We start from the raw sequence: 65992 nt of genomic DNA, 5'->3' as shown, positions 1-65992 counted from the left end.
TTTAACAACCGATCTGTTTTAAGTTAAATTATGAAAAATCATTATTATTTGTGCTCCTGATTTCCAAAGGACCCTAAAACGACGAGAGACAATAGTTCAAAGAAGCAATACAATACACAATACAGTACAGGTATTTTAAATTCTCAGAAAACCCTCATAGTCAATTATATTAATACTTGTGGTAAAGCCCTATATTCCAATTTAATACTGTCTTTTAATGAAAGATTTGTAGTATTAATTCAAATCTGAATCAATCCTTTTCTCCATGTACGGACTATAATACACCACAAATCTTTTATCAGCAAGTAAGGACCATACTCACGCATCCGGGTCAACAATGTAAAAGGCAGAAGGTCCGGGGGTTCATTGTGTGACTGCTGAGAGTCTACGTCTTCTTTCATCATCTTCTTGTCTGAAGGTCAACAACTGGAGCCCCTAAACATCACTATCGGGACGAATAGGGGGAGTGCGATCAAGGTAAAGACAGATTAAAACCTACGTGACTTTTAAAGCCGCAATGGCACAACTTCAAATGTTACGGGCTTAGCGGATGCCATGTGATCCTGTGTTAGGTTGAGACGCACAATTTACCAAACAGCCAGAAGTCACACATGGAAAAAAAGCAAGAGTAACATCATATTTTCTTGTTACCTGCTCCCTTTGCTGCAGTTAATCATTATCCACACAACACAACAACTGAACCTATTTGGTTTTTATAAACCAAAGCCCCCGAAGAGCAAAGAGGACAGTCATTGACTTTAATGGGATGAACTGATCAACCATATCTAATAGAAATCATCCCCCCTGGCAAAAGCTGATGTGCAATTGAATTACGTGAGGAACACAATGCTTTTACTGCTTCTTAGAAAAACCCTAATTTGATCACTTTCGTGCAGAGAAGAAACAGATAACATCCGTAATGTAAACATTATTTTTGCAAATTTGGCCGCGTGCAAAATCTGAGGGCAGGTTTGTATAAAGTTAAATAACATGAGTTTTTTTCTTATCCAATCATGCGAACACAATCTTCTGATTGATATTACATCTGCAGAATATGATTGTGTAACTGTTCTTATATGAGGGTGGCCATTTTCACTGTTAAACTTCAGAAAACAGGTGACCTGTGATCAGTGTCGGGCGCATCACTAGAAAACAGAATTTAATGACAGTTACGAGTCACTTCATTTTAAACGGCATTCTTTCACCCCACAGGTTACTGACACCCAAATGTATCGTGTTACTCTAAAAGTAACTATCTTGTTAAAAATGACCGTGTGTACTCGCAGTGAAGCCAACCCCTAAAGCTGCTATGAAATAGCCACATTTATATTTCTTGGCTTGTGCAATTGTCAGATCACTAAGCCGAGACACTCCATATCCATTTTTTCTCTGGGCTTCAAACCACTCAAATATTTTCTTCTTCCTTCCTTCTTTTTTTGGGTACTGTCAAAGACGTTTTTTTCACTACAGGCCTGTTGAATTGCAAACATAATTTTACAAATAAAAAGACAAAATTTCAGCACATTCTAACCATAAATTCTGTGCTCACATTTGCCCCATTGTTATTCCTGTACAAGCCGCGGACCTGTCCACAAAAGCTGCCTACCATTTGTTACTGGTGATACACAACCAAATACGCGAATATAAACTGACCCAATGATTTCAGTCGCAAATATGATTTATTGTTTAACTTTGACTTCGATAATTGACTTGTAAGTATATACGAAAGGGAGAATATCCCGATGTGGAGAATTTAAGCATTCTCATACTCAGTACTTTGTAGGTAAATACAAACATACCCACCCTTCTCAAACAATGCTGATGGATTGAGGGTTTTCGGTTACATTGGGAGCGCAGGAGGGACTATAACTATCATTTGTTATAGCGAATTGTTTCTCAACTCGTGGGTCGTGACCCGATGTTTTCAATGGGTTGCAAGCCTTTTGCCTTTTGCAAAACAACGCTGAGAAAAAAATATAACTGAGGGTCAATTACTCTTCTTAACAGTAGTTGGGGATAATGCCCGGTCAAAGATCATTTACGTTATTTTAAACAGGTTGATCATTGCCAAACACAGATGCAATAAGAATATAAGAAATTGATTTTATTGTATTGAAAACAAATCCACTGAATTTAAGTAGTCTAATTTCATTATAAATGCAGCTAATTAAACTTTAAAGGGAATATTATGATTTAAAACTGTTTGGCTTTTGCCAGTCTTTTTTTTTTTAATCATGAACAGCACTATTACATTATGATCAAGACGACACAGCTGATAAAAAAAATAAAATGTCATCTGAGCTGCTATAAAGCACGTGATGGAAGTGGGGAGCTGGGCACAGGATCTCACTTGGTATCATCAGGCCCTCGTAAGTCACTCTTAGTTCACGTTCAATCTCATGAAAAAAATGCCTTTTTGTCTCAGGTTTTATGCATTGTATTGTTGGAGTGTGAGGTGGAGAAGGATGTGATAAGAAAAAAAACTTAAAATACATATTGTAATTTCAACAATGCTAGCATTTCTAAATGGACTAACAAGTGATTGTTATAATTATGTAAGATATGATCATTTCTTTATATGATTGACAGAAAAAGCGTCCAAAGTTATTTTAGGGAAGGGTCTCTTTTAAGCCTATGGTTTTAACCAGTCACCCCATTTTTCTTTTCAGGTCATTTATTTATTTTGCGATGTGATGTTTGTTGCAACACGATTGAAAAGAAAAAAATAAAGCAAACAACACAAATGCGAAAACCAAAATAAAAATATATTCTATATTTAAACTGCACAATCCATTAATTCAATAAAACTGAGAAGTAGACAATGAATACTTTATTTGGTGGTATAATGGGTCCTGAAGTCAGTTGAGAACCTCTGTATTCCGAGGGTGTATTTAAAAACACATATAAAAGTTCCTCTGTACCGCGTTAATCCCAACACTGGCTATATTTTGTTGTTTACTGACCCGTAAGCCATTCGGATGTCATTTTCTGATGAGGACAAAAGAAACAAAATGGCTCCCCCCTGGAACGGATAAAAACAGTTGCATGTTAGTTTCATAACTTACCTTCCACATTATTCAATATTGCCATATTTTCCAGACTATATATCGCTTCGAATTATAAATGGCACCAACCAAAAAATGTGTAATTAGGAAGGAAAAGGCATATACCTGTAGGATAAGTTTCATTTTGGGGGGGCATTTATCTCATAAAATCTAACAACAAAAACATACATCAGGCTGAATATGTCACAGCCCGCTTTACCTTGCCTTTTTTGGTCACTTCCTCCTTGGCTCTAATTTCCACTCAAACCTAGATTCACTTTCCCTGATTGCTCCCTAATCGCCTTTCCTGCTCGCTATTTAGGCACTTGTTTCGGGTCTATGTGTTAGCTTCTTGCCTCGTTTATCAAGTTCCGAGCCTTCTTGTCATAGTTTTGATTATTTTTTCTTACCCATGGCAAAATAAAGCCCCATGAAGCAGTGTAGGGGTTTCAAGAAGATTCATTTCCTTGACTACACCATCATGTGGACAGAAAAATGTATAACATGCTTTGGGCATGCAGTAAAACTGAGAGGCGTAAAATATGCTCTGAACACAAAGAAATACATTTGAATAGTGTTTTAAGAGAGAAGTGTTTTTTCTTGAGTGCAGGCAGGAACAGGTTGGTACATGTTGGCAAGGCAGTGAAGACTCTCATTTTTTAGGGCCCGGTCACACAGCCGTTTGCGTCTGTATCGAGGCTGAATCACGGCCAGAAATTTCTGCCCATGAAGCAGACGCTGTTGGACGCTTTGAGATCGCCATACAGACGAGATACAGCAGTGCTTTACACGCGGTCGAAAATTCACACGCGGTTGGCCGCGCGAAAAAGTTTTGCGCTGCTCAAAACTTTAGACCACGTGTTAACCGCGGGCGGCACACGTGGTACCCACGAGGTAATGACGCGGAAATGACGCGGAAATGACGCGGAACGACGTGCTATGGCCGCGGCCAGGGCGTGGTTACACGTGGGTAGGACGTGAAATTTCAGCGGGTAATCGTGGGTGGAGCACGGTCATAGCATGTTCTGCGCCTGTATCGCGGTGTTATTACGTGAAATTAGCTTGTTACGCGTGTGACGGTCAAACGCCTTTCTGCGCGTATATACGGCGCGATTTGCCGAGCGCACGCCAGTTGTGCTCGAGACGTCAAGGGGTGAACATGGATCCCCGTCACCGTAGTGACCTTGTCTTAATCCATTTTTATTTCTTGACATTTCTTTTCATTTCATAACAAGATAATAAAATAAAAACTATAACAATAATAACATATTGGCTTCTTTGGTGCCATAGCTTGAAATCTTGATCTTCACGGGACTGTGTCTAGAGCGGTTATGATTTCTACAGCCCGGTGTTATGCCGAGAAATGCATCCCTGCCGAGATTTGCATCCCCTCGCTACTACAACCACTTTTACCTCGTTTTATCTCACTTTTAGGGAATGTAATGGCGAACATATAACCAAATCCACTTCGTCTTACATTTGTTGGGAATGTAATACAACTTAAACCATTCCGTCTTTGTTTTTGTTGTGAACGTAATCGAACGGTAATGCACACCGTATATAAATCACTTTTGAGAACTGTTATGCACTCTACCGTAAAACTTTTTATGCAGAAATAAGCTTTATGGTAGAGTGCATAACAGTTTCAATACAAGGGATTTGAATAGAAAAAGGCAAAATAAACATATTAACTGCTCAAAAGTGATTTGTATACAGCGTGCATTACCGTTCGATTACATTCACAACAAATACAAAGACGGAATGGTTTAGTTGTATTACATTCCCAACAAATGCAAGACGAAGGTGATTTGGTTATATGTTCGCCATTAAATTCCCTAAAAGTGATATAAAAGTTAGATAAAACGAGGTAAAAGTGGTTGGAGTAGCGAGGGGATGCAAACCTCGGCAAGGATGCATTTCTCGGCATAACACCGGCTCGGCAGCTTTTATACCCGTTGTCCACACGCGGAAATGACGCGATGAGGAAGCAGAACAGTTGCCGGCGTCTGTTTTGCGGGCATATCACCAATGAACAGCGGGTTGGCCAATTTTGCGCATTTTCCATCGCGGGCAACCACGGGCAAAAAAAAATCGCAAAATTTTACCCGCGGTACAGACGCAAACGGCTGTATGACCGGGCCCTAAGGTTGGAATAAAGATGTATTTAGAGAACATCCCGCGGATCGAATCACAAATTCTCACTCCGATGTTGTCTCATTTAGATGCAGAGATTATAATCCATGCGTTTATCACTTCTTGGCTTGATTACTGTAATGCATTGCTTTCTGGTCTCCAAATGTCAAGCATTAAAGGTTTGCAGCTGGTTCAAACTGCGGCAGCGAGAAAAAAAGTGTGAGCATATTACTCCTACATAAGCTACCTTGCACTTGCTCCCAGTCCGCTTAAGATGTGACTTTAAGTTCTCTTACTAAATAGATAGATAGATACTTACAAATTATCTATAAATTACAAATATTTGCATGAACCTACGCCCTCTTATCTCTCTGCTCGGAAAATGCTGGTGTACTTTTGACTCCAAGAGCCTAGAAGAAGTCTGCAGGCTTGAGAGCGTGCTCCATTCGGTCACTGGTGCTGTAGAATTATCTGCCTCCGGAGATAAGATCTGCAACCTCAGTGGAAGTTTTTAAATCTCGACTTAAGACCCACTTCTATTCAATAGCTTATGATTGATGTCCACCTATACTTTTCTTTTACTGTCTTTTTCCGACTGCCTGGTTGGTGGTGGTACGAGGGAGAAGGACGATTTGAGATGAATCAGCGGACCAGCATCTGGACCGGAAGCATGTCAACGCCTGCATCGACCAGCCGGCAGAGATGGGAAGCTATAAAATAATTTGCTTCTTTTTATTAGCCTTGTAACCTCACGCCTTGATTACTGCAATTACCTCCTCTATGGCTTACCTCAAAAGTCCTTCCATAAACTTCAGCTGGTCCATAACTGCTGCACGCATCATCACCAAAACCCCCTCTCGCCATCACATCACCCCTGTCCTATAGCAACTCCACTGGCTCCCAAGCTACCATAGAATCAACTACAAAATCCTGCTCTACACCTCCATGGCCATTCATGACCTTCCCCTCCCAACCTCTCTGACCTCCTTCACAGTGCCACGCCCTCCCGCACCCTCAGATAATCTTCCTCCCTCTATCTCAATATAGCCCCTGCCCACCTCAGCTCCATAGGGAGCAGAGCTTTTAGCCGCTCTGCCCCCCAGCTCTGGAACTCATTGCCGCCTGACCTCTGAAATTCTGTGACCCTGTCCCCCTTCAAATCAGGACTCAAAACTCACCTCTTCCGACTTGCCTATTCTTGATCATCTGTAGGGGACTTTTAGCTCTGAGGCCGTTTATTTCTCGCTTTTATTTCGAACCACACTCAAAGGTAGTGAATCTTTTCCTGATTACCTCACGTGGTACACCCGCTTTGCGGGATTTTAAACGACACCGCTTACGCCATTAACACACACCTCGACTAGCGGTTCATGAACCACTCACCTAAAATACTTGGCAAAAGCTTCAGGGATTCGATCACCCGAGCATATCACAAATTTCCTGTGTACCGAAACCCTTGCCTCCTTTTTCGACCATGACTGCTACCTCAGGTGATCGAGATACTGCTGCCCCGGTGACTGGTTCCCCGTGAGCCAAACCCTGCTTGAAATAAAAACCATCCTGCATTGTGCTTCCACGCCACCCTGTCATTTCCCCGACGAAATAGGTGTTCGGTATACTAACATTACATGACCGACATGCCTAGTAATATCAACAACGACGTAAAATATGACATAACTGTTTTTCAGATAACTTTAAGAACATGCCTACCATACTATCAGTTTTACTCCAAATCGCTAAACCCGATGAAATATTAATCCTTTGTTTCACTTTTAAACATCTCCCCCAACTCTGTAGACGTGCTGCTTCCTCTCCTACGTCGCTTCCGTCAGATTCATCATCACCTTTGCTTTTTGCTTACTCCGAACTTTCTCTTTGCTGATCGATTAACGTTTCCGGCTGCATATTTCACTTTTTGCTGCTTGTAATCAGCAGAATATAATTTTCTTTTCGGTGCCATTTTTGTTTAGCCCTTCTCAATATCGATACAGGCTTAAAGCACCCTCTTGCGTTTTAGTGTGAAATGAAATAATAATAGTTACACTGGTGTATAAGTCGCACCCCCAACCAAACTATATAAAAAAACTGCGCTTTATAGTCCGTAAAATAAAGTAGTTAAATGTTGCATGTAGAATGTTTTTAGGCCAGTGGAGGCACAAACAAGATGTTGGAGAAATCTTTGAGGTGACTTCACTTTTTATATTAATATGACTTTAATTAGTTGCATAATAATTACATAGTCATACATAATTATATGGCCATGCTTGATCTGGAGTAGGCGAGTTGAGTGGCGGTTAACCCACGCAAAATTGTCATTGCGCTATCCAAACAGGGAAGATGGCAGCATGTCAGCCTTTTGTTAGATGAGGCTCTAGCACCGGGGTAGGCAACTATTTGGAGTTGTGGGCCGCATTTGGTTAAAAATGTTGGCAATGGGTCCTGAAGACCTATCCAATGTTTCCTTTTATGAATAAATATACATATTTCTTTATATTTAAATGTAAATGAATAACTTACATCAAATTTGTTTTGAAACACTCACAATTAAAGCAAAATTATATATCAAGTCCTGTTTTAAGCACTAAATTTGATATTCGTTGATATTTTTGTAGTATCCCTGCAGTCATATTTCTGTAGTACTTTCACAATTGAATAGTTGTAATATATATCTAGTATTTTTGTTGTGTGTCTAATGTAATATTTCGTAGTAGTATTTTTGGAGCATTTTTGTAGTATATTTTCTGTAATATATCTGTAGTAGATTTTTGTAGCATTTCTGTAGAATATTTTCTGTAATAGCTCTGTAATAGTATTTTGGTAGTACATATGTAGTAAGTTTACATTATTATTGCAGTTGTTCCTTAGCGTCATTCTTTGTAATATTGCTAGAGTTGTATTGTTGACTTATTCCTGTAGTATTTTCATTATATTTTAAGTAGTATTTTTGTGGTATTTCTCCTGAAATATTTATGTAGTAGTATTTTTTATAATAGTATTACTTAAGTGGTATTTTTTGTAATATTTCTGCAGTATTTTTTTCAGAACGAAAACAAAATAGTATCTCATATCCCTGTTTTTAAGCATTAAATTTGATATTTAGTATTGCCGTAGTTTTCAAGTATTTTTAACATATTAATGTATTAGTATTTTTGTTGTAGACACACAAAAGAACAAAATTGGCACCAACATATATTTTTATTAGCACTACTTTATTTACTATTACATATATTGCCATTGTTTTTTCAATATTTTCGTTTGGCAGCCTGGATGAAAAAGCCTGAAGGGTTGCATGTTGGCCGTTATTTCCCGAATGTTCCCAAGAACCTCAAAAATTATAGCATTTTATAAACTTGTCCATAATAAAGGATAGGCTTAAATGTGATGAAAAAACTGTTTTAAAATATACATTTTAAAAAGTAAAACAAAACAAAGCAGCCAGTGTGGGTGCTCAGCATCTCCGTCCCTCTGAATCTGAAATCTCCCCTGAATCAACACAACCAAAATTATAATAGAGGGCTTTCCCCCAAATAATTGTTTGTTTGACACTAGATGGAGCTAATTATATCTAACAATGAGGATAAGCGGTACGGCTAATGAGATGAGATGAGAATTCATATACTTTGACAGCGCTTGATTTATTGTTTTCTTATTATTATTTAGTCTCAACTAAAGACAGTTTAGCTCAATATTAGTGTCTTGAACATGTGATATTTACCATTTGTTGCAAATACATTATTAAGATAGTATGTGTGGGAGCATGGAGAGAAATATACAATTTTGGGGGGATTTGGCTATATGCAGATGACTTTCAGACAATTGTTCCCTTTATTAACAACTGCTTTTCCCCTTGTTAAGCGATAATAATCCTTATATACACCAAACAGCACCCATTTACTCACAGAAAGACAGATTATGTAGAATCGAGTCAAATTTAATTTGTGACCAGCTCGGTGGGCTTGGGGGTAGGGTGCCCGCTCTGAGACTGGGAGGTTGCTGGTTCAAGCCTCGGCCAAGTCATACATTGGTACTCATTGCCTCCCTGCTTGGCGCTCGGAATTAGGGGTTGGAATTGGGGGGTTTGGTCACCTAATGACTCTCAACACATCAGTTGGGTTGAGCGAGGGGGCTGGGAATCCCCTCCTCTGTATCAATCTCGCAGAAAGAGTCAGGAATGTGTTCTTGATTCTAGCCACCTCCCACTAGGGGGATATGACTCCGGTATATAATATATATTAATTTGTGTAAACAAGTTTATATTACCTACAAAATAAAGACATTTCTGCATCTTTCTTAGTTCTTTCCCCACTTATAGTAAATGTATTGTTGCTGATTATACATAACACTGCAGGATTTTACTAACTGCAAGTTTTCTATAGGCAGTTTTACTCTAACATAAACTCTCACAGTTTAGTTTAATTTGCTACAAAGATGTCAAGAGTATCCGCTACCATTGTCTAACTATACTCCATTAGTACTTTCCTCACATGGCTGAATTTTTCTTTTTCTTTTCAAAATGTTGGTATATGGCTGTCGTTCACAAATCGTATGGTGAGACTCATTCAAGGGGGGAGTAGGTGGGTTTGACGTAGGGGAACTTTTTTTTAACATTCCCAGAATAAAGTGCAATTGAACCTCCACTACACTAGAGGGCAGTGGTGTTCTCAGTGTGTCATTAACATTTAGCCTCCACACAGTGCATTAACCACAGAGTGTAAGCCTTGAGTATGAAGTCAAGTCAAGTCAAGTCATTTTTATTTGTATAGCCCTTAATCACAAAGAGTCTCAAAGGGCTGCACAGATTATTGCAAACCACAGACTATTATTACAGACTATTATTACACCATCCCCTGGTCTAAAACCTACATGAGGGCAAGGAAAATCTCAAAAACCTCAACATGAGGAAAATGAAGAAACCTTGAGAAGGGACCGCACATGTGGTAATCCCCCTTCCAGGATGACCAGGCTGCAATGGATGTTGCACTAACAAATAATACAAAGATACTGTCAACAAAAAATATAGGTTATTCATATGCTCTAGAGTAGCATATGAAGTATGAAGTGTAGACAAAAGGTGTAGTAGGCCCTCAAGTGACCCCATGAAAAAATATAAAACACGGATGTGGGGACAGGCAAAGACAGACTGGGTAAAGAATCAAACAAAAGTCTTCTTTCGTAGCACTTCACTGCAACCTTGGAGCAAGAGATGCAATGACCGGTGGGAGGGTTTGGGGGTGGAGAGGATTTCTTCTTCCTAGGGTATACGGAGCACAACTATAATAAAAAACAAGTTTGTGCAGTTGCTTTGAAATCCTTAGAAATGGTCCTTAATTTTATGTTTTCAAGGATTGAAAAGTGCTTGAATTTTGGGTAAAGTGTTTGTATGCATCACTGCTTTGGGGAAGAGATTGTCTGTTTACTGGCCGAATTAAATACAGACAGTTGACAGAGTGCACATCAAAACATTTTTGAGCTCAACCAAATAATTGCATGAAAAAGCACATCCCGTTGCAAGTGGAGACAAAGTGGCCAATTATGGTACATCACGTGGATGGAAAACCCGGCAAAAAAAAGAACAGCCTTTTTTATTAGAGTCTCTGGTTGGAGGAAGGGGAAGGCGAGTCTTAAAAGTTTCTTCAGGATGGGCCAGTTCCTTTCAGACGCATCTGGAGCACATCGCCACCAGGTCATGGAGACGTGTACTTAAAAGTTACCAAGTAGGTGCAACATTATCTTTTATTGTACTGAAATGCCTCTCTTTGGGGATATTTGGTGCGTTTAGTTTTTTTTTAAATTTGTGTAGTATTGAATTATTGTGCATCTTACCGGCAGGACGCGCAAAAATCGCTGATCACTGCGTACTTGTCTCCGTGCGTAATTGCGCAATTTTTACGTACTGTCACCTAAGCTCTCCCCCACCTTTTCCCTTCTGTAGCCCATGCAACCAAAGGTTCAGTCGGCTCTTTTTCTTGTGGCAAGCGTCCCACCTGCCCACTCGCACTGCGCCCGCAAACCGCGCCGAGTGGACCGCGAGAGCGCACCAAGATGAACATCCAGGTTGTGCCCGAGACCAAACTCACGTCGGTGGCGCCGCTCAAGCAATGCAACGTCGAGAAAAAGGAGGTCGAGCTCCTTTTGGTCAAGGACCAGAACGGAGTCCAGTACACCAGTTCGTCCATCGTCCCTGCGCCCGGCCGGTACACCGGACCGCCCGGGTTCAACTCCGAGGAGGAGCGCGAGTTGTGGGGCAAGAAAATCGACTTTCTGCTGTCAGTCATTGGTTTTGCGGTTGACCTGGCGAATGTTTGGAGATTCCCTTACCTATGCTACAAAAACGGAGGGGGTGAGTAGTGTTTTATAGACATAACTGGTGATGAGTTTGTGTGTATAATGTATATAGAATATATATTACATCCAGAGTGTCGTGTATCTCCCCCTTTCCACAAAATACCCCATACAAACATATTTCAGTCATACAAAATGTTAATTTAGTCATTTAAATAAGTAATAAGTAACAAATGATAAAATGATGAGCTAGGAATCCAATGGACTGAACCAATTAAAGGAAGCTGGATTATTCACGTTATTGTTTGTTTTTGCTTTGGAAATGTAGCATTTTTTAGTATATTCAAGCATACCCTAACCTTTATTAAGAAAACGAGAGTTTTTATAGATTTTTTAGGGGCGGCAGTAGCCCAGGAGGTAGAGCGCTCGTCTTGGGATCAAGGGATCCCAGTTCGAATCCCGGCTCGTCTGCGTTACATGTCGAAGTGTCCTTGGGTAAGACACTGAACCCCTAATACCCCCAATAAGCAGGTTAGCGCCTTACATGGCTGCAAGGCCGCTATTGGGAAATGTGGAGCACATTGTAAAGCGCTTTGAGAAGTCATTGACTTGAAAAGCGCTATATAAAATGCAGATCATTTCATTTCATTTCATTTCATTATACTGCAATCATTTTTAAAGGTGCTCGGAAGTAAATTTGGGGCTGATTCAGCACCCCCCAAAATAGGGTGGTTACGTCCGTGAGTCAATTAATCATTCTGTTCAGGATTGTCAGTAACTACTATGTTATCAATGATAAAAACAGTGTAGTGTTTCACGAATTTAAACCCTTTTTTTCTGGTCAATGATGTAAGCCCGTTATTATGACGTAGTAGGGCTGCAACTAACGACTATTTTATTCGTTGACTCGTCATCGACTGTTGAAACGGTTGGTCGAATAATTGGATGATTAGTATTATTTTCATAAATCTATCATGTAGTTGATTCATGTGTAAAATTATAATTAACATTTAATCGAGTGAATATTTTGTATTCCTTTAAACTGATAACAAGCCCAATAGCAGCAGTAGAACAGTAAACAAAACAAATATTATGTGCGTTTTGTGAGGTGCATTCAGTAATCCATTACAAAGTATGTTACAAAATAAATTACCAATTAGTCACAGGTTAAAATCAAATTGTTTTAAATACCTACGTCTGTCGATTTTAACATTTTAACAACAAACATTTGTTTTACGGATATATAGTCAAATAAACGTGTATACTATGTGCAATGCATGTCATCAAAACCCTATTTACTTGCATTTCAACTGAATCTTACAACGAGGTTAGTCAAACTCCATTTCGTTTGACCATCCGACGTGCTCTTTAATGTTCATGTGTCACCGATCTACCGCCATAACATGCAAGCTCTGCTTTGCAAACATGGCAAGTAGTCTTTTTATTCTTTGTATCCAAGCTAAAATGCTTCCAAACTTTAAAAGTTTTGGCACGCGTAGTTGATGTTGCCGCCTTTTCTCCATGTTCATGTTACCGCTTGAGACAAAGTCTGCATTGCGCATGAGAAACTGTCAGAGATGCCTCTGTTGAAAACATGTGTTTTAGAGACCATAGCCGACAATAGAATTCATTGTCAACTATTTCTATCATGGATTTATGTGGACGTAAACCAAATTTTTGGTTAACATTGCTCTTGAGCATCCAAAATTGAGAACATCGTTTACACTTGTTGATTGAGCGTTATAGAAAAATATGTAAAGTTTGATGTTTATAATAACCAATATGGTTGATTAAGTGCAAATTAAATAGAGTGGTTTATAGCACATTTATTTTTCATTAGACAAATCTTAGAGTGTACAAATGTCACGGACCAGGAATGGAGACGGGACCCAATTGTGTTAGTTTACTCAGCTTTATTTAGAAGGAGGAAAGGACTTGCACCCACGATTCGGTGATCGTCGGTCACGGGCAGCAGATCGCTTGGAACGGGGAAGTGCCACTTCCCCGTCGAGCGTGGGCAGTGTCAAGAGTGAGGAACAAAACAGGTCGATGGCCAGGACGGAGGAGCAAAAATGTAAATGGGTTCAGAAAAGAGGTTGCAACAGGAATCAGACGGGAAACAGGGCAGGAGTGAGTCAGGCATCAAAAAGAGCTTGCCTAGCATGGAGCTGAGGTTTGCAGACAATCTGACAAATGTTGACAGAAAGGCGGGGGTATAAAAAGAGGTCAGCAACCAATCAGCGTCCACGGCCGTGTTGGTGCCAACAAAAAAGACTCGGGTGCCCCGCATCAGTGATCATGACAACTAAAAAAATGTCGTTAATTGAAAGAAAAATTCTCAACTGCACAACGAACGTACTCTGAATTATATACTTGCCGAAAGCTATGTTTTTTTCCCCTTGCGTGAAGGTCAACAGGTAGATATGCTGAATTGTCTTCCTACCTATTAGACCAATTTCATCAGGGAAAAAATTGCAGCCCTTTCAGATTTTCTATGATTAAGGGCTATACAACGCCACATGACTTGACTGAATAAATACAATTGGGTAATTTCTGTTAGTACTATTCTGTTGATTTCTCAATGAACCAAAAATGGGGCTCTTTGGTGTAATACTTTATATCTGCCCTACATTCAAGCACTTACTGTAATATGGAGTACTGTAACTTGTTTTCAAAACATTGCCGGTGGGTGTAGTCATGCATCCCTGACTTTCCCCCATGTGCGGTTATGAACATGACAAAAACAAATATATTACAGATATCATATAGCATAAAACATTAAGTACAAACTTCAGACGCACCATAGCACACACACGATGCACACATTAGATTTGACCCGGTCAACCATCTGATTTAAATAGATTTAAGGCTCTCTTGGTTTTTGATACAGACGAAAAGTTGGATCTCTACTTCTTTAGAACGGTTGAGTGTAGGTGACACAGATATTTAATTTTATTTATTTATTTATTTATTTTTTCAAAAAGGGATGTAAAATTGTGTGTTTCCCACGTAATGCTATATTCTTCTCTTGCTGGATTGTTTTTGTAAAATTATTTAACCGTAAAAAGTGTTTTCTTAAGCAAGTATCTGGAAAGTTTTATTGCTTTATAGTGTAGCTTTTACAATGAGAGCTGCTTTTCAAAACCCGCCAATATTACATTAGGGAATATAAAACATTTGTAGCATGTTATGAGTGAGATTTAAAACTAGCAGTTTGTTTAATAAAACATTATTTATTCAGTTTTTGTGTCCAAAGGATTGGTCTGTGAATTCTATTTTGTCCTGTGAAAATTTCAATGGGAAGGGTTTGTACACTTTTTTAACCTGTTCAGGAGTTTTTACTTTGTTGAATGCCAGTGGACTGGTAACTTTATCAAATGTTTGGATATTTTATTTGGTCAGATCTGCTTTAAAGATAGGACTGTGTCATTATCGTTTTTCCTTTCCTGAATTGACAGCGAATGCATGGTGTTGTCAGACTTGCTTTGAAAATTGAACTGTGTCATCTGCGCTTTTCTTCAGAATAGAATAGAGTTGTTGTTGATATTGGCTTCATAGTCATTAATATTGTCTTGATTGTCAATGATATTAAGGACAGTTCTTTTCTTTACTACAAGAAAAATACAGATGACACAGTTGAGCTTTGGTTGATATCAATGACAATAAAGACTTCTATTCTATTCTATTCTATTCTATTCTATTCTATTGTATTGTATTGTATTCTATTCTATTCTATTCTATTCTATTCTATTCTATTCTAGAAGAAAACACTGTTGACACTGTTCCATTTTCAAAGCGAATCTGACGACACTAGTTTATTGAATTGATAGCTAATGAATGTGTTGTCACATCAGATCGAAACAAGCCATTTTTAATCTTAGTCGGATTTCTATTAGTAATATTGAAAATGGTGCAAGTTCCAATTCCTCATACTCTCTATGGAGGCTACATGACCTAAATAGAAGGGGCGGGGGACAATGTTGTGATTTGGGAATTTGCCTTACTGTTCCGCTCTGGTAGACACTTCAGGCACTTTATGGCCAGACTTTGTTGGACACGGTTGGTCTTGAAAGACTTGGCACTGATAAAATTAGGGGTTTTACAGAGAAAGGAAGTCCCACGAGATTTTCTGAAGATAACTTGAGATGAGAGTTAGCACATTGTATTTATGTCCTTTACAGTGCTGGCTAAAACGGCATAATATCAGATATTTTGTCATGGTAAAACTGCTCTGTGGCTACCTGGATACAACTTAAAAGGTGATGGAGGAGTAGACGAATTAGTAAGTGCTTACGAATATCATCTTGAAGCTACCCTCAAAGAGATACAAAGTTCCAAAGGGCTTGCCTCTATATAGGGTTAAGGAACACTTCCTTCTGTCCCCGTGTGGGACATTGGTCTTGACCTTGAACCAATGCCATTTTGCACGAAATAGACATGACATGAGGATTGGTTCCCTCGTCAGTGTGAACGTGCATTTATCCTGCTGTTTGTCTTTCATTTCTTTTTATTTTTTTAAATAATGAAAGGCTTCTTTTGTCATTAATTGTCTCTTTGGAAGCCTTTAACAGCCCTAAATCTTTATCTTGAAGTGCGTTGAATCAATTTAAAAGACAATGTCAATCAAAGCAAGTAATTAACCATTCCAAAAAGAGAACCACCAATCTTGAACTTAAAAAAAAACGGTAGACACTTCTTGACTTAGAACCAGAAGTGAAAAATCTAGGTCAAAAGATAAAGAAAACACTCTAACAGTTTGGCAAAATGCTTTTACTCCACCAGTTGGTTAGAATCACCTGGAGAGATTTGATGTAAACTAATATACGGTTTATAGTTTATTCCGACTTAAAGTCATCTACAGGTCACTCTGTCATAGTCAATTGAGGTAACACTGAAACAGCGTAGTCCCCAAAAGCAAAAATCATTGAGAACCCTGAGCTTCTCTTTGGTCAAGATTGATTGCAATCCTGAAATTACTAAGACAACCCGCAGGGCTGTGTCCGTTCCAAATCCTGAGCAGGTAGTGTCAGACAGTGGAGGTGTAACTTTATACATTTCTGGCACTGGAATTCCCTACTCTGTCCTGCAGGGGGGTTTTGTCGGCCCAGTGTTCCCTCATATATCTTTTACTTTCGTCTACAAACACACACACACACGCACACACACACACACACACACACACACACACACACACACACACACACACACACACACACACACACACACACACACACACACACACACATGCACACACACACACACACACACACCCTGAAAAGGCAAAACTTGGCAGATCAACAATGCCAATTTTTAAGCGCTCCTTCAAACTGAATTCACTGTCTGTTGATGCCCTGAAGTTGTGTGGACTTTCCTATGAAAATGTTCTTGTGCATTTATCAGTGGAACTTGTCGCTCCAGGAAAACGAAGTTTTCAGAACCAAATATGAAACTACCACGAACTCCAACATTGTATGGTTGTTTTTAATCATCCTGTGCAAACTGACATCACAAATAAAACCTTTCTTCCCATTTAAAATTTTGTGGTGGCTGCCTTTAGTCAACGGGATTTGTTTATAACTTCAACTTAAAGTTGAAAAACAGTTTTTATTTAAAATTCATTTGCAGGGTTTCAAAGTTTTAATAAAAAATGCTAACTGGAGCAGTGTTTCTCAACTGGTGGGTCGAAAAAAAGAACTTGTGAAGTTTGTTTACAAATGTCGAGCGTTGCCAAATGCAGGTACACCAAAAATATGAGGCAGGGATTTTGTTATCTTGAAAACAAAGCCACTTAAGTGAAGTGTTTTGGGTTTTATTAGAAATGCGGCTAAGTGAGCAGCAAAGGGAATATTACCACTTGAAGTCGATTTGGTTTTTCTGGTCATATTTTTACTGTCATATTTTTACTGTCATGTTTTTACTGAAATTATTTTGTTTAAGAAGCACTTTCAATTTTAATGGTGCTCTTAAACGGTACCCTGTTCTTTTTTTCAAAAACTGAAAATTAATATATTTATTACTTCCTTCAAAGGATGTCTGTTAAGTTATTGGCTAAATTCGGTTCAATTTTTAGGTAAAAGGAGAATACATTGTGAAGTGACTGATGAGACTGAGAATTGAAGATTAATAAATCATAGGTTTGCAAGTGGACAAGCCTAAAAATCAAACACATTTTAATCCATGTGTTTTAATTATGGATAAATACTTGAATAAAACACAACCAAACTCGTTTTAACTACTACTGTCTGTTTGAATATGCACGCATGTATGCTTGTCTGTGTTGTAAGGCGATGTTGTGCCAAAAATCCCCCTCGCTCCATGCATGTAACGCCCCCCCCTCGCCCAAACGTTACTAAAACGTCTTGAGATCTATTTTTTGGCAGAATATAATAGAACATTAAAGCACAGAGCATATGCACCTTGTATGCGCGAGGAAGGACACCCCATGCTCAGAGAGTTGTCATTTGTCACCATATCGTGTAGTGTTAAATACAGAAAGAGAACCAGCTAGGAAGACTGTGCCGTTTAACACAGTGCACCCTGTGGTCGTGAAGATACGGTATTCTAAAGCTCTAAAAATCCCAAGTACTCTTTTAAACTACAAGAGATCAATGGCAAAGTTTTTTACGATCATTTCTCATTCTTAGTTCCTGGTTTTTAAAACTACTGGATGAGGATGCCACCTCTGCAAGTATTGGGTCGTGTTGACACTGACATATAGTCGGATGTGGACCCAAATACAGAAAAGCCAGAGGCGGGTGTACTCAACAAGGGATAATATTTATTCACAAAATCAGGAATAACAAACAAAAACTAGCCAGGTCTTAAAACTGGAAAAGTGTTAAAACATCAACAAAACCCAAACCTGACTTTTGATAGGACAAAAGTAGTGTGGAATGGCATTACACCAACCAAACAAAGAATGGGGTCCAAGCAGTCATCTCTGAAGGGCTAGGATGATTCGGGACAGATGCGTGAAGATCTGACATACCTGTTCCCAGTTCCAACCCTGATTGAAGACCCCTGGGGGAAGGTAGCGCACCACACCGTAACACCAATACCAATGCCTAGTACATCCCATGTTTGGATAGTAAAAATTCCTCTCAATTGGAGCCAGAAAAAACACTTAGAATGTTCTGCATCTACACAGGCATGACAGTCTCTAATTTCACAGTTTTTGAACAATTTCACCTTTATTTAAATGTATAATAAATGTGGTATTTCAGGCAGTTATAGTCAACAAACAGTGCAACCACCTGGAAACCGACCAGCAACATATATTCAGGCTCTTAAAATACCTTTAACCAGTCACATGTGCCTCCTGGTGAACACCAGGCTTTGTTTTTGTTGCCTTGAAAGGCTGAGGAGGATTTGTTCGTTCGAGTTCGTCGAGACAGCATGACGCCTTTGCAACTTTGCTGTTTTCTGATACGAACATCCCCTTCTACTAAAAGCATAAACGTTGTCTATAAAATCAAGTGTTAATGGGATTCTGGAAAAGTTGTTTTGACACATAAAGACTTTTTCTGGCACAAGAATAAAAAGAAACTTTGCACTTTTAATTCGTACATTTTTTTCAGATAGACAAACAAATAGATAAATTGATGGATTAAAAAACAGAGAAGTAACATCAGATAAGGACTAATGGAAACCGGGCGTGCACATACAGATGCAAAAATGTCTCATTTGACAGGCTGCTATACAGATGGACAGATGTAGAAATGATCAAAAATGGACCAGTTAACTTTGGTTCACCATGTTGTGGACTTCAGATCAATTAAGTCTTAATAGGGCTTTTATCATTGAATCTAATGTTTGTCTCTGTTTACTAAACTAGATGGTCTTTAAATGATTTATTACCTTCTATGCCAGAAGTAGCCCTCCGTTTTAAATAGATTGTTGAAGCCTAAAATAACATATACCTGTACATAATAGATGCACCCGACGGATAGATTGATAAACATCTCGCTAGATGGCGTATCGGGCAGATCATCAATAAGACGCTGTATGGACATGCTTGGTCAATTGTTGGACAGATGTAGTTAGAGGGATGAATGACTCGCTGACATATGGATGAAAAATTGATGGACAGAAATATTGTTGAAAGGTGATAGAGATTATTTAAAAGCACTCAACTGTTCAACAGATCAACAAAAGACGACTGAGAGGACAGAAGGACAGGTATTTTATGCTCCAATGGACATAAAGCAGCTCTTTAAGTGGCTAGCTATTGACTTTGCAGGTCGCCTGTGTCATGTTAAACATCAACCTTAAAGCTTCCGGATCAGCCATTAAAAGTTCATCATTAATCATAGGTGTCGCTTGTGTCCCAAACTGCAAATAAAAAAAGAAAAACCATCAAAAAAAATTATTTCCCGTTGGCACAATATTTGTTTATTTTAAGCGCAATTTTTCTAATTTCGAGACATTTTAACTTGTATTTCCGGTCTATTAAAAAATGTAAACTTGTTTATTATTTAGCGCCCTGTACTGGTTCATTAAAAAAACAGTAGTGATTTGAATGATAAACAAAATTACATGGACAATCATAAAAACTTGCATTTTGTTAAATACTTGGAAGTTGTTAAATTAATATTTATTTTACAAAACACAAGCTTTTCCTAGAGGGAGTTAATATGATTGTCCGTCCTTTTTCTACTAAGGGTAGCCCCCTAACAAACAAAACACCTCGTGGGAGGCTAGGCAAAAGAGTAATGGTATCGGATCTAGTAAAATGGTGGACCCATTTTTCACCGTGTTTTTTTTCTAAATTAAGGTTGAAAATATTTCTTCAAAGGAGCAAAATAATCTGACAACCTGTAGACAAGATTCTTTATCTTATTTTCAGGATGATTCTGTTTTATTCGATCTATGGAACAAAGTGAAATATCTTGAAATAACAATTGTAGTTTAAATAAAAGTGTGTAAGTTACTAAAGTGTACACAGTTATAGCTGCACTCTAACAATGCTACGATCATTGTAAGTAGTATATATGATGCTCCACTTTTTAAAGAAATGCAATTGTTAGACTACGGTCGGTAACCTATGTCACACAGACCATATATGGCTCTTTTCATGAGTACATATGGCTCTGAGATTAAATTTGACCATTGCACATTTTTTGTGATGTTTCAAAGTAGAGCGATTTCATTGTGACTTTGGCACATGCAAAGCAAAAGCAGCATCAAATGGTCCAGTCCAGTATATAAAGGGCACAATCTTAACGACCATTTAGAATCAGGGCGACACTCCATTATACCCCGTTTTAACGATAGGTTACTAAAAAAACATTTAAATGGAATCTTTTTAGACACTTTTATTATAAAACACACTGATCAAACTGTAAAGAAATAAAACCACCAGCAAACTACTCAGAGCAGTTTAATTGGGTGAGACGTAGAAGTGGACAAATATCTGTGACCATTATAAGGCCATCACTTTCTTGTCTCACTCAATGCAGTTTGCGTCCAAGATAAATATGAAGATTGTTTGCTGTATTTCGTGACATTTGTTCATAATAACTTTGCTTGCACCTTGTTTTGAAACCAATATTTAGGACAAAATGGCGGTAAAAATGAGCCTCAACACTCTTAAGTAGTATATTTGTATTAATATGGGACTCAGGTTCTGGCATTATCATTAATTTATAGATTTGATCAAATTGTCAAAGACGCAGTGAAAAAAAAAAGTGCTGAATAATTAGCTTTGGTCTAGAGAGTGAGTTTGGTGGTTTTGTTGAATTTTTTTAATGAATTATATGGTGTGGCTCCCTTCAAAAAATGTATAAAATATTTTTGCTTTAATGGCTTTTTAGGTGAAAATGGTTCCCAGCCCCCTGTGTTAGACAATAGTTTGATATAGCAGGGTGTGCAATATGTCCTAATATATTTATTAACCTTCCAATCTTTTATCTCCACAAAGGTCAAAGAGGTGCTGGATTATATTCAAGCTAACTTTGAAGCAAAGTGTAGGAGGAACACTGGTCTAGTTGCCAGACAATTGCGGGGCACAGAGAGACGATCACTTTTACGTAGGGACAATTTTGACTCACCATAAATTTGTCGTGCAGGTTTTGGCCTTTTCACCATCACAGACATTTCCAATGCAATTTCCTAATAAAAAATGAAGCACTTGCGTGATGTCCAAATTAATTACGATAATAATAGCGCGACGAAACTTTACATCGACAACAACGGTGATCGGATAATGAAGGTGCGGTATTTGATTTAGATCAGGATGTTTTTCCTACTATCAGTTTCTTTTAAGGGGGCAAATCCCGACCTTTAAAAGAGAGGAATGGGCGCCATCAGGGTGTACTTTCCTAAGACCAGCACAGTTGTACCCCGATGACCCCCATGTGGTTAAAGAATCCATGAACCATGTATTAGCCCAAGGCAAAAATAAACATTCATGTCGTATCCAACAGGAGGGAATATCCAATTACTGGAGGTCATTTCCTCGTTGCGCCACACTTACACTGCCTTTACACGTGTACGTGTCTGCGGTCCTGAAAATATCATACAGGCCACTGCCCCAACATAAAAACCGTCAGGTCATTCCATCATAACCTGTTGCCTCTAATTATCATGAATGCCCTTGTTCCGTTAATATCCTTAATTCCATTGTCTACCAAATGGCCGTGACATTTCCTCCTTGTTACGTCACACATCAGCAGGGTTCTGTGCTCACTTGATTGTCCTTTTTCACATGCAATTATTTCTTTTCTTTTTTTTCTTTATTTTCCAGGAGCTTTTTTGATCCCCTACATTCTTTTCCTGGTCATCGCGGGGATGCCATTGTTCTACATGGAACTGGCGTTGGGCCAGTACACGAGGGAGGGGGCGGCCACTGTGTGGAAGATCTGCCCCATATTTAAAGGTGAAATGGAGTTTGCACCACCAAATATTGCAGTCAAGATAAAATCGTTACTGTCTTGTGTTTTGGACTTCAGCATTTAAAAACAGCCAAAATTCTACGCCGATTTTTTTTTACTGTTATTTAAAAATAATTGCATGATTTAGAAACATTTGGAAAGAAGACAGGTCCTATCCTATTGGCAGAAATGTTTGCTCAGTTTAAGTCTATTTTTTCTTATTTTAGAGACATTTTCTTATTCCTTGAATAACAATGAAAAGTCAACCTAAAAATCATCTAAATTATCTGATAATCCCATTTATAGAAATATTTTCTATCATAAAAAGATAAATCTAAGTAGGAACACATTGCTTATTTTAAGTTGATTTTTTTATTTTCCGTGGAGACTTCAAAATGATCCTAAAAAGCTTCCCCAAAATAGACAAAATTATCTCATAATCTTTCTTATTTTAAAAAATGTGTTCTAACTATGTTATAGAAAAGTGTTTAAAATGAGCGTGACGATACACCTAGATGAGACAATATTGCTTATTTTAATCTGCAAAAGGACAGGCATGAGTCAGGGTCAAAAAAGCGCTCGCCGAGTAAAAACAGATTCGCAGACGGACTGACAAAAGGGCACAGATAGGAATCGGTTTAAATGGGGACAGAGAGCCAATCAGAGTCCGAGGCAGTTGGCGTCAAAGTAACGGGCACAAGTGAACCACATCGGTAATCATGACAAAAATTACAGAAAATTTGAATGAGAATGTAGATTGTGTAAGGTGAATAATAGAGGCTATTCTTATTCTCGACAAAAAACTACCTGTTTTAAGCTCTACCAACACTACGTGCGTCTGACAATAATTCCACCTTCCCAAACCAAAAAGAGAAGCCCTTTTCATTCACAAATTGATTTTTTTGCTGTACATGAGAATATTCAAGTTCAGAAAAACGTATATTTTTATTTATTTCCTCGCTCCACAGGTGTAGGCTACACAGTGATTGTCATCGCCCTTTATGTGGGCTTTTACTACAACGTCATCATTGCCTGGTCACTCTACTACCTGTTTTCCTCCATGACCCGCGAGCTGCCTTGGCTCAAATGTGACAATTCCTGGAACAGCCCAAACTGCACCGACCCCAAGGCCATCAACGGCTCGGTCTTGGGAAATGGTACCTCGTACGCCAAGTATAAAATCACCCCAGCGGCAGAGTATTACGAGTAAGTGGCTTTTTCTTGTTGCGCCAATTTGAGGAGACCAAATTTACTCTCAGGAACGTGCTTGTTCCTTGACAGTAATTCAATATACTTTCACTAACGTCACCATTTCTTAGGGATGTCAGTTGAAACAGTATCACTGCCTTTTACTGGTGAATAAAGTGATGGATGGCGGGATGGAAAAAACAAGTTTTGCAAATGACTCCAAGTCCATTTTCAATGACTATGTCAACACCATTACAAGTATTATGGAACAAATGTTGTAAAAGATTAACAATCCCGACTAAAGACTGGCCAGGGTCAAATCTCTTGTTACACCACCACTCTATTCAGTCCTCATGCTTAATTAATGACCAAACGTGATTGAAATGGCGTTTGTATGTTTATTATTACGATAGCTTATGAAAGTTTTTGTGGCTTTTCAGTTCTTCTTGAAATTTATTAGCTTACTGTCATGAAATTGCTTTTTCCTCATCATGGCAATGTTATATTTGTGGCTGTTTTTAGCGGGGCATAGAACATCTGGTATCTTACTGAGATCGGTTTGGAATACCATGAACTCTTCTTTGTTGAAACTTACCAAGGAAAACATGACAAGCCGTATCAGCACTTCTTTTCCTCGATGGATGGGTACCAACAAGTAGTTTGAGTCATTGTGGGACATTGAGTTAATAAATTAGCAAGTTTCCTTGGGTATTTTCTGGGGATACTTTCCTAAACACTTAACAGAATGTCTAGAATCGGCGCAGTATAAAATGTACTGGTTTTGGCAAGACATCATGGTTCTTTCAAAAAGATAATTGCTTATAAGAATTGCTACAAAACAATTTTTGTTCCAGTGTCTTAATAAAAAACAAATGAAAATGATTGGAAGAGAGATAAAGTTCGGTGAAAAAAATACTGTTAACACTATTGAGTCGGAATTTTTTGTTTTTTCGTATCGATATTACTACTACTTTGTTTTCCTGTTATTCTTTACTGTTCAGTATGTTAATGACGCTGTATACCATAACAACCACTGGTGTAATATATATTTCTTTCAGTATTTTTATTTGGTAAAAAATTTAATATGTGTGTGTATGTTTGTGTGTTGCAAAGAGGATCACTCACTTTATCGTATGTAAGTGTAAACTGCATTGTGGTATGTTTAGCAGTGCCTCTTAATCACATTGGTAGGCGATTGGTCGGTCGTGAAGATTGAGTACATGTGCATGGCTGAACTCAATTTTACCAGGAAAAGTCCAATACCTTCAGAAAGTGACCTTTTTGCTTAGGTTCTTAAAAATATTTGTTCTTTTGTACAAAAAAATCACAAAGGACACACTATCAATCAAATGGACTTTTGTACTCATATACTTTTTTTCACAGGTTTGTGAAGGTTTGTTTAGGAAAATTGATTACTGATTACTAGGGGCTAGTAACCTAACGCATCAAAGTATCAAATCCAATTACAGATTGTTTAAAGTGTCGGTACTCTTAATGCTAGCCAATACCATTATTGCCTGCCTTCTATTGTCTATCAGGACCCTGAAATCAAAAGGATAATAAATGGGCATTAAATAATTTGAAATTTAATAAAATATGAAACAATATCCTGTCTCATCTAGCAAATGGTAAATTATTTTGCTCGTTTTCAGAAATAGTTTCTAGGGTAAAAATAAAACACATAAAAGAACAACATAATCTGCCAGCTACTAGATATGTTTTTTAAGTACAATTTGTATTTATTTTATTCTAAAACAGGTTAAAGTAACTTGAAACTAGAAAACCTACACTTAAATTAAGTATTTTTTTTCTCCCAGTGGAGTAAAAATTTATTTTATTGCATTGCGGTATCGAACATGCAGTGATTGACCATCAGGGTCAGCAATGCCTTCTCTGCTGACCTAACATAACCACACATCATCATCATAATTGTAACAACAGTCAATTTCATTTTCTTCTCCGTATTTTTTTCTTTTAGGACATATGTTATCCATTTTTAACACTCCTTCCAGTAGTTTTAGTTCAGAGTTTTTATGCAGAATTCAGCTGCCTGTGTTGTCCTTCTGCATAAAATCTGTCCAAGGCCTTCAGAATCAACATTGCTCGCATCTGAGCACAGTAAGTGAATGACACAAGTAGCTGATAGATAGTTGCAATAGCCAATTGGATTCCGAGTTGGCTACAGTAAGGCCAGCTTGAAGGCCAAGTAAGCGTCTTGTCAATGGATACCCTCTTGAGAGAAGCGAAAGCACCGCTATGCAGATCAACCAAATACATCATAGGTTAAAAATGCGTCTTGTTAAAAATTAACCCAAAATGGCTGATGCAGATGACAACAAAGATTTGGTCGTATATATATACCTTTAAAACTGTTTTCAAGACGGACCTTTCACAAGGCAACATCTCGTGTTTGGAACTAAAGACGCTGGCAAAGTAAAAATCATATTGACTGTTAATGAGACTACAAAAGATAAGGCAGATGCAGCTGTCGTTTGCCTGAAAACATTCTGAGAATCGCATAATCTGTGAGTCTGCATTTTCTGGCCCAGGACTCATTGAATCTGGCATCATTGACTAACAGATATGGCGGCAAAAGCAGCACACTGTGATGATAAGAGAAAATGTGCTTCTTGTAAGTAGGCCATGGAGACTTGGATTGATGTTCGCAGTGAGAGTTTACACTATCAGTTGGACAAGAAGGCCTCGGGGCATTGCAACACGGACACAAAGCGTCCAGGTCAGACTGTCGGCTCTACATTTATCATTCCAAATGAGTCTGTGTCCTCCAGTGGCTATCTGGCTCCCAGAAGTTAAAAAAAAAACTCTTTGAATATATCATCAGTCAACAGATAAGGCCACATAAAAGAAGGTTTTCACATACCACTTTGGATCCTGTTCTTCTTTGCGTGTCTTGTTTCTGCTTGGATTGGTTGTGCCGTGTTTACGCTATTATCAGCAGCTCAATTGAATCTAGAGTACAGGAAACCCTTTGAATAATATTGTAGAGGTAGATGCAGTCAGTCTTTGGTGCTTTAGATTTCACTGGCCCTTCATAAAAGAACTGTTGCATTTTGAGAGTTTTTGTCTATCAAGATAAAACTACTTTAGAATGTTTTTTTTTTTCTTCACAAAAAAGAACATTCTGTGCACTGCAAAAAGTAAAACTCTTACCGCGCTGACAAGATTAATTCAGATTTTTGTTCTTATTTTAAGATTGTCCTTAAAATGAGAAACTTTATATTTTCTAAAAGAGTGTTTCCCGACCGGTGGGTAGGGATGAAAAAGTGGGCTCCGGACCAATTTCCATTGCACGGGTTTTCCTTGGCAAAATAATGCTAAGAAAAAGAAAAAAAAATGAGGGTCAATGACACTCCTGACAGTAGATGGTGACAATGGCCATGCTCAATCTCGTTTACCTTTTCAGTCAATGGGAGTATTCAAGAGGGACCACTTCTCATTGAATTCTTATTTTGTTGGTTTTATTTTAATTTGCTGCCCATAATAATGGACAAAAATAGGTGAATGTTTTCTACTATCAAAATTCAAAATCCTTTCATTGGATAACTTTGTGTGGAAATTTCTTTCTTGGTATGGGTCACAGCTTGTTATTAGGGTAGAATGTTGGGTCCTGAAGTAGAACTAGTTGAGAACCAGTGATCTAAAATACTGCTATTTTAGCTCATTTTAGGATTGTTCAGAAAAAAATTCTGAGGGTAATATGTAAATGGAAATACATTTTTTCATTCAGCCTCAACAATAGTGCACTCTGCCAGTATCTGCTCGCAATATATGCGATCAGGGATAATGGATCAGTTGAATCTTTTTCAACTCGCAAAGTAGCGAAGGATTGCAGTATAGGCTACATTTTATGCATATCACTATAAGTTTTTTCTTTTTTCACTGTGGAAACAAGGGTGCCTTTCTATTTGGCATGGGGTAAAATGAAACCATCACAAGATTACATTACTGGACCTTTCATTTTGAATCTTTAGTATTTCTTCGAAATCGGACACAAGAATGCTGACTTATCTGACATCAAAGCTGGACTGATTTATTACTTGGCCAAGATAATTTTCTCAACTACCCTTCAACATGTTCAAAATTGAAAACATCTTATCAACCAAGAGTCCTTGAACAATTGTTATTATACCACAATGGTCTTTCATCAGAGAAATTGTTCCACATAACATGACGATGTCATGAAATGTTTTTTGTTTGTTTGTATTATTTTGTTCTAAGGAATCTGTGTGTTTTTATTTCAAAGCCATTCTACTTCACCTTCGAACAATATTATCACCTTGAAGACCAATATGATGTATGTCATTGTAAAACATGATTTGGTTCACAACTGCACTGTTTGAGCAGACAGGAAACATACACTGCCTGGCGAAAACATTTCGCAACACTTACATATCTCCAGGAGCACTGTGCCAGCAATAGTATCAAAATATAAAGAGTATAAAACCTCCAAAAACTTGCCAAGACCTGGCCGCCCTTCTGAACATTTGGCCCAAACAAGGAGAAAACTAATCAGAGAAGCAAACAAGAAGCCCATGATATTATTGGATAACCTGCAATGATACATAGCTGAGGTGAAATAATACCATGAAAAGGCCTGTATAGCGACACATGGGTCACCCAAATAAAATATGGAACAAGGTGCTCTAGTCAGATGAGACCAAAGTATAACTTTTTGGGATGAATGCAAAACATTACGTTTGGCGTCGGAGTAACACTGGACATCCCCCATAAAAGACCACCCCCAATGTCAAACATGGTGGTTGTAGCATCAAGCTCTAGGGTTGCTTTTCTTCGCCAAGGCCTGGGAAGATCATTAGAGTTGATAAGAAGAATGCACGGCAATTCTGGCAGAAAATCTGTTAAAGTCTGCAAGAGGCCTGAGAATAGAGCACAGTGTCACCTTCAAACAGGGCAAGGACCCTAAATTTACAGTGTAAGAATGGTCAAGCCAAAATCTAGACCTTAAACCTAAAGAGCTTTCGTGGAAGGATCTGAAAAATTATTTTGCATGTACAATTGTGTCAAATAAACCTTTAAATATATCCATGATGTAAATTGCCTGCAATTAAATGATTGTGTTGAAGCTGAATTCCATTGCGTAAAAGCAATATTGTAATAGTCCAAGAAATATAGACTTTGTATAAACAGATTATCTGATATTGTGCTGTAAGCCAGTGTGTCTTAGTGAACATGTTCCTACTATGTAAGTGACGAAAGAAAAGTAATCTGTACAGTATATCATCTATTTGATCGTTAAACAATTTATTTATCTCCATATGTGAGCTTAGTCGTCTTGTTTAACATTCCAGTGACTCTCAAAACTTAAAGGTGGTCTTGATTGTTTCCCTCTGTGGGGAATTAATATTTGGAGAGTATGAGGACATTTTACTCCACATTGGTGGTCTAAAACAATAATTGAAATTCTTGTTTTAATGTGGCAAAATATTTTCTAAAAGTTTGAGGCTGACTACGGATAGCAAAAAGTCATGTTTTTATTGCATGTCAGACACATTCAAAGGCTTATTTCAGACCTTGAAATCGATACAGTTTTAAGTAAAAAAAATGTACAAAATGTCACTGAAAGTCAAGTTATCAGGAATGTGTATAGATTGAAGATTGGCCATTTTGTCAGTTGTTTGTATTAAAGCAGCATTTTTTAAAACAAAGTTTTCAGAGCTATAAAGCTTTGATTTAAGTTTTAAATCAGCTTCTTTGCTTAACCTCAAACGTTTTAGCAGGTTCAAAGCTTTTATTCCAGAGCAAAAGCCGCTGCAAGGGGATAACCCAAAAGTTAAATCCACTTTAAAGTGTTAACGGAGCTTCAGAACTTCAACTTAAAATCTGTCACAGGAAGTGAGTTAAATCTCTTAAATAATCATAGTTGTAGTGTATGGACTGAATGGCTGCCTTTTTTGTCACTTGCTTGCCACTTTAAAGTTTTACAGTGCCGTGAAAAAGTATTTGTCCCCTTCTAATTTCTGTATGTTTTGCATATTCATCACTTACAAAAGTTTCAGATTATCAATTTTAATATCACACAGAGTCAACCGGAGGAAATACAATTTGCAGTTTTAAAAAGTAGATTCCATTTATTAAGGTACAAAAAAAACAAAAAACTATTTGGCCTAATGTAAATATGTAAATGCCCCATGAACCCAATCGCGAGTTGGACCAGCTTGGGAACAATAACAGAAATTAAATTTGTTTTGATAATGGTTAATGAGTCTTTCACAACGCTGTGGGGGAATTTTTTTCCCCACTTCAATGTTAAATTGTTTCAAATCTGCCAGAAATTGGCTTTTCTAACACAAGATACCTGTTTAAGGTACCACCAGAGCATCTCAATTGGGTTTCAATCCATTAATTAACTTGGCCACCCCAAGACCTTCAATTTTTTTTAGCCATTCAGGGGTGGACTTGCTGATGTGATTTGGCTCATTGTCCTGCTGCATGATCCTAGAGCGTGTACGTTTAAGGGAACTAAATGATGGATGGAAGTTTTCCATCAGGATCTTCTGGTAAGTATTAGAATTATGATGCCAACCACAGTGGGTTGTCCTGGTTCTGTGACAGCAAAGCAGCCACAGACCATTTATTGTTCATGACTCCATCACAAAAAAAGACACTGGACAAGAATTACATCCATGTAAGAGTTCAAATGCAAAAAACACCGCCGCCAGAAATTAAAACAAAGAGTCTTCTCACATTCTTGTGTTTACAAGTAGATCCTAAAGGAGAACGTCAGTTTGTGCCACTAAGGCTTTGAAACTAGTGTGAAATCCGCTCAAACTTTTGACTCCAGGTTTAAATAAGCTTTAAATCTTTAACTCTATAACTAAAGCCATAGACTGGCTTAAGAGTTAAATCAGCTTCAAAGTTTTGACTCCAGCATTGAAGCATTAGATTTTTAACTCAAGATTTAAAGCAACTTTTTAGCTTCAGTTTAGTAACATTTTTCATCAAATTTCATCCATCACATCAACATATTATCTTTAGAATGGAAAAAAAAATTCAAAGGGACGGTGTGTAATGTGTAGTGCTTCCTGGTGGAAAAATAATACTTTTATCTAGTGAAAAAAAACATTGATTAGAATACAAGGCAAACATTAGATAACTATCTCACTAATGTTGATTTTTATAGAATAACTATGAGTCAGGCAATTTATATTTTTTTTACACACTGGAATCCTCACTTGGATTTGTCCGGCATCCTGCAGGGCCGTCATTGGCCCTTGCTTGAACCAAACAACACAGTGCCAAATAGTAGTCATATCAAATATTACACATTGGAGCTTTAGGATTGGAACTTTCAGTCTCTAACTGTATTGTCAGGGCCCCATTTGGGTGTGCACAAGCACAATGCAGAAACAGATGCAGTGGTCTTTTATTTCAGGCAGGGTTCGGTACACAGGGTGTCAGGCATTGAGGCAACAATATCGACAACACCAGCGGCAGCACTCATAGTCCAACAGGCAGGCGAGGGGTTGATGATCCAGCGGGTGGCAATGGTGGCAGTTCAAGAATTTAGCAGGCGGTACTCATTAGCCAGAATGGCCGGCAAGGGTTCGGTACAATGGGATAACAACAAGACTTTGACGAGAAAGCTAAGGAAGTGACAAAATAGGCAAACAAACTAGTACCAAGTTGAGCAAACAGTGTGTTTAAATATTGAAGAGTGAGTGGTGTGATTGGAGGGTACTCAGGAAAAGTGACGGGTGTTGCGTGCAAATTAGAGCCAGGAAGTAAGTGACCAAAAAAGTAAGGACAAGCGGGAATAAACCAAACATGAGTGCAGGACTGTGACATGATTTTTTTCTTGTGTCAATGCAGACGTGGCGTGTTGCATCTCCACGAGAGTAGAGGAATCGAGGACCTAGGCCTCCCCCGGTGGGAGCTGTCATTGTGCCTGGTGGTGGTGGTCTTCATCCTCTACTTCAGTTTATGGAAAGGTGTCAAGTCTTCAGGGAAGGTACAAGACCCACCACTTTAACCTTCCAACATTGTTTCATTTGAAACCCTTCACATTTGTCATCAGGTGGTGTACATCACAGCCACCATGCCCTATGTGGTCCTGTTTGTGTTGCTCATTCGAGGAGTCACCTTGCCTGGGTCCATGGATGGTATCCGGGCCTACCTGCACATTGACTTTAAGAGACTGAACAATCTGGAGGTCAGCAACAAGGCACACCATCTAAATGCAACAATTAAAAGCTACATTTGTATGCTGGTTCCCATTGAGTTCAGTAAAGTTTGCAATACTATGTTCATGATCGTTTGGAAAAAGGAAAAAAAAACTACACCAAATTGACAGTTGGTTGCACTAATTTGTGAAAAGTTTCACAAAAAAGACTTTCTTCTTCTTAAAAAAAACCTGAGTAAAAATTACTTTTGCAGTTTTCACACACACTCATCACATTAATATAACTACTGTAAATTATAGACTACAAGCCTCTACTTTTTCCTATATTTAAAACACCATGGCTTTAAATAGCTGTGGCTTGTTCATTTTTTTTTCGCAGGCCGGTGAGACGTCATACTAATTTTTGTCACACTCCTGCTTATATGCTAATGCAAACCTAATTAATATTGCTGCGGACAGAGTCTGCAAAGGAGTGTCTTATTTGCGGCACAATGTGTTACTTTTCGGAGTTTTAAGTGTAAGAAATGGATGTTGGTTGTTTAAGCCTGGGGCTTTAAATCCAGTGCGGCTGGTAAAGACAAAGATTCATTATTACCTTTCCACATCTGGCTTTAAACCAGGTCTGCTCTGATAAATGTATTTGTTCAGTACTATCTTTAGATCAGGGGTCGCCAACCTTTTTAAAACTGAGAGCTGCTTTTTGGTCTTGATTGGCAGGGAGAGCTACCAGTTTGATATACATTTTTAAAATTAAACCTCATCAGGTGGTTACGATGTTGTCACTATATTATTACCAGGTTATAATCAGAAGCTGAGTTAGAATAGGCTGTCATCCTTAAAACATCATGACAGTTAGAAATCAAACTTCCTGGGAAATTACAATGACCGACCACTGGTGAGCTATTTCCAGAACCTGTCCAGGAGCTACACAGGTGTTGTTAGGGAGCTACCTGGTGCCCGTGGGAACCATGTTGATGACCCCTGCTCTGAATAAATAATTTTCCCCTTCTTTTTGCGTTTCTTGACGTTTTTAGGTAGCAACTCAAAACGTCAGTGGAGCTTATTTTCAGTTACATACCAAAGATAGAATCTCTTGCTAGCTGCGCTAGTTAAATACGTTAAATGTTATTGGAATAAACAGAATAGTCTGGTGGAACTGTGATTTTCATCAGAATATAAATCGTAAAATGGAATTTTCTAGAGGGTAGGGTTGTCCATATTCTGACTTGTTATGGAATTTGGTGTTTTCTATCCCAATAAAGGCCGCTTTGTGTTGTTTCTTTTTTGACGTCAGGTGTGGATCGACGCAGCTACCCAGATATTTTACTCCCTTGGTGCAGGATTCGGGGTCCTGATTGCATTTGCCAGTTATAACAAATTTGACAATAACTGTTACAGGTAAGCAATAGATTTCCCAAAATACTGTTTCAGGTTTACCAACGAGAACCCAAAAAGAACTGTGATTATAGAGATTATAGAGGTTCTTGGTTTGGATCTCCAAATCGGCATGTCCATTGTATCAATGTGGGTTTTTGCCGGTTACCTCAGCCTCCCCCTGAAATTGATTGATTGGTAGATCAATTGAGGCTGATTGGTGGTGCCTAAATTACCCGTATGTGTGAATATGAATGTCAATCATTGAAAGTGTTGTTAAACCCTCACTCTGAATTAGCTTTGATAGTTTCACTCAGATTTCAATTTTGATATCCTACAAGGGTCAAAGTTGTGTTTTGATGGGAGTTCATGAAAATAGATATTTGTTTCCATTAGACAAGTTTTGTTGAAGGACCAATCGAATGAAAGGCAATTAATAGTAGATAGAAAGCCTTTTTTTCCAAATACTTACAAAACACACATATACATGTAATAAAATTTGTATTTCAAAATATTTTTGAAATTGTTTTTACGATTTCAAAATGTTTTATTGATTTAATAAAAAAGCAAAACACTTTTTGATTAACAGAAACCTTTACTTTTTTTAAAAAAACGTTTTTTTTGTTGGACACTTTTGCAAAGTTAGCTTGTGCCGATTTGGCACTTTCAAATACCATTTAAATCATTCAATGGCAGACATTTTTTCTCAAGTGGGAAGCGAGGGTGTCGGACATTTTTTTGCCATTTTGACTCATTTTTCAAGGCCTAGGGAATACGCAAATCCAGGGGTGTCCAAACTTTGGTAAGATTTGGTAAGATTAAAATGTGTGAGAGTCGATTATTCAGCCTGGCATTCTTTGAACAGTATTCAATGAATTCACCCTTCGTGAAATGTTTGCAGTGCTTGGCGACCAGCGTCGTGGCTTTGAAACTCGCCTTTGTAGCATTTCCATTTGACCCACAGGGTCTTGTAAAAAATTGCTGTGCTGTTAAAACAGCTTCCAGTTGCAATTTTTTCATTTCCTGGCAGCTTTTCATGTCAATGTTTTTAGTGATTTTGGAATTTTAATTCTGATTAAGCAAATTTTGCCAAGGGCTTTACAAATAAACATGACTTGACTTGACTAGCTAAGATATCAAAAGAAAGCTTGAACTCTCATCTTTTATTAGAACAAACGTAGAGAACCAGTGATCTAAAATAGAGCTAAAAAAAATCAGTTGAACATTGCTAAATTTCTTGAAAATACTCCTTTCCAAAAAACTTATAGTCAAATCAAGTCACATTTATTTGTATAGCCCTTAATCACAAGCTGTCTCAAAGGAATGCACAGGATTACACCGCCGCCTGATCTTAAACCAACATGCAACATGATAAAAACAACTTTTCTTGAAAGGGTACTTATTCACTTTGGTACCTTTTCTTTGCATTTGTAATGCCTCCAATATCCAACCAATCCTTTCCATTGACACAAGAGATCTTTGCTTGCAAAATAAGATTTCATTGCAAGAACACTGAACTTATGCATGAACTTTGCAAGAACCTTTCAGCGCCCAATGTTTCGGTGAAGTGATCACATGATTTTGGTCAATCAGGGGCCGCACAGACACTCTCAATCGCTGGATAGAGGAAGAAAGCAGCATGTCGAAATGGGGGTTCCTCGATGTGTGAACAAAGATCTGATCAAAACCAGTCTTGCCATTTAGTAGTGATTGCTCATGCTGAAATCATTCCCAGAGGCTTGAATGTTACTGATCAGTAGCGCCAAACCCTTTACAATGTTTTTTTTTTTTTTTAATAAAAATAACCAAAAAAATAAATATTTTTACATTTTGGTACTCAGGGAGAATGTTTCTAAAAAAAAATTATACATTATGGCACTGAATGAGTGTACTCTTTCTTTTTCTAGGGATGCTCTGTTGACCAGCACTGTAAACTGCGTCACCAGTTTCTTCTCAGGGTTTGCAATCTTCTCTGTCCTGGGCTACATGGCCTACAAACACGGGGTGAAAATAGAAGATGTGGCAACTGAAGGTGAGTTAATAGAATTAAAAAATAACATATATAAATATATTTGAATGAAAAAGCATTAAAAAGGAACTGCTTGAGTACATTTTTTGCAGTATGGGTGGTGTGCCATATGCAAATATGCACTTTAATTTTTAAACTTTTTCATTTTAAGCACACAAAAGACTTACTGATGGATGTAATTCATACATACTACGTTTTAATGTATCGTTTATGTGCACGCACATCCACAGGAGCAGGATTGGTGTTTATCATCTACCCAGAGGCCATTTCTACCCTACCGGGTTCAACGTTCTGGGCTATTGTGTTTTTCATCATGCTGCTAACTCTCGGCATTGACAGTTCTGTAAGTCCTGATCTTCCATTCTCAAATGAATCAGTCATTATTGTTTTTAATAAGAGGTTTTTTATCCAGCCCCCTAACGTTATGCCTGCCTGTCAGCGGGCCATTGGACTTTTGATAAACAAATAGGTGTCTGTAGGATATCACCAGTCACTCAAATATTTAAAGGTTAAACTCTTGGAATTCAAGATATGATGAGCACTCATCACAAAAACATCACGATCAGTCTGAAACAAGATACCCGAAAACAAATGAAGCCAGTGTAACTCACCTTTACGTCCCCTGGCCGTCTTCAAATTCTTCGAATGGCGACGAAAATGCCTTCGTTGCCTCAAGGACGATCCATAGAATCCAACCTTGTAAAGTATTTACTCCAAAACACACGATAATGCTGACTGACAAATCAAAATCCACCTAAAAACATGTCTGCTACGTTGCATGTTGCTTCTTGATATTGGTTTGTTTTGCTCAAAAAACCCTCTGGAAATAAACAACGACTCAAATAGATCCAAATATCTTCAGCCAGTAGTAAAATAATTGGATGATGATTGACACATAAGGTAGCTAATGAAGTTGACAACATAATTTATTACCATTTTCCAGGAGTGTATTCAAATCAGAGCTGAAAATAACGAGTGCAAGGAGTTCCGTAAATTAATTTTCACACATCGTTTTTTACGCACAAGTGTGCAGAATTATTAAATTGACTCCTGGAAAAATAAGTTAAACAAAGGTTGACGTTCTCAGATTGTTAGCCTTGTAGCAACAAATAATAGATTGACATAGATGATTGGATAATGGAATTGGAAAATTAATCGAAATAAATAGTTGTTAAATTCATATAGTCGATAAAAGGGTCAACCTTTTTTGCCCAATGTATGTTTTGTAGTGGACAAAACCAATGCCTACTATGTTTGCATGTATCGATCACAAATAAAGGTGTCAAATATTTTTGATTCAGACTATAAACATCAGTTACTGTTTTTGTCGCTCAATCACTGAACAAATTCGATGTACATTTTTTACTTAATCAGGCCAGCAATAAAATTAACAAATAATGAATTACATGAACTAACAAACACATACATAAATAAAAAGAAGAGACAGAGAAATAAAAAAAACATAATTTGGTGGAAATTCTGCTGTCTTTTGTGGTCCATACGTGTTTATCCCTCTATCCACCCATTATCTGCACCGCTTATCGTCAGTAGGGTCGCGGGGTTGCTGGAGCCCATCCCAGCCATCCTCGGGCAGTGGGCAGGGGACACCCTGAACTGGTTGCCAGCCAGTCGCAGGGCACACAGGGACAGACAATTATCTCGCTCATTCACATACATGTTTTTGGAATGTGGGAAGAAACTGGAGTGCCCGGTGGAAACCCACACAAGCACGGGGAGAACTTGCAAACTCTACACAGGAGGTTCGATCTCATGACAGCAGAACTGTGCCGCACATGCGTTAACCACTGCACCGCTGTGCTGCTCCTGTGTGTTTATTTTGCTTTAAAAATGAAATTGCTGTAGGTCAGTAAAAAGTTATTAAACGAAGCTCCTCTGGACACATTGCATTGTACAGTGTCGGGATTTTGCTCTACAATAGGGTGAGATAACTGCTGTTTACAATGAGCTATCTTGAAGAAATATCTTTTGTTTACTATGTCAGGGCTAATAAAACTGACATAAAACAGCTGGTGAAACCCTTTTAGATTATTCACGCATTATTCCATGAATTTAATTCCAAATTTCGTGGAATGTTTTTTTGGGGAGGAACAGAACAATGGATTAGACTGTTAATTTGTATTTAATATGTTATTGTGTATCGTCCACTACACACTTTGACAACATAAAAGCATGAGTTTTGGGATATTTTGAGATGTGTCCTCCCCACATTATGTTTATTCAATATTTTTCCTTATTTTTACTTGAAGTACGTTGTTGTTTTGAGATAGATAGATAGATAGATAGATAGAGAGAGAGAGAGAGAGAGAGAGAGAGAGAGAGAGAGAGAGAGAGAGAGAGAGAGATAGATACTTTATTCATCCCCGTAGGGAAATTCACACTTCCAGCAGTATCCTTGTGTTGAAAATAAAACAGTAACAAAGTAAATGATATATAATACATAAATACCCAATGCAACGTGTTGATATAGAGTATTTAGATAGTGCTACATAAAATAATAATAGTAATATGCAATGTGGGGGTGTGGTTTAATGTGGGCTTTTACTCCCCCGGGTGGAGTTAAAGAGCCTCATGGCATCTGTAGCTGTTCGTTAAAAATACATCACATATAATTCCCACTTTAAATTTGTCTCTTGATGCAAAATACATAGGATAATTTCTACAGTAAAATTATTTTGTAAGTCAAAATGAACAATTAAATGTAAGTCTAATATATCTATTGTACATGTTGATTGAGTTATTGCTGTAAGATTTTTTAATAGAAAAAAACCCAACTAAATATTTTACATTTAGAAAAAAATACTATCTTACCAATTTCCTTTTCCTTTTCCTACTCATTAATACAAATCCGAGATCATATTAGGAAACCTGTTTTGTGGCCCTACCCTTTACCTATTCTCTTAAGTTTTCTCGATGTGACCAATCCATTTTTTTGTCTATCAGATGGGTGGCATGGAAGCCGTTATTACAGGCCTGACAGACGATTTCAAGATCCTCAAAAGGAACAGGAAGCTGTTCACCTTTGCCACGGCTTTTGGCACGTTCCTTTTTGCCCTGCTCTGCGTTACAAATGTGAGTGTCCCAGAGTTTGCCTGTTATATGTGCATCAAACCAGGTCCATCATGCAAATATTTGGTTTTATGTTGGAAAGAAGAACCTAATAGCAAGTAATAACTATAACCTCATAAAAACTGCAATATAATTTAGGAATATAGACACATTTTACTCACCAAAAATAATTTCTATTTGTGCAAAGACAGTTTCTCCTTTCTTTCCTCGAGAACATTTCATTTACTCTGTGCACTTTAGTTCCATCAAGAAGTTATTTTCTTTCTCCATCAAAGCTAACGCTGGAAGTCAGGCCTGTCCTGTCATATTTCTGGCTGTTTTTATTCAATATAGACCTGAAAAATCAGTTCGACAAAAGCAGTGGACATATGGATTTTTTTTCATAGTTTATGAAACCGCTGACGTTTTGTTACACCTTCTAGAAGACCATGGCGTCGCCATCAGCATTATCAACTTGTGTTTTGCCTGAAATAATTGTGAAGGCCTCTGAGTGGATTTGTGACCCTTGCAACACTTAATGGCTGAAATCCAATTGGTTAAATGCTTAAATATGAGAGCACACATCTGCAAGCAGCGCAACCAGGGTAAAAGCAATGAAAAGTAGGTGACAGAAAATTTGAATTTTTTAATTAACTAATCATCAAAAAAATATTATTAACATCACAAGAGTGCATTAAAAGGCCTACATGATTCTAAAATGTTCTAATTAACCTCGGAAGAATTTGTGCAGCACTTTTCCAACACCAAAAAGTCAAAGTGCTCTGTAAAAACATTCAGGTCAAGTCAAGTCAAGTCAGTTTTATTTGTACAGCCCTTAATCACGAAGAGTCCCAAAGGGCTTCACAGATTATTACACTATATTACTCAGACTATATTTCAGAATATTATTATACATTCCCCTGCTCTGGAGTCGACGAGGAGAGTAGGTTATTCATATGCTATAGAGTAGAAGTGAGTTTTAAGCTTAGATTTAAACATTTCCACTGAGGTTGCAGATCAGATCTCAGGGGGAAGAGCATTCCACAGCACCGGTGCCCGGTTGGAGCACGCTCTCAAACCAGCAGAACACTTCTTTGCTCTTGGGACCACCAGAAGACCGGCACTCTCAGATCGTAGGCTTCGGACTGGGACATAGGGGGAAATCAGATCTGAAAGATAAGAGGGAGAAAATCCATGTATGATTTTTTATAATACTAAGAGAACCTTGAAATCACATCTAAGGCTAACTGGTAGCCAATGCAGGTTAGCCAAAATCGGTGTGATGTGATCGGACTTTTTTGTCCTAGTTAAAAGCCTCACTGCGGCATTTTGTACTAGCTGAAGAGACTTGATTCTAGACTTCGGGAGACCAGAGAGTAGTGCATTACAGTAATCGAGACGGGAGGTAACAAACGCATAAATTATAATTTCCGCATCCGACTGAGACAGTATAGAACGAATTTTAGCAATGTTACGAAGATGGAAGAAAGCGGTTCTAGTAATTTTCTTTACATGCGTTTCAAAGGATAGATCAGGGTCAAATATGACACCTAAATTTTTAAGTTTTTATCTGTGTGATGTGACATTTGTCAATGTTCACAGCTGTTTTCTGTACAATATGAAAAATCCTTCTCTTTCTCCCCACCCAACAACAAAAGAATGAGTAATTCACACACACACACAAAACGAGAGGGAATTTATTTATTTTTTTAAATGTGATTCATATGAAGCTACATCTTGTGGCGCATTGGTAGGCTACCGACTTAAACACTGGCCATGCAGTGAAACTTTGTCATAACGCGGTTCACTTTTGCACCGTGAATTTTGTTCTGCATTCTGAATAGCTAAACAGTCTTTCTGCTTTGGTTCACATTGATGAATAGAGTCATTATTTGTCAGTACAGAAAATGACATGTACACAGTACTATTTGTTAAACAGAAATAAACAAAAAGTGTTTGTTTGGTTTCAGTGTATAAGTATTTAATTGTATTATAATTGTGAAAAAAACATGTTTCTACTTCATTGATATTACCCAGCACCGGTTCTTTTGGGAACGTAGCTCCCACGATAAACGAGGGTTCACTATATTTCTTTTCCAATAATCGGATCTTAAAAAAACAGTAATTAGTCACACTATCCATCCATCATCTGCACCGCTTATCCTAAGTAGGGTCGCAGGGTTGCTTGAGCCCATCCCAGCCTCGGGCAGCGGGCAAGGCACCCCAAACTGGTTGCCAGCCTGTCACAAGACACACAATACATTCTCTCATCCACACGTAGGGACAATTTGGACCGGCCAATCAACCTGACATGCATGTTTTTGGAATGTGGGAGGAAAACGGAGTGCTTGGGGGAAACCCACGCAGGCATGGGGAGAACATGCAAACTTCACACGGGGAGGCTGCGGTAGCTGGACTCGAACTCTGAACCTCTGCACCGTTGGGCTGCGGCTAACCACCCAACCGCCATGCCGCCCAATTAGTTACACTAGTTACTTTATTAAAAGTAATTCAGCTACCCTCCCAGATTACTGACACAAAAAGTAGCACATTATTCTGAAAATAACTATCTAGTTACAAATAACCATTTATACTTGGATAAAACTGCTTTAAAATAGCCACTTAATAGATAAAAGAGAAGAAAACTTGCACACAAACCTTCAGAAGCACTGAACAGTTCATATTTTTTAGCTTATCTTGAAAACCTTGCTAACTACCACATCCTAAATCCATTTTGTGTGTGGGCTTTAAACAACTCAAAGATCTACTTCTCCATTTCTATGTACAGTCCAAGACGTTTATTTATTATTTTTTATCTAGGCATATATATTGAAAAAACAAACAAAACCAAAAAAGGACCAAAACTCAGCATATTTATACAGTAAATGTGCTCACATTTGCGCTATTAATTTCTCTTCTATAGTTGTAAATTCGGCTTGGATGCGAGTATATACGGTAGGGACAATATCCCTATGAGGAGGAATTCAGCATTTTCGTGCGTGAAAAGAAGCAGCCATAACTCTATTTCGTAGTAGTTATTTAGTACTACAAAAGAGTGTGTTGTGTCACCCTGACCCGAGTGACATGGCGGCTTTCTGGTGTCCCATTTCATCTGGAGGGACGAAAGCATGGCCAACTTGGGTTCCGAGGTGCCTAACTGTTGGGTGTTTGGGCAATTGGGTTGGCCATGGTCTAAAAATTTTTGTGTGTGATTTTTGCTATTTTTTTTTTCCCTTTTATTTTCTTTTTATTTTCTTTGTCATTGTATATTTTGTTTTGCTGTCGGTCACTCTCTTGAGGGATATGACTAAGGTAGATAGATAGATAGATTTAGTACTTTATTGGTAAATATAAACACCTTTCACATATTTGCTTGGGGATCGAACGCGTTCCCTTGTAACTTGTGGTTCCCAACACTGTGAATAACCCATGTGACTCTGCAAAAATCAGTCATAAGGGGAAAGAAAACAACATGGGTAAATCCTGCTTCAGAGAAACAAGTCAAAACTCATGATGCTTGGAAACGTTAAAGGTGCAGCTTCGTGGGAGTGATCAAAAGAGGAACCCATATTAACCAATTAGTATGTATTTGATTTTTACTCACCATCATCCATCATTAGGAAAACATATGTTTCTATTTTTTACCATTTTTATGAAACATCAGTGGAATATTACTAACTTTCTTTAAAGTATTTGTTTTCAGAACAACTTCTAAGAAAGACAGCTTTTGTGAAAGGGTTCATTTTAAGCAGAACTTTCACTTCCTTGCTTTTTTACATTTTCGATACCTTCAATTTCTAAACATTTGTTTCCTTAAACACAATGGCACTTTGCTTGTGAAATAACATGCATGAAGTTTGAAATTACTTTTTAGCGTCCGATGTTTCCGTTGACACGATCAGACTATTTCATTCGCCATGGCGATTGCATTCCTGAGGAGGTGCACAAAAGGTCATCCTTTCCGGACCCGACGATGCCAAAGGGACTTTGTCATATTTTTAGAAAGAACAAAGCGCTGTCTGTACTATCCATATATTCACTTCTTACACACTGCTTCACTACCTACTTGCCATATGGGCCAGCCTATACATTTCAATCGCTGAATACAAGAAGCAACTCTAGAAAGTGGGGGCTCCCTCAATGTGTGGATAAAGATGATCAAAGCCTCTCTTGCCATCTAATGCTGATTTATCCGATTGAAATCAATTCCAGGGACTTGATTTTTACTGATGAGTTGCACCAGATAAAAAAAATTAAAAACATATTTTGGCACATAGGGACAATGCTTCGAAAAAGCATTTATACCTTTTCACACTGTCTTGGCTTGTGTAAAAGAAATAAGTTGAATTAATGAAAAAATGAATTATTGTCCTTTGCTTCTTCTTCTTTCAAATGGGATTTGGAATGCGTGGGACAGAATGAGTCAAGGAGCCTACTCAGTCAAAAAGAAGCGCTGAGAAGCACCATTGAAGGATGCTTACTGCTGGATAGTTAGATCTTTCCATAAAAGTCAATTGAGAGCTGAGATGTTTTTCATTTAGCCGCCAAACAACAAGAATGAAATGTCCTTGTCTTTTCAGGGGGGTATCTACGTACTGACACTGTTGGATAAATACGCCGCCGGAACATCCATTCTCTTTGCAGTGCTGATCGAGGCCATCGGCGTGTCGTGGTTTTACGGTATGGAATTGTATTATCCCGTGTTCCCCGCCTCAGGATCTTACTGCCGCGTTTGTCTCGCTAATTAAAATGCAATGACGGAAAAACGGACCAAGTGTCCATGGGAACCGTAGCAAAGTGTTTCTTCCTTTTAATGAAATGTGACGCAAATTGCGTTGACCTGTAAATGAAAAGAGTCCTTTCAATGATCTGTTACAGGTTGTCAAATTATTTCATGCAGCTTTCCACGTTCTTTAATTAAATAACGATTCAATCTAATCAGCCTTTTAAAACTTGCCTTCCCCTACTCCTAATTAGCTATTGGAATTGCTTAATCGACTTTCGTAGATTTGATTGTTCACTTTTTTGTGACCTTTTGGGTCTGGCCAGACACGAGACATACAAATGTTGACTTTCTGTTTTCTCTCGCCAGATTGAAATCTGTTTTCTTTAATGCAATTTGGGAATCAAATTAATGTTTTTGGAGAACAAAATAAATGGTTCAAAGGTTCTTTTAGACGGGAGAATAAAAGTCAGATCTTTTTTAAGTCTTTTCCTGACACTGTTCTGATGACCCTGAAAAAATACATTCCTAAGAAGGATTTAGGTTTTCAAAATAAAGTCTGAAAAACAATGAGAAGTTACATCAAAGGTTTCATTTACAGAATATTCTGAGAATTCATTGTGTATTTTACTTAAAAGACGTAAGGCATGTTAGCACTTAAGGCCTATATACCATACAATTAAACACAACTGAAGTTACAGAAAAACGATAAAATAAACGAAGAAGTTGAAAATTATGAAATTAGGTAATCATGACTAAATATGGGCAGTGACACATTTCAATATCTCATCTCATCTCATTAGCTGCACCGCTTACCCTCAGTAGGGTGGCGGGGGTGCTGGAGCCCATCCCAGCAATCATCGGGCAGTGGGCAGGGGACACCCTGAACTGGTTGCCAGCCATGCATGGAATGTGGGAGGAAACCGGAGTGCCCGGAGGAAACCCACGCAAGCACGGGGAGAACATACAAACTCCGCACGGGAAGTCCAGCAGCTGGATATGAACCCACACAGGAGGTTCCCGAGACCTTAGAACTGTTCCGCACAGGCGCTAACCACTGCCCTGCCGTGCTGCCCCATTTCAATATTAAATTACCAAATTTGCAGAAAATTCTCATTTTTTAAAAATGTTTCTTGTTTTAGGATATTATATATATATATATATATATATTTTTTTTTTTTCTAAATACAAAAAACACATCATTAGGCAGACGGTAGAGTATTTTACTTATTTTATCTAAAAAATATTGCATATTTATATTATATATTTTAACTATATTGGGAAAAAATCTCAAAAATGAGAAAAATAATTTACCATTTGCTCAAAATGTTACAAAAAAAGTTGAACAGGACAGAAAAAAATTTAAAATGAAAAAATACCTTCTAATAAATATCTACCAAATCGGGTAAGATTATTTTTTTTTCAGTGCAGCAGGTTTTGCACCAGCGCTGACCGATATTTGACCTTAAAAGACATTTTCTTCTAGTTAAGTAAACATCACATCATGTGGAAGCTTTTGTGCAGACATCATATTTCTCAATCATAGCACAAAAGTGGGGATTGGAATCCCTCGGTGGTCAATCCAAGTTAAACCCCCAAAAAGGCATGGTTATTTGCAATCAGGCACCAAACAATCACATAAGCTCAACTCACATCTGGGGGGACTTTGAGTTTTGTCTTTAAGGGGCCTGAAAATGTGATCATCTTCTTTCAGGGGTTGACCGCTTCAGCGAAGATATTGAGAAAATGATGGGATTCAAGCCAGGACTTTACTGGAGACTGTGCTGGAAATTTGTCAGTCCTATATTTCTTTTGGTAAGTGAAATTACCAAAATTACCTACACCATACTGAACAATTTATCACGGTTCACGCTTCCCAGATACCTTAACCGGTAAGGTCATTAGGGCACCACTTCCCGTGGTGCGTCTTGGACAGATACAGCCTGGTGATACTCATCCAGGCGTTTATTTTTTATTTTCATTAGAGCTAGGGGTTTGTTACCCCACTTGGAAGAGGTAGTACTGGTTTCAACGGTTACCAGTAGCAGGAGAAGCCTCCTGATCTCACTCAGATACAGCACATTCCTCGATTGGTCACGTTTTTTTCCGGTGTAAGGCGCCATCCATTGGAAGCATTGTGTGACAAAAAAAAACCCTGAAATTTCGAGTACCATATTATACAATACTCATTGCATCACTTTTGATTTTCATATTTTTGTTAAAAAACAAACTTTGTGGTGATGGTGGTGACCATACGTCCTTTGCTTAGTGACATATAAAGGCTCTTTGTCCTAAAAAGGACATAGCAATCCATCTATATTCCAATTATTTGTGTATTTTAACGAATAAATACCTAAATGGATAAAAAAAATGTATTGGTTCCTTCAAAAGTAAATAAATGATTTGAAATAAGTTACATGAATACATAAATAATAAATCAATCATCAACTGCGGGGATGAATAAAGTATCTATCTATCTATCTATCTATCTATCTATCTATCTATCTATCTATCTATCTATCTATCTATCTATCTATCTATCTATCTATCTATCTATCAATAAAATTGTTTTATTAAAAATACATAAAAAATAATTTAAAAAAAGGGATTTCAATATACACATATACACAAATATACACAAATATAGACAAATAAATGAATAAATGAATACCTAAACATCCAAATAAATAGATGCGAAATGAAGACATACACGCGTGTCTATCCAGACTTTAATCTATATTTATCCATAAACAGACTATTAAATCAAATTGATTTTTAAACACGTGGGATAAAAGTAAAGTAAAATAATTTCCTTTTTTCAAGCACGGATATTTCATTTAAAAACTCAATATGCAATAGAATAAATTATACCAGTATATAAAACATACAATTTTCAATATAATACATTTTAGCTTTAAAAATACAATATTGATCATCTGCCTAGAAAAAAAAAACATTTCTCAAAAGATTAAAAAAGGTCAACAAATTTTGTTTTTTCCTCATCATAAACAATTATTGGAAACAAAAAGTACATTAAATTGTACATATATATTATCACATGAAAAACTATTTTAAAAAATCGGGAAATATGTAATGTTGTTAATTGTTCTATTCCAAACGGCAAAAGGTTATTTGATAAATATGAATGAATAGTTGGATATTATTGTATTAATGGTTTAGTTATTAAAAATCAATTATTGATTTCAAGTATATCTATTTTTTTGTTTTAGAATAGTTATCCTGTTTCTTCCAAAAACATTATGTTGTAACTGTTTCAATTTTGATATATTTTTATCAAATTCTTCTTCTTATCTTTTTAATTTTATTCATTATGACATTTTGTTTTGACGTTTTAATGTTGGTATATGTGGGTGGTTTGAGGTTTTTGATTTGTAAATATGGGAATAAAAGAAAATACTAAGAAATACTTAATAAAAGCAAAATTGGTTTATCCCGCAGGAGGCAGATGACTTTGCTCATTTTACAAAGTGGTTTTCACTGTGTGTGTGTGTGTATATATATATATATATATATATATATATATATATATATATATATATATATATATATATATATATATATATATATATATATAAAACATTCCGTACTTGTACAAAGCACGGTAAACGGTCCTACTCTTAGCCAGTATGAGAAAGAGACTATGTCGTCAACACGCTCGCAAAGGAAAGTCTACGTGCAGTATCTCTGTTTCCTTCCATACCGGACTGCTCGATTGCTCTTAGCTTGAAGGCTGCGTCATTTGCCTTTCTTATTGCAATTTACATGGTGAGGATATGTCTACGCTGATTTAAATTGTGCACAAGCTAAGAAGTTGCAGTCTTCCTCGGCGCATATATTCCAGCGGTCTAAATCCTACCTTTTGTACTCGAGAGCCGCTGGCGGCCGTTAGATAAATTACATGAATTGGCCGCATCACTGAATAAGCCGCAGGGTTGAACGTTTGGGAAAAAAGTAGCGGCTTATAGTTCGGAATTTACGATATATATATATATATATCTAACTAGAGAATTAGCACATAAATATAATTTTCTGCCAATTGAGTAAAATTTGATTTTTTGCTGTTGAGCCTTTCCCACAATTGAGCATACCCTGAAGTGTTTTAAGATATTTATCTTGTTTTTTCCCAAACAAATGGGGGGGGGGGGGGTAATCCGTAAAATAAGCAAGATAGTTTTATCTAGCAGATGACGGATGATTTTGTTTACTTTAATGAGTAAAACAATCTACCATCAAACATTCGCTCATTTAAAGGGACAGCTTGTTTTATTTAGTGATTTCTCATGGTAAAAAAAAATATTCAGTCATAACACATCTAGTGTATATGTAGTCGTTATATAATAAACAATTTCTTTTTAAATGTACAGTGCATCCTGAAAGTATTCACAGCGCTTCACTTTTTCCACATTTTGTTATGTTACAGCCTCATTCCAAATTGTATTGATTTAATCTCTTATCTCAAAATTCTACACAAAATACTCCATTATGGCAATGTGAAAACGTTTTTTTTTTTTACTTTTTTTGAATTTATCAAAAATAGAAAACTAAGAAATCACATTTACATAAGTATTCACAGCCTTTGCCAAGAAGCTCAAAATTGAGCTCAGGTGCATCTTTTTTCCACTGATCATCCTTGAGATCTTTCTACAGCTTAATTGGAGTCCACCTGCAGTAAGTTCAGTTGATTGGACATGATTTGGAAAGGCACACACCTGTCTATATAAGGTCCCACAGTTGAGTGTGCATTTCAGAGCACAAACACCAAGCATGAAGTCAAAAGAACTGTCTGTAGACCTGCGAGACAGGATTGTCTTGAGGCACAAATCTGGGGAAGGATACAGAAAAATTTCTGCTGCTTTGAAGGTCCCAATGATCACAGTGGCCTCCATTATTCGTAAATGGAAGACATTTGGAACCACCAGGACTCTTCCTAGAGCTGGCCGGCCTTCTAAACTGAGCGATCGGGGAAGAAGGGCCTTAGTCAGGGAGGTGACCAAAAACCCGATGGTCACTCTGTCAGAGCTCCAGCGTTCCTCTGTGGAGAGAGGAGAGCCTTCCAGAAGGACAACAATCTCTGCAACAATCCACCAATCAGGCCTGTATGGTAGAGTGGCCAGACGAAAGCCACTCCTTAGTAAAAGGAAGATGGAAGCCCGTCTAGGATTTCCAAAAAGCACCTGAAGTACTCTCAGACCATGAGAAACAAAATTCTCTGGTCTGATGAGACAAAGATTGAACTCTTTGGTGTGAATGCCAGGCGCCATGTTTGGAGGGAACCAGGCACCACTCATCACCAGGCCAATACCATCCCTACAGTGAAGCATGGTGGTGGCAGCATCATGCTGTGGGGATGTTTAACAGCAGCAGGAACTGGCAGACTAGTCAGGATAGAAGGAAAAATGAATGTAGCAACATATAGAGATATCCTGGATGAAAACCTGCTCCAGAGCGCTCTTGACCTCAGGCTGGGACGAAGGTTCATCTTTCAGCAGGACAACGACCCAAAGCACACAGCCAAGACCTCAAAAGATTGGCTTCAGAACCACTCCGTGAATGTCCTGGAGTGGCCCAGCCAGAGTCCAGACTTGAATCCGATCGAACATCTCTGGAGAGATCCGAAAATGGATGTGCACAAATGTCTCCCATCCAACCTGTTTGAGCTTGAGACTTATTGCAAAGAAGAATGGGCAAAACTGCCTGAAGATAGGGTTTGCTAAACTTGTGGGATCATATTCAAAAAGACTTGAGGCTGTATTTGCTGCCAAAGGTGCATCAACAAAGTATTAAGCAAAGGCTGTGAATACTTATGTAAATGTGATTTCTTAGTTTTCTATTTTTAATAAATTCAAAAAAAGTAAAAAAAAAAAAACTTTTTCACATTGTCATAATGGAGTATTCTGTGTAGAATTTTGAGATAAGAGATTCAATTACCGTAATTTCCACACTATAGGGCGCACCGGGTTATAGGGCGCACCCCCAAAGAATAGTTTTTGGTCCTATATCTTCCATAGATAAGGCGCACCGGATTATAAGGCGCTACAATGGGAACGTCGACAAAACAGTCAGATGATTCAGTCAAACTGATTACCCCCTTAACATTCCCAAAGCTTGCAAAGAAGCAAATACGTGTCGTAGACACGTGCGGATGCGGTGTCCGTACGATGTCACTTAAATGCGTCATTTCAAATATCATTCGGAAGGTTGAAGTCTTGGGATTCAAGAAATGCCAAACATTTCTATGTTTCTATTTTCTTTTTCGCTCACAACTTTACTGTGCATATGACAATAAACACTTGGAATTGAGTTTATTCACTCAACTCATCACAGCAACATCAAGATCGTTCTAAAACAAGATACCGGGAAAATATAAAGCCGCATAACTCACCTAAGTTCTCACGTTCAATAATGATACGCAATCATGGTCTTCTTACAACCGTGAGTGAAGTAAATCCAGGAGAGTAGAATATTTACAAATACAGACTAATAAAACATGTTTCTTTATGGTGTACTTTAGCAAGCTTGCTAAGCTTGCTACGCCATTGCTAAACTCGGCCAATTGCAGGGTTTGTTTTGGCCATCTAGCCAATCCGAGGCTCCGAATAACTTCAGCCAATAGTGATCGATTCAAATGATGATTGACACATTGGTTAGCCAATGAAACGCCGGTATATAAATCCCAGCATACACCGCGGACTTGCTACGCCATTGCTAAACTCGGCCGATTGCAGGGTTTGTTTTGGCCATCTAGCCAATCCGAGGCTCCGAATAACTTCAGCCAATAGTGATCGATTCAAATGATGATTGACACATTAGTTAGCCAATGAAACGTCGTTATATAAATCCCAGCATACACCGCGGACTTGCTACGCCATTGCTAAACTCGGCCGATTGCAGGGTTTGTTTTGGCCATCTAGCCAATCCGAGGCTCCGAATAACTTCAGCCAATAGTGATCGATTCAAATGATGATTGACACGCCGGTATATAAATCCCAGCATACAGCGCGGACTACTCCACGTTCGGGGTAAAATCGAGTCGGCGGCTGTTGAGTAAGTTGCGAGACCTTGCGAATCTAATATTGAGCCATATATAAGGCGCACTGTGTTATAAGGCGCATGGTCAGCTTTTGAAAAAAATTAAGACTTTTAGGTGCGCCTTATAGTGCGGAAATTACGGTAATACAATTTGGAATGAGGCTGTAACATAACAAAATGTGGAAAAAGTGAAGCGCTGTGAATACTTTCCGGATGCACTGTAGGTATAAATATTCAAATTTTATTGTGCAAAGGACCCTATGCTGCGAAGTGCGCTACATGTAAAGTATGAATTTATTTTGAAAATCTAGGTTAAACAAGAATGTACAGATAGATGCAATAAGCAAAGACAGAGGGTATAATATGATTTAAAAAAAATCAGCAAGATAGAAGCTTGGTCCAACCTCAGCGTACCAACCCAGCCCGAAATTCCGATTGGATCCTTCCGGGGCTCGGACGAAGGATCTTACCTCTTAGTGGAAAGTTGCGGACAAAACTTTTTCCTGCTTGTGAAAGGCTCAATTAGGAGTTGTCCGACCTTTCGCTATTATATCAACACAATGTTACGAGTATTTCTTTGTGCAGCTCTTCTCTTCAGGTTTAATGGCTGTTGGTGCGATCATGGGCCAGTCATAGTGTGTCAAACCAGTGATATTTTAATGCCAACTTGTTTTCGTTCACATGCCAAATCTGAATTTGATTTGCGAGGCCAACTGCTTTCTCAAAGACTGATATTACGGTACACGGCCTTCAGGATTTTTTTGTGAAGGCGTCCGGGTAGATATCTGAGTGTAGCAACAACCAATGGCTGAAATGTGATTGGTTGAATGCTTAAATATTGAAGCACTCATCGGGAAGCAGCACAATCAGAGAGGAACAATGTAAGAAAGCTGAAAGACAATTGGGAATTATTTAATCAGTATTGATGCATAAAATATATTTAATATCACATGATTCAGATATTTTTAGGCCAGAACAGAAAGCCGTGCAGGCCCTCACGGCCAACCACTGTAACTTACCTTGCATGTTATTGTAACGTGGGACACTCCTATTAAACACGAGTGACTCCGGATAAGTTGATCCCAGTAGAGGAGGTATCTAGAGGGTAAGCACTTGCAATTCCAATGAACTCTTGTTATTCTAATGTTGATGACTTTTCCATGGCCAGAATCCCAAGAATTGTGGTTTTCACTCAAAATAAACCTCCACTTAGCCGTGATCCATTAAAAAACATGTGTTCTAGAAAACGGATGGTTGAGAATGAAGAACTGTTCAACTGCTTTATTTGTAAGTACCCGTTGTAGTCACTTGATTCCCGGGAAGGCAAAGGGTAAAGGACAGTGCCTACCGACATGTTCATTTGTGGTCAAAAAACAAGTTTGTCCAAGATAATCAAAGTATTGTACTGAAGTGAAAGTCTACGGTCACATGACTTCCTTAAGTCTGGAAAAGAAGAGTGTGATCCTTGTTTACTATTTTATCAAACTTTTGGCAATTGTCATTTTCTAGTGGTCTTTATTTTATTGAAAAAAATAACAGGATTTTCTATTTATAAATGTGTTGTTTTCAGAATAACTGTAAAGGTAGAATATATAAGCATTGGAGAGGGACCACATCTCATCTTTTTGTCAATTTGCTGGTTTTATTTCCTTTTCTGCCTATAATAATGGGTCCCAAGAAAGTTAGTGATAAGAGTAAGGAAAATTGGAGAACAGTGACAACAACAATTGAGTCGAAGGAGGAAACAATTTTGAATATGGAAAAATGGTGTACATTGACACTAAATGTAATACCGTATTTTACGGACAATAAGTCAAAGTTTCTTTTAGAGTTTGGCCAGATGAGCAACTAACACTCAAGGTGCGACTTATATGTAAAATGGTTAACACATTATTGTATCGTTGAGTTTCGAATTTGTAGTACCGGCGCTGTACATCATTTCCCATGGTATTTTCACATTAAACTGCTGGATGGGGCTCTAGGCCTGTGTTGATAATTAAACCATGCCCTGTTGTGGGGGTGACACTTTTCGAAGAGCAAGGAGGAAGCGACTTAGTGTTTACCTCCCGGGTTGGAAGAGTTATTTACCGGTAAAAGTGACACAGAGAATAAATATTTCAATATTTTTTGTGATTTGGAGAGAAGCTGATTGTAAGCATTGTCTTTGTGCTACAGTTGTCTGAATAACTGTTATTTAAAGTTACATCGTTACTGACATTACCAGGCATGTCAATCATGTAACCTTGGTATACTGTACACTGTTGTCTTTTTATTTCAAATTGCCTTTCAAGAAATCATCTGTGATTTTAGTTATGGATAATTAAAAACAAAATTTTAGTTTAGCTGGTTATTTTATTTTGGGGGAAAAGGTGAATGTGTTCTCCTATCCCTGCTTTAAACTGCACAATACTTTCATTTGAGAAGTGAGAATTCTCAATTGGGTCGCAACTTGTCATTTGGGCGGAACGGTCGGTCCTGAAGTCATACCAGTTGAGAACCAGTGGTATAAAGGGCAGCTGGTGTAACAGACAAAAGAATGCTCCTAAATCCCAAGGGTGTAATCTTGTTTTGTTTTGTTTTTTGGTTATGAGAACTAAGCAGAGAATTGTGACAAAAACATCTTCTTTTTGATGATTAAGCATGAGAAAAATAGTTTGTGAATCCTATCATTGCTTCATTTTGCTTCAAGCTTATTTAGTTGATTTGGATTATATTTTCAGAACACAACATATTAACCCCATTGGCAAAAACATTTTCTCATCTAAGGTCTAATCATTTCAAATTAGGTATTTAAGTGTATTTCTTCATAAAATAAGAAACAGAATAACTAATCTGACATAAAACCTAGTATGGTAATGTTTATTTTCAGAATTATTTTGCCTCGTATTTGTTTCCTAAACTAAAAAACAAGATATCTTTTATGGACTAAATCACTTTGTTTTTCTTTTGCTAGAGAAACTATATAAAATTATATGAAATAGCTTAAAATGAGACAGCATTTATTTCAAAATGACAAGAATTCATTTTTTGTAATTTCCCATTCTCTGAACTATCATTCATACTGGAGTATTAACGGAATAGAGCCCAAAAAGCATAGTTTCACATTAGTCTTCACCTTGCTCAAAACACAAAATATGAAAACATGTAATTTCAATACATGCCTAAATAGATATTTACAGTCCAATATGGTTTTGTATCTGTATTTCATTTTACCCTCCTTTGAAATGACATTGTAATCCCCCATTTATTGAGGTTAAAATTCACAAAGTAGCCTCCCAATTTTAACAAGCGCTCTGCTCTCTGCAACGGTTGACCAGGGATATTGGATCAGGGCCACATGTGTGCAGTTTATTTAGGTGAAAAGAAGACAAAACAAGAACCGCCATGCACGCCACAAATTTGCTGTCGGCTCACAATCTCAGTAATAGTCGACCAAAGATAATCGATCAAAGCCACAGCTGTGCATTCTATTTTATGTGTGCCAGAACGCCATGACTCTTGACAAAAATGTGTGTTGCCGGTCCCCAGGAATGATGGATCGCTACTCCCAAGTTACACTTCATTTTAGGCGGAAATAACAGCATAAAACGAGCCACAAACCCTGAGAATTGTGAGCTGTGCTGGCCCTTCCTCAATATACGATCAGGGATAATGGATCACAGATGCACAAGTGCAGTTTATTTCTAGCAGACAGAATGGAAAAAAATCATTGGAGATCATGGAATTTTGCCACCCAAGTCCATTTCATTTTAGGGGGAAACAACTGCAAAAAAGAGCCGCCAGGTTTGACAATAGTGAGACCCCCTGGCCCTTGCTCACAGCAATATGCATTCAGAGTTGATTAATCAAGTCACAAGAGTGGAGTTTACTTTTTTGTGGAAAGAACGGCAAAAAAGAGCCAACATGCCAGAGTTGGAGATAATAGGCTGCGGCTGCACGAGTCAACTTGCTTTAGGTGCAAATAATGACAAATACAAAGCCAACAGGCCCGACAAAAGTACGCTCTGCTAGTCTCTGCTCGCAACAATATGCGATCAAAGACAATAGATTGCTGCCGCATGAGTGCAGTTCCCTTTTTGGGGGACAGGATGTAAAAAAGATAGGTGATAAACTGTAGAGGTACTCACACTTTTCAGCATGCAAGCTACTTACGAAATGACAAAGTCAAAAAGTTTTACCTACCACAAAAAATGGAGATTCAAGAGTAGTCTAGAATTCAAAAAAAGCATTCTAATTCTGGGAACATTTCTGAATGCACGCTTAAATAATTCAGAAGCATTTAATCAAAATAAAAATATATGATTATTATTTAGTAAACACCATTACTCAATTCAAGCCAGTCTTTTTCAATTACCAATGTTTTGTCAAGTGACCTTCTTGCAAGAAATAATTAACACTGCGCTACAATAGTGGAGTTTGATTAATCGGACATTATTAAATACTCTGTACTCAAACCTTGCAAATACTTAAGTTTGTAATTTATAATCCAAATTCCAACATTTTATTTATTAACAGTATTTTTCTTTAGTTCATTGCAAGACATATTGATGAACTCGAACATAAAACATTTTACAATATATATGTAAATGTGAATGTCATATATATATATATTTTTTTTTTTTTACAACGTAAGCAAAAAAATAAAAACAAATAATTGTAATAAATTAAATCTTACATCGACAAAATTTTGAGTTTTGCTACTGCTAAGCAACATTGATATCTATGTTGAAATGTTGCATTTGACTGCCAAATGGCAGCGTGTCCCAACAAATACAATGCACTGAATACTTTCCGGGCGGCAAGACAGCTGAGTGGTTAGCGCATCCGCTGCTCATTTCTGAGGTCATGGGTTCAAATCCAGCTACCAGCCTTCCTGTGCGGAGTTGCCATGTTCTGCTCTGCTTGTGTTAGTTTCCTCCAGGTACTCCAGTTTTCTCCCACATTCCAAAAACATGTGTGTTAGGTTACTTGGCTCGTCCAAATTGTCTCTAAGTGTGATTGAGTGAGTTATATGTCATTGTGTGCCCTGCGACTGGCAACCAGTCCAGGGTGTCCCCTGCCCACTGCCTGGAGATAACTGGAATGGGCTCCAGCAACCCCGCAACTCTGCTGAGGATAAGTGGTGCAGATAATGAATGGATGGATAAATAATTTCCCGTAATCTACCAGTAGTACCTCAGTGATCCCCGGTAGATTACAATTAATGTAATAAGCACCCCTATAATAGAGGATAATGGAACTTGGACTATTTTTCAACCGACAATGCAAATCACAAAGTAGCGAGGATTTACAGTACTTTGGTTTGAGACTGCTCCAGAAGATTTGTCCGAAACAAACAAAAAAAGTGTGACTTACAGCGCACACAATGCAGTAAAAGGTGACAGGGTTGTACATTGAACCATTTAGGATGCCCAGGCCCCTTGATTTCACAATAGTGCAGCATGTAAAGACATATATGAGGTACCACCAGCGCAACTGTTGGAAAAAGTAAGGAGCCCTGGATGACAATGACCGGCCTTTTACTTAATACTACTGTCTCCTTTAAAAACCTTCGATGGATGATTCGGTCCATTTTCCAGTGGTTTGATGCTATTCACACGGAGCAAAGTCATTACATATGAGACACAAACCGGTTGAATATGAAAAACTGTGGCCAAATCAAAGACAATGCTAACGTACGCACCGGGGGAGGTTCGGTCGGGCCAGCTGTCCGTCTAATAGACTTAACACCTTGACGATGCCCAGGTCGACACCAAACAACATTAGGGCCCCCAACCTCTATCACCAAACTACCTTGCCTGAGGCAGACACATTGCAGCTCCTAGCTCCAGCGCCATCGTAATTCATTTACCCTGCACAGGCTTCAAAGAGCTAAATTACTGAGAAACTGTGGCCCAAGACCACAAGTGTTTAACAGCAAGTGGATATGATTGTTGAAGCACAGAGGAAAAAGGATCATATTTACTTGGATCTAATAGAAATGAGATCCTATACAGCAGGCGTGTCAAACTCATTTTCACCGAGTGCTACGTCAGCGTCATTGCTGTTCTTGAGGGGCCTGATGTAACTTATAAATGTATCTGGATATAATGTTTATGTAAAATAAATGTAAAGACTGCTTCATGTAAGGATTTCCAGACATCACTAATAGAGACCAGGTCCTTAAAGTCATTGGATTATCTTAATATTACATTTTTATAGTCAATTATTATTTTAGTGTGTTTTTATTGGCAAGGAAAAAGTGTTGTAGGAGTAAGTTGGATGATTTAGGGAGCCAGGAATTATTTAATTAGTTTTGTGTTATTTCTAATCAGAAAAACATGCCCAAGATACGAACAATTCTAGACATGAGCATGATCCTGGAACAAATTAATCTCGTATGTAGGGAGATCACTTTATAACAAAATAGCAATTTTTTTAGACTTTTTTAGGATCTTGTATTTTTGGAAACGACTCATTGACCTACGTATGAAATACTGGCCTAAAGTGGCATTTTGCAGATATCGAATTCGACAGGCATCGTGAGACATTTAGTTTTTAGTCAAAGCACTATTTTGACATGTTTATTTTTAGTACCCTCAGATATTTTAAGCTCTTGTAGGCTATGTAGAAGCATGTAGCAGGCGACATTTTTATCTTATTTCATTTGATTCTTTAAATTATATAAGACAAGAGGAAAATGTTGAATGATCAAATAAGACTCTCCTTGTTTTTGCTTTTGCGTTGTAAGCCTAAATTTTACTAACAAACAATTTGCATTTGTTTATAAAAAGGATGAAATTATTTGAAATGCCTCAAAATATTTTAAATAAAACAAGTGTGCCTTACTCTAAAAAGTTGGAGAAATGCTGTTTTAATTTACTAAGGGGCTGGTGCAGTACTAAATATTAAAACAAGTGTTACCTTTACAATAGTGTAATGAGGCTTAACAATTTAGCAGCAGAACAACTTTAAATGATAATGATTTTTCGTTTTAATGGAAAAGTTACAATGCAGCATGCATTATGTGTTTTCAGACATAAAACTAAATCAAAAGTCCTTGTCAGATGCCACAGCAGCAATTGATACCAACACAACCAAATATTCTGTACACCGTTCTTCCAGCAAAACTTCAAAATTTAGCCTTTTTGGTCTTTTTTAATCGTGTGATTGTTTCAAACAGAAATTCAAAAGTAATGACAAGCTTTGATTTTTTGATTCTTAACTTTTAATGTTTTATTTTTCCAATCCCAATCACTCTACTGTTGTAATATTAAAATTTTCCACTGCATGTATGTTCCTTTGTCTCTTTGTTTCCTTATCCTCACTGTAAATGTGGAACTGGAGTCGTCCAATTTCGTTGTCACAGCATATCCCATGTTGTAACAATGACAATAAAGGTATATTCTATTCTATTCTATTCTATTCTATTCTATTCTATTCTATTCTATTCTATTCTATTCTATAGTCATGGTTGTATGAGAATTTCTTTTGAATTTTTTTCAGTTTTTTAGGTGTCCTTCACTTTTTTAGTTGTCGTTAATGCACTTAATACAAATACATATATTTGAACATAGTTATCTACTTACTTCTCACTTGATGTCTCCATGTATCCATCCAACTAATTGCTATACAGTCCCTACATCGGGGGTCTCAAACTCAATTGAGTTGTGGGCCGCTGAATTTAGGATCTTGGTGAGGTTGGGCCAAGCTGGATTTTCCTCAAAAACAGTGCTGATGAAAACATCCTTCTTTTCTTAAGGGACGGTGTTATATATGTGTCCATTATATGTTGCTTTAATGTGTACTGCAACCAGAAAAAGGACAAAATATATATATTTTTTTGATAAATATATATACCATATGTAGAAGATTTTGGTGTACGGTAATTATGTATGGTCAAATCTATTTACCTGAACGTTAAAGGGTTAAACGAACACGTGGAGGTACGAAAAGTTATCCTCCTTTACGACTAGTATATAACATGGAGAATTGACCGCTATTGACGTCAAAGGCACTGAATGTTTCAACAGGGGAAAAGGGGGACTTGTGGGAGAAATGCATATGTGTGTTTGTTTTACATTTAGTTTTGGAAATGAGAATCTGTTTTCAATTGGCTTTCCCGGATCAGAGAAGGTTAGAGAGAAATTGTTGACTTTTCCACATTCGGCTATCACACGGGTTTGGAATTCGATATGATTTAGTATGTTATCAAAATTCATTGTGGCGGTATTTCAATTCCGGGCAGTAGAAAATTTAGCCTCCTTCCGAAACTTTAAACTGCATCATAGTCAAATGATTTTGTTTTATGCATAACAAAAAAGACGATTATGAAGACTTTTGAAAATTTTTGTCATAAATTCCCTTGGCAATGACACAAATTCTTGGCGCTTCCCAGGATTAACCCTCTTCATCCTTCTCTTGGCAGTTTGTAGTCATCGCCAGTACAATCACATCATCGGGCCTCAAGTACGACGAATACGTCTTTCCCCATTGGTCCAACGTGTTGGGATGGGCGGTGGCCATGTCGTCCATGCTGTTTGTACCCGTCTACGCCATCTACAAGTTCTGCAGCGTCCCAGGAACTTTCAAAGAGGTCAGTTAAACTGGGTAGTGCAAAGGTTCTTAACCTGTGTTCAATTGAACCGTAGGCGTTGGGTGAGTCAATCTCTGTTGTGGAATTTAAGATGCACTGACTTACCACGTCCATACGTTATGGCACGCCCCACTTGAACATCACTGGCAGGGTTGGGTAGGGTTACTTTAACTGGATTACTTTCAATTACTTTTGTATTAGTCCAATACCAAATATGCTAATAAAAGACAAAAGAAACTGAATACGAATAAAAGTACTACATTTTGTGAAGGCTTGGGGAGTAACGGAATACAAGGAACGGCAAAAATGATGTTGGCAAGCTGTTTGGATTTATTTTCATTATTTTTCTGTCGCATTTTATGTTAGTTTTGCCGGAAATCAAAGAGATCAAAGCCAGGAGAGAAAGCTTACCACGTGTTGTGAGTCATAATTTTATTCATGTTTAGTTTCTTTTGTCTTTTATTAGCATATTTGGTATTGGAGTAATCCAAAAGAAATTAAAAGTAATCCAGTTAAAGTAACCCTACCCAACCCTGATCACTGGCTGTAGTCAATCACATTATAGTTTTTGGCCAATCAGTACGTTTAGAAATTTGATTGTTCAGAATCAGAATCACCTTCTTATTGTTGTATTGCTACAATGAAATTATGGTTGCACTACAGTTGGCAAAGTAAACAGTCTAAAAAAATGATAAGTAGAGAAATATAAATCATACACATCCAAAACAAGGAACCCGGATAATGAATTAAAAACCGGGATATTGCACTTAAAATCGGGATTTTGCTCTTAAACTGTGTTTCAAAACTGTGGTTGAGTGTGTTGATAGCTTTAGGGAATAATCTATTCCTCAGTCTGTTCGTTTGGGCGTTGTGGGATCCGAACGGTAGATGGTAACAGTTCAAAAAGGCAGTTGCTGGGGTGTAATGAGTCTTGTAGGATGTGTTTAGCTCTGCTGAGGTAGCAAGAGCTGGCAATGCCCTCCAGGTTGGACAGTAGGTAACCAATGATCTTTTGGGCCATGTTTGTAATCATCCATAGGGCTTTCCTGTGCAGTGCATCCTCTATACCTTGCCGTGATGCAGTACGTTAGGATACCCTATACTGTATAGTGGTGCTGTAGTACTTCACCAGCATCTTCTTCTTCAGATTGTTCCTCCAGAGAATGTCAGGAAGTGGAGTCCGCAGGGGTGACACATCTTGAGTCTTCTTTTTTTTAATTTCCAAAGGCTTGTAATTGATATTTCAGCTGAATGTAAAGTTGATGGTCGTCCAATTTCCATTCAGTCCAAATGTTTCCCTCTAAAAACTCACTTAGTACTTTGGCTTCACTGCATGTTTTGCAGAGAATACCTTTCTCACTCGATAAAGGGAAACATTTCACCTTGTTTTACGGTTTGGTTTTCTATCAGCACATACTCTGACAGCCACTCTATCTTAATTGATCCGAATTTTCTTTTCTTTACCTTGGCTTGTTGAATGGATTTGTCATTGCTGGTTAGTTTTGTCATGATAAGGGTTTATCATTTGCGTCTCTTAACTCCGCCAAAGTTGTGGCAATGTTAACTTGCTAACTTGCATCTGTGCACAGTGCAACTACAGTGCCTTGTAAACATATTCAGTTAATTTGTTGTAAATAGAACACAAAATGTTGAAATAATTTGGTATCACAATTGTGTCACGTGTTGTTGATGCTTAGAACATATTTTCAGTTTTTTAGCTTTAAGTTTGCAATATGACAAAGGGTTTTTAGGGGGGCAGTACTTTTGCAAGGCACTTTAGGCACAAACAATGTCAATGCTATTACAGGCTGCTTAGTGCGAGTTAAGCTTATTTATCATTGGCTGGACACCTGTCACACAACAGGCTATAATGCAATTAATACATTAAAAGAAGGTGCAGCTTAGAGGGAACATTGGTCTTGAAATATATATATATTTTTAATTATTTTTGTTTAACTTTAATAGTAGTTCGGTGAATGCGCACATCAAACTGGTGGTGTTCGGTAACTCCAAAAAGGTTAAGGACCACTGGGCCAGTTTGATGTCTACAGATGGTTATCGTAAAGGAAAACGTTACAAAATAATCTACGTAACGACAGCCGGCGTAATTGCCGCTGAGGCCATGAAGTCAGAAAGGGGAATGTTTCCTCATTTAAAACACATCTGATGAATAATCTATTTCGTAGAATCTCAAGTATCTTTGAAGGCAATCATCAGGGAACCGGCAAGTCATTTTTGAGCTTCCGTGCCAGTGCCGCTCTGCCGTGACTGTGCCTGTATCCCGCTATCTTCATTGACATTTCCTGTTGCCACGCTGCAGTCAAACCTTGGCGGAGGTGTCATTTTCTGTCGCTAGCAGCAGCATCGTTGGGGAGATTGCCGGTGTTTGGAGATTCTAGCAAAAAGGTCACGCTCGAATGATTATTTGCATTCCTTTCTAAACTGAACAATTAGCTATAGCACTCAAATGGATTAGAGCCAAAATTAACGTATAATTATTATTCTTTTATTCTTTTTGTTGTATGGTGCAGATACCTAGAGCCTGAATGCAGTTTTGAGAACAAAATTCAATGTTTTTGAGATGAAGTGTTTGAGTAGTATGTCAGGAGTAACAAGATTGGATAGATTGAGAAATGAGATCGTGGGAGACAGAACTGGAGTAGTAGCGGAACTGAGCAAGCGTGTGGATAAGAGAGTACTTGGTCGGTTGGACAAATGGAGAGGATGGATGAGGAGCTAATGTTGAAGACGATCTACAGAGACGAAGTCAATGAAACGAGACCAAAATAAAGGCCGCGATTGACATGGATGGATGGTGTTATGAGTGCACTGCTGGAAAGAGGTCTAAATATAGTGGAAGCTAGAGCTCTTGTTGGTGATGAGTGTGATGAGGAATGAGTGGAGAGATGTTGTAAAATGATAATGGGATGTTTGGACGTGTTCTAAGGGATGAGCAGGGCACCTGTATAATGCGGCAGGGGTAAACCAGTCAAAGCTGTCGGGCCCTGCTGCACAGAAGAGTGTGCTGTGTCACCCTGACCCGACTGACGTGGCCGCTTTCTTGTGTCCCGTTTCATCTGGAGGGACAAATGCATGACCAACTTGGGTGCCGAGGTGCTTAACTTGTTTGGGTGTTTGGGCATTTGAGTTGGCCATGGTCACATTTTTTGTGTGTTTTTACTACTTTTTTCTTTTTTTTGTCTTGTATTTGTCTTGCTGTCGGTCACCCCTTGCAAGGGATATGACCTGGGTAGATGGATGGAAAATCTTCATATTTGTATTCATGCGGATATTTGTTTGGATTTCAGATTATCTAACAGTACAGGTCCAATAAAACTACCTAAAATAGTGGTACAGTAATCCCTTGGTTATTGGGGTTAATGGGAACCAAAACTCCGCCGTGAAAAGTGAAAATCCGCAAAGTAACATCCAACCTTTATCAAAGCCCCCAAGGGTCCAACATACCTCGAAAAGACGTCCTTACGAAGACTATACGACTGTAACAAATTAACAAATATAGACCTACAAATAGGAAGTTGAATGAATGCTCTTTACTGTAGTCCACAAAAGTGCAACAAAATTGGATGGCTTCTTCTCTCAATGCAAGAAGGCAATCTAGAGAGCAGCCGGCTACCTCTACGCTAGCATTGGGTATCTCTGAGTCGAGCCAGGTCTACTCGATGATTGATATACAACCATGCTGAATGTAGCGGTTTCCCATGAGTTGTAGCTCCAGGTCATCTGTTTCATGGGTAATGGATCTGGCGGTGGTAAGTTACGATTGGCTTGAAAGAGTTTTTAGCCTAGCCGTAGCAATAGGGTGGCCCATCAGCCTCACTATTGCCTTCTCCTTCGATCCCGCATCAGTGGCTTCCCGAACCCGATAATAATCCACGGAGTATCCACTGGTGATAACCATTTCTTTGGGCTCTTTAAACTTTCTTCAGAGTACAATTTAATTGATCAATTTGTTTTCAATATAATGAGCCACTAAAGCTAGCTGTCGCTGTGCATGGCAGTTTGTTTTGGGTGGTGGACACATTTATTTGTGCGTCTCCCCTTCTGTTTGGGGCGGCAGTAGCTCAGGAGGTAGAGCGGTCGTCTTGGGATCAAGATATCGCAGTTCGAATCCCGGATCCTCCGTGTTACATGTCGAAGTCTCCTTGGGTAAGACACTGAACCCCTAATGCCCCCAATAAGCAGGTTAGCGCCTTACATGGCTGCACGGACGCTATTGGTAAATGTGAAGCGCATTGTAAAGCGCTTTGGGAAGTCTTCATTTACTTGAAAAGCGCTATATAAATGCAGATCATTTCATTTCATGTTTGACTGACAGCCTACACCAGCCTATCACAGTCATGCACAGAGACAACCCCTGTGATAACATTTGCTTAGAACACAATGCATGATACGATATCAATGACAATAAAGACAATTCAATTAAAGATCTGTGAAGTAGTGAATGAGCGAGGAATTGCTGTATTCCATGACAAGCGGGTACTGTACTTGTGCCGATACCATCCTTTCTTAAGGTATCTGTACTGTACAATGTTAGACGATTACAGTATCAATTGCCTTTTGGGAGCCCTTCAACATTCAGGGGCCTAAAACAAACGTAATCTTAATTTACCATCATAAGAATGGAATATTGACTAAAAATACTTCAAATGTGATTCATTAAAAATAACAGTAATTTTGTGCAAAGAGATAGACATTTTAGGTACTAAGGGTTTTATTATAATGATTGTCTTCTGTAAACTTTACAGTATTTCAACTTTCTTTTGCATCATTTTTAAATGAGGCTTTCAAAAAGTACGTTGATTCAAACCGTTTTAGATTTTCTTTCTCCTAACAGCTGTTACACTGTACTGTACTGGTACATACAACCAGTCAGATTGTTGATAACGACGTAATGTGATTGTTTTGCAGAGGATAGCCTATTGCATCACTCCTGAACACGAACATCACTTGGTGGCAGAGGGAAACATACGGCAGTTTAAAGTAAGAAATGTTTTGACACTATTCTTAGGAATATTCCTGCTAACGTCCTCATTATTTTCTGTTTCTGTGTTTTCTATTTCTCAGCTCAGGCATTGGTTGGCCATATGATGAGTTGCTCACGCATCCTTCGTTGATTCAAACCAACGACAACAGGGGCCTTTTTTTTGTTTTAATCCAGTAGTATCACTCTTGACAGAGTATTTTTGTTGCTGTCAAGCACTTATTGTAGAACTAGCCCACATGTCGTTTTAAATGTATTACTAAACAATGGGAAGATTGCATTCATTCGACTCGACTTGGGCAACGTTGACTGTTAACGCCTGCTAGGCACTGAATCAAAACCAAAAGTTGAAACTCAACACATTTATTTTCATTTATTACATATTTTAGTTTTTTTATTGCTGTTCTTATGAATGAAGGTTTTTTTGTTGTTGTTGTTTTGGGTTTTCTAGGGGGCTTAATGTGCCTTAATGAAGTGAGACACTATTTATATTTTACGTTGCTTTTAGGGAGCGGGGAAAAATCGCCACAGTTAACTTTATATTGACTCAGGAAGACTCAACACTCACATTCTAAAAACCTAGAGAAAAAAACACAATTTATCATTGTTAAAAATCCATTCAGGTTGCCTCCTTCAGTATGGCAATGAATTACAAATATAAAGGGAAAAGAAAACACCCATTTTCATGAAGAACGCTATAAAGGGAAAACAAATCTGGGTGGAATTTCAGCACAAAAAATGAAGGTGGCTCTTCTAAGCTTTTTTAATGCCGTCAAATAATCTAAATACAATCATACCATGTTGAATTTGAAAACTTAATTGTAAAATTATTAGGTACAGTTGAAACACATTAGGACAAATTAAGATAATGGGGGTTCATTGACCAATATTCATTTAAATACATTAACGCTTTCCCCATAATACTATGAAATACATTTCAATTTGAAAAACAAATGAACAAAAACAAATTAATCTTCAGAGATTAGATTTTACTCTCATAAAACTCGCCACCCTTGTACCCATTCTTCTGTGGATTTACCAAAACAGGGTCCACCCTGCCCCTTTGAGGTTTACACCTCCCGTGCGCTGGTTATATTTTTTTATTTATATTTTAAATTCCTTACAGGGACAGTGTGTATTATTTATTTCCCCCGAATTAAAAAAAAACTCGTTCATTAATAAAAAAAAGTTTTTATTAAGATGATGAGCAAAAATAGATATACTGTCATATAAACATGCATTTGTTTAAATAATCATTGGTCCAGAAATGTGCATTCATTTTACATGAGCCCCCGCTAGAGAGAGCTAACATAATTAGCTGACATCTTGCTGGTGTGTGTACTTAAAAACCAAAAATCAAAGCAAAATGAATGGCAAATATTAGGGATGGTCACCTTGAGTCTCCAAAGTCTATTTTCTTCTATGTGCTTTTTACCACACTCGTTTTCAGTTGCACGACACAATACAGCGACATCTAGTGGTCAAAGAATATACACTGTCCCTTTGAAGATTGTTTGAATCTTGAAAGCTAACTTTCCAGAATATTCCCCTAACCCCAGAGAAAAAGTGTTCTTACATTATTTATGAACATATTCTTGTAATATTAACGCTTCTTTGTCTAGTGCCTGAGAGGCTCAACAAGAGAAAGACTCTTTTGTTTGTTGACTTTTTGTCTATGTAACTTTTAATGTAACTTCCCTGGAACAGGGTATACTCCAAAGTCCACCTGACCTGAATGTGCCACATATTGCCAAAATATGAATTTTGAAAAATGATTTACCATACTGTACATACATGAAAACCATGTCTATAAAAACAGTTAGAAATGCAAAAAAAAAAAACGTGTTCACGAAAGTAAGATCCTCGAGAGCTTGTTCCATACTCAACAAAACCTGGACTGGTTTCTACCCCAGACTCGCAGTTTGAGAACCCTACTATTAGGATTGCTGGAATACCATGAACATTTTCAGTTTGTCTTTATTTGCTTGTTTAGTAGCCATATAAGTGCCATGATAAAATGATTTTGCCTTTTTTAATCTGTATTTACTTTTTTAAGTTGACTTTAGCAAAACATAAACAACATAATTAAAAAAAGGACATATATATATATATATATATATATATATATATATATATATATATATATATATATATATATATATATATATATATATATATATATATATATATATATATATATATATATATATATATATATATATATATATATATATATAAATCCAAATATATGTGTAATACATACGATGTAGAAATATACGGTATATTCTCTTTGTTATTTCTCAACTTGGATCTATCAGATTGTTTATGAGAAAATGTGAATGTAAAGTATTTCAAATGTCCTCTATGTGCGTTTCATGTGTAGCTAATCCAAACTATTCTTCAGCGTAATCCTGGACTACGGATAAAAGACTTTCCTGGACTATGTTTACATAAATAGCGTGTATAATAATACAAATATCCTATACTGTCCTGT

The 65992-nt window shown here is 37.8% G+C and overlaps 1 protein-coding gene across 1 annotated transcript; it reads left to right on the top strand.

Annotated features, from left to right (window-relative positions):
- The first annotated feature begins 10749 nt into the window (after positions 1-10749).
- Positions 10750-65628, top strand: slc6a2 (solute carrier family 6 member 2). Its single transcript, XM_088333908.1, has 15 exons — positions 10750-10891; positions 11110-11517; positions 22204-22335; positions 23299-23536; positions 31370-31508; positions 31575-31709; positions 32974-33077; positions 34961-35085; positions 35313-35425; positions 38044-38172; positions 42729-42828; positions 44586-44686; positions 58329-58496; positions 63426-63497; positions 63582-65628. Exons 2-15 carry the CDS (start codon positions 11220-11222, stop codon positions 63603-63605), a joined length of 1878 nt encoding a protein of 625 aa, XP_088190034.1. The 5' UTR covers positions 10750-10891; positions 11110-11219; the 3' UTR covers positions 63606-65628.
- Positions 65629-65992: the final 364 nt, after the last annotated feature.

Source organism: Urocampus carinirostris, chromosome 4 (assembly GCF_059441175.1).
Source record: "Urocampus carinirostris isolate Australia breed hairy pipefish chromosome 4, RoL_Ucar_1.0, whole genome shotgun sequence".
NCBI lineage: Eukaryota > Metazoa > Chordata > Actinopteri > Syngnathiformes > Syngnathidae > Urocampus > Urocampus carinirostris.
The sequence above is the reverse complement of the archived record's forward strand: the minus strand, read 5'-3'. Positions and strand labels throughout refer to the sequence as shown.

Bases quoted from the DNA above. Each gene is read 5' to 3' on its own strand.
- slc6a2 (XM_088333908.1), top strand. From the start codon at position 11,220: ATGAACATCCAGGTTGTGCCCGAGACCAAACTCACGTCGGTGGCGCCG. The intron at 44,687-58,328 runs GTAAGTGAAATT...TTCTCTTGGCAG, and splicing joins TCAGTCCTATATTTCTTTTG to TTTGTAGTCATCGCCAGTAC. The intron at 58,497-63,425 runs GTCAGTTAAACT...ATTGTTTTGCAG, and splicing joins TCCCAGGAACTTTCAAAGAG to AGGATAGCCTATTGCATCAC.